Source organism: Lycium barbarum, chromosome 12 (genome assembly GCF_019175385.1).
Source record: "Lycium barbarum isolate Lr01 chromosome 12, ASM1917538v2, whole genome shotgun sequence".
Lineage (NCBI taxonomy): Eukaryota > Viridiplantae > Streptophyta > Magnoliopsida > Solanales > Solanaceae > Lycium > Lycium barbarum.
This window is the reverse complement of record NC_083348.1, coordinates 10,363,767-10,435,855: the sequence shown is the minus strand read 5'-3', so window position 1 is coordinate 10,435,855 and position 72,089 is coordinate 10,363,767. Positions and strand designations below refer to the sequence as shown.

Below are 72,089 nucleotides of genomic sequence, written 5' to 3'. Positions count from 1 at the left end.
CCGTTCCGGTAATGAATGAATTTCCAGACGAACTCCCAGGTCTTCCTCCAGAAAGGGAAATTGATTTCGCTATCGATGTATTACCGGACACCGAGCCTATTTCTATTCCTCTGTATCGAATGGCTCCGGCAGAATTGAAAGAGCTAAAAGCACAGTTGAAAGATTTGCTTGAAAAGGGGTTTATAAGGCCAGTTCATCACCGTGGGGAGCACCAGTCTTGTTCGTGAGGAAGAAAGACGGATCTCTACGAATATGTATCGATTACAGGCAATTGAATAAGGTGACAATAAAGAATAAATATCCTCTTCCGAGGATTGATGATTTGTTTGATCAACTGCAGGGTACCAAATGGTTTTCTAAAATAGATTTGCGATCGGGTTACCATCAAGTGAGAGTTAAAGAAGCGGATATTCCCAAAACTTCTTTCAGGACAAGATATAGCCACTATGAGTTTCGAGTGATTTCATTTGGGTTGACAAATGCTCCGGCGGTGTTCATGAATTTAATGAATAATGTGTTCAGGCCATTTTTGGATCTCTTCGTGATAGTATTTATCGACGATATTCTGGTATATTCTCACACAGAGTCAGAACATGCATATCACTTGCGAATGGTCCTTGGAATTCTTCGAGCTCGGGAATTATATGCGAAGTTCTCAAAGTGCGAGTTTTGGCTAAATTCTGTGACATTTCTAGGCCATGTTATTTCAGATGATGGCATCCGAGTCAACACTCAGAAAATTGAAGCTGTGAAGACTTGGCCAAGGCCTACGACGCCCATAGAAGTTCGTAGTTTTCTGGGTTTGGCAGGCCATTATAGGAGATTCGTAGAGGGCTTCTCATCCATTTCAGCACCATTAACGAAGCTAACCCAGAAGTCGGCGAAATTCCAGTGGGACGATGCTTGTGAGCGTAGTTTTCAAGAGTTGAAACACAAATTGACCTCAGCTCCGGTTTTAACACTTCCAGAAGGGTCAGACGGCTATGTTGTGTATTGTGACGCTTCCGGTGTCGGATTAGGATGCGTATTGATGCAGCATGGTAAAGTTATTGCCTATGCTTCGAGACAATTACGGAAACGTGAAAAGAATTATCCAACTCATGATCTCGAATTGGCTGCGGTCATTCATGCCTTAAAAATGTGGAGGCATTACTTGTATGACGTGCATGTTGATATCTATACAGATCACAAGAGTCTTCAGTATATTTTCAAGCAGAAGGAGTTAAACCTGCGGCAGAGGCGGCAGTTAGAATTGTTGAAGGATTATGATGTAAATATTTTATACCACCCCGGAAAAGCGAATGTAGTAGCTGATGCGCTTAGCCGCCGATCCATGGGCAGTTTAGGTGGAGTTCCTTCATAAAAGAAAGAAATGGTTCGTGAGCTCCATCGATTAGCAAACCTTGGAGTACGTGTAATTGATTCGGGTAGTGTAGGAATTAGTGTTAATGATCCTACAGCCTCGCCCTTGAATGTGGAAATAAAAGAGCGCCAGTATGAAGATCCACAAATGTGTCATTACAGGGATGTCTCTCGTGAAAAAGAGAAGTCTCCATTTGAAGCTTCCGTAGATGGAATCCTTAGGTGTCGAGGCAGACTATGTGTTCCGGATGTTGCAGAACTGCGTCGTCGAATTCTAGAGGAAGCTCTCTATTCTCGGTATTCTATCCACCCAGGAGCAACAAAGATGTATCATGATTTGAGAATGATATATTGGTGGGATGGCATGAAGAAAGACATAGTAGAATTTGTGGCTCAATGTCCAAATTGCCAACAAGTAAAGGCCGAACATCAAAGGCCAGGAGGCTTATTGTAAGAAATGGAGATTCCTACATGGAAATGGGAAGAAATTAATATGGATTTCATTGTAGGATTACCTCGCTCCCGAGACAAATACGATTCTATATGGGTGATTGTGGATAGATTAACAAAAGCAGCTCATTTTCTTCCGGTCAGGACTACATATTCAGCCGAAGATTATGCCAGGTTATATCTCAAAGAGATTGTGCGACTCCATGGTATTCCAATGTTTATTATCACAGATAGGGGAGCACAATTCACAGCTAAGTTCTGGAAGTATTTTCAAGAGGGTCTAGGTACCCAAGTGAAATTTAGCACGGCATTTCATCCTCAGACCGATGGACAGGCTGAGCGGACTATTCAGACTTTGGAGGATATGTTAAGGGCATGCATATTAGATTTTGGTGGTAGTTGGGATAATCACTTACCCTTGATTGAGTTTGCCTATAATAACAGCTATCATTCCAGCATTCAAATGGCCCCATATGAAGCTTTATATGGGAGGAAATGTAGATCCCCGATTGGATGGTTTGAGATGGGAGAAGTACAACTAATAGGCCCTGAATTGATTCAACAAGCGGTGGAGAAAGTCAAGGTGATACGAGATCGATTATTGACAGCCCAAAGTCACCAAAAGTCTTACGCGGACAATCGCCGGCGAGACTTGGAATTTCAGATGGATGATTGGGTATTTCTGAAAGTATCGCCAATGAAAGGGGTAATGAGGTTTGGTAAAAAGGGGAAGTTGAGCCCAAGATATATTAGACCTTATAGAATTATCCGTAAGGTGGGTCGTGTAGCGTACGAATTGGACTTGCCTTCAGAGCTTGAGTCAGTGCACCCAGTTTTTCATGTTTCGATGCTCCGCAAGTGTATTGGAGACCCAACGAGAATAGTTCCGGTTGATGATATCCAAGTAACAGAAAAATTGGCATATGAAGAAGTGCCTGTTGCCATTTTAGATAGACAAGTGCGAAGACTTCGAAACAAAGAAGTAGCTTCAGTGAAGGTCTTGTGGCGAAATAATAACCGGGAAGAAATGACTTGGGAAGCGGAGGAGCATATGAAAGCCAAATATCCACATCTATTCCAATCTCCAGAAGAGGTTCATGATCATACGCCGAGATTATAAGGTATGTATGCTTACTTTTTATGTTTTTGGTCGTGTGTGGCCATAGATATGTTAATACTGTGTTGTAGCCCTGTGAGGCAGTGATATTATGGGTTATTGTGATAGGTTGGTAGTGCCATGTTATAGGGGAAACTCTGGCAAAATTTTTGTAAAATCCGGAGTGTTTGACATTCGAGGATGAATGTTCCAAAAGGGGGAAAGAATGTTACACCTTGGGAAATTCCCCGTACATGTACAGTGAATAGGTTGGATGAAGGTCATAAGGTATGCAATGTTTGATGAGTAAGAAATGGTATTCGATGACCCTAAACGGGATTCTGAAGGCATATGAGGCAAGGAAAGAAAGTTGCTAAGGAAAGCAAACCATATGTGGTGTATCGGCTGAGAATAATAAGCAACGCTTCTGTGATGGCATAATGATGTCTTAGAGACAATTAATAACGTCTCTTAGGTTGGTATTAAAGTGTTAAACAAGCGCCAAGAAGGTTCCATAAGGATCGGAGATCAAACTAGTAGACGAGAACGAAAACGGAACCACTGGGCATTATACGGTCCAACCTACGGACCGTATAAATTGTACCACCATATATGGGACTGTATAGTTGGCCAAGGAGGCCATCAGCTACTGGACCAAATATACGGCCACACATACGGCCGTATAAATTATACGGACCGTATGTTGGTCCGTATAAAGTTGGTCGGCCAGCTTTTAAATTCATATAAGGGACTATTTTTCATTCCATCTTATTTCATTTCCCATCTCTCCAACTCAAGAAATCTCTAGAAAATTCTCCAAATACTTCAACCATAAGAATACCAAGGAAAACCAAGATCATCAACACCAAATCTATGAAACGAAGTGTGTGAAACTCAAGTAAAGTTCATCCGAACTAAGAAATCCCAAAAGAGGTGAAGTAGGGCTTTGGTGCAAAAGGAAGGATTCCACTCTAGGCTTGTTCCACCACCATCCAAGGTAAGTTTCATGACTTTATCATGTTGTTTAAGGTGTTGGAAAGCTAAGATGCTTGAATTGTAGAAAGACATGGAAAATGGGTCTTAAATGGGTGAATAGTGTCACTATTGAATGGTAGTTGAATGGAATCATGAATGTTGGTATGCTATGATTATGAAAATGTTGTAAATGATGTTTAGGCCATGAAATAAGTATTATATGTGAGAAAACGCGATAACGAACCATAACCATAAATGTGAAGAAATTGGAGAGAAATGGTGGATTTTGCTTAAAGTATATAAATGATGATTGTTGATTGCAATATTGTGAGTGTTGTTGTAAATGTTTGGGAGTTGAAATAGAACGTGGGAAAAGTAGTAGAAACAAAGGAAATGCTGCCCAATTTTACCTAGAAATAGCGACACGTTTTTATAGTCGATTAACTAATGTTAATTCGAATTCTCTCGTGAAGGTAGCGACGTGATATCGAAGGAGAACAAGTGAACGATAGATTAGCTAAACGACAAAGGTATGTGAGGCTAGTCCTTTCTTTCTATGGCATGAATCTTATAGCATGACTCTCTTTCTTATCCATGAATCTCCTAAGCTCCGGAAAGTATTAGTCTATGTCCATAATTAGCTATACATGGTAATGAGTAAAGTATAGAGATCCTAATACATATGATGTGATGATCCCATAATGTTAATGATGCTATTTGTTGCTCACACTCACCTAATATGCTAATTCCTACAAGGTGAGGCAGGATGTCAATGATTGTTCCATAATGACATCGGGGGATCACGACCTTACGTCACCCCGACAGAGTATAGTTGTTCTTGAGTCTTATGCATGTACTATGATAAGCATGTTATGATAAGCATACCATAATGAGCATATGATGATGATATTACACCGCGCCTATTTGGCCGGGCAGTCACCGCCAAGGCGGGCAGCTATACACCATGGCCAGATGGCATGGGCAGACACCACTAGTGGGCGGCAAGAGATGATACCCCGGACGCGGGAGGCCTGGACGCGGGCTAATGTTATTGATTATCACACCGCACCTATATGGTCGGGCAGTTTATTTATACATTTACATGTTATGCATACATGAGATGATGATGAGCATAAAAGTAAGTCAGCATACATTGCTTCTTATATGACTCGCAATCAATTACAGTTTGCTCCATATTTGATACCTTCCTTATTTCCTTGATGTATTGTTATTGTTTATGCCTCTCATACTCAGTACAACATTCGTACTGACGTCCGTTTTCTTTGGACGCTGTGTTCATGCCCACAGGTAAACAGGGAGGTGAGCTTGACCCAGATTCCTAGTAGTTGTCAGCTGATTGAGAGCACTCCATTGTTCGGAGGTGCTTATGATTATTCTTTTGGTACATATGTATATTTTGGGCACGACGGAGTCTTGTTCCGTCTATATGTATAGTATGTCAGTAGAGGCTCGTATATGCACAGTGTGGGTTAGATGGTCTCACGAGATTGCTACTGTATACTTATATATTATTTTGACAGCGTAAAGGCACATGTATATAAAGGTATTTATGTTTTCACATAAAAGGTTATTTTCCTACGATTACAGTGTGAAATTAATAAAAGATTTTTTTTTAAATCAGTACGATAAGCAGTAGATGAGTGGTGCTCGGTGGTTAGCCCTGGGTACCCGTCGCGGCCCCTAGCTGGGTCGTGACAGCGAATACCCTCTAAATTTTTTGTAAAAGTTAAAAAGCAAGGTGCATAGGAAAGAATGACCTTTGTGACAACTTTTTGGCTCATTTGGTGACTCTTTACCTACTAGTTAGGTTTACTTTGGATTATGAGATATTGCTCTAGTTGTTCTTGCTTAGGAAGTGAAATTGCTCCATCTTGACTAGTTCATATGCCATGTGTGGTGAGTGTTTGTTGAATAATTCTTATGCTTACTTTTATCATCTAGAACTTGCCCGGTTATTCTTTCAATGCTAATTTTGATTATGTTGGTTGGAGAGATGACCTTGGGCTATCTTTGTGATTTTTGAAAATCCTCTTTAGCCTTTCTAGCCTGTCATTGCATAAATAATATCACTAGTAACCCCATTTGAGCCTATGACATTTTCTTTGTTTGCCACATTACAAGCCTTTACTCTTCTTGAAGAAACTCTATCTTTTGAACCTTTCCCTCCTTGAATGTTAAATTGTGAATTTGAGGCCAAAAGCCTAAGTTGGGGGTGTTAGTGTTGCTTGAGAAGTGGTGAAGATTGATGTTGTGGAAAAGTCAAAAGAAATGAAGAAAATTTGAAAAATACGAAAAGGTTGCAAACTTTTTGTGCAAAAGAATGTATCTTTGTGGAAAAAAAATTAGAAATCAAGAAAATGATTGCACAAAAAGAAGTTGGAATAATTGGGGAAACTAGTATGCAAAGGAAGGAGTGATGTTTTGAAATGAAGAGGAAAGTGAACGAAAGGTTTTGTGTAGTGTTCAAGGAGGGCGTAGTCACTTGTATCCCAAATACTTATCCTACCCTTCCCTAAGCCTACATTACAAGCTTAAAAAGTCCCTATGTGATCTCCAACTGAATGTTCTTGAGTTAGTGATGATTGAAAATAAGGGCAAGCTTATGGTGTGATATTTATTAGTACTAGAATTTCTTTGTTGAGTGTGAGTGACTTTGTGTATATGTCCCTTGTGTTGTTGTTGTGAATATAGTGATTTTGGGACTTTCTTTCTTCTGAGGGCATATGGATTACGATAGATTGGTGATGTTGAAAAATTCCGAGTTGAGTCAAATGAACATATCTAGTAAGCTAGTGGTTTTGAGTCACCTATTGGGGCTTGAGTGTTGTCGCTTGATTGTTTTGAAACTCCATTGCATTCTTGAAATTGTATTTTGAAATGAGGCAGTTATTTGGTTGAAGTTTCACATGCTTGTAGCCTAATTATTTGTACCAATCAAAGTCATGTTTTTGTGCTTAAAGTGGATCCTTATTGAGATTTTGGTTTTGATTTGCTTGAGGACAAGCAAAGACTTTAAGTTGGGGGCGTTGATGTGCAGTGAAATTACGGGATATTCGATGCTAATTTCTTAAGCTTTTGTAACTCTTCAAGCACTTTTGGTGTTACTTTTCGTGTATTTATATCGTTTTGTAGGATAAGATGTTCGGAAAGCATAACAGAGCAAAATGGACCAAAATGGAGCAAAATAGAGCAAAACAAGCCAACATAGAAGAAGCGTGACCTGCGAGTCGCAGGTCACACATGTGAGCCGCATGTTCTGCAGCAAGTTTGTACAGAGATTTTGGAAATTTGAAGAAATTGGATGCAGCATCTGCGAGCATCACCTGCGAGACGCAGGTACCACCTGCGAGATGCATCCATGACCGCATGTGCTGCAAGTCAACTCTGTACATTGCAAGCCCTGTGAGAGTTTTGTACAACCTGCGAACCGTAGGTTGAACATGCGATACAACCTGCGAGTGCGATACAACCTGCGAGACGCACGTTGCGCACGCAGGTGTATTTTTGTATAATATTGGTGCTCCATTCAGTTTTATGTGATTTAGAAGTGATCGGAAGAAACCAAGTGAAAACAAAGTCAAAAAGAGGCCAAACTGAACAGTTTTGCAAAACTGTCAAAACTGGACAGTTTTGCAAAAACGGGGCAGATTTGCAAAACTGAAACTTAGGGGTTTATTTTGTCATATTTTGACTTGGGAAATTTGAGGAGCTATAAAGGAGATACTTGGGGCATATCATTATCATCTTTGGCCATATTTTCAAGCTTGGAGGCTAGGGTTTCATCTACACCATTGGAGGAGAAGATTGGAGCACCTTAATGAGATATTTCTTAAATCTTTCTTCAATTCCTTGTTTTGTATTGAATATTTAAGTGTGTAGTATTTTCTTCTTTCACTTGAATCTTGTTTATGATATTATTCATTATCAAGTGTTGGATGAAACTCTTGTTATGCTTATGTATTGAACGATTTTTATTTCCAATGAAGTGGGTTTATTGTTTCTCTATTAACTCTTAAAGCTTTGATGTCCTTTAATGGTGTACAACATTATTTGTGCCTAAATACCCATACTTTGCTTGGAAAAGAAAGTAGAGGTTAGGAAAAGAATTAATAGCAAGAATTTGGGGCATAACCCTCATCTAATAACTTGAGCTAGGAAGAGGAAAATTACTTGAGATTCAATTGGTTGTGCTTGATATCACACTCTAAGGCTTGGAAAAGCTTAGAGTGAAATTCATTGATTTGGTTGGAAGACTTTCAATGAGATTTTAGAAACCATTATCTATTAACATAAACCCGCTCTTAGTTGTAAAATTGTAAAATACATTGGATCGTTACTTGAGAGTAATTTACCTTGTATCCATGCTTGTGGTCATTGATCATTTTACTTGCTTTCTAGGTTAGTTTACATTATTGCATTAGCGGAAAAGGCTCATAAATACCCTTAACCTATTGAAAAAGGCTCATAAATACCCTCCTTCCACCTTTTGGTCTAAAAATAACCTTAAGGTTTGTTTTTGGCTCAAATATACCCCTCAAACTAACAAAGTTAAAGTTAACTCTTTTAAAAAGCCAAATGGCATTTTGTGATTGGGCACATATATTATTTAATTTAAAAATTAAAAAATATGAACAAAACTGTTTTTTTTTTTTTTTTTTGCATTTCGTGAATAAAAAAACAAAATAGGAAATTATAATTTTTTTTTTGCATTTCGTGTATTAAAAAACGAAATAGGATAAAAAAAATTAATTTTGTTCATATAAAAATGAAATTGGAAAATATATTTTGTCCCATTTTCCAATTTCGTTTTTATATGAACGAAAATAATTTTTTTTATCCTATTTCGTTTTTTAATACACGAAATGCAAAAAAAAAAAAATTATAATTTCCTATTTTGTTTTTTTATACACGAAATGCAAAAAAAAATAAAACATATTTCGTTGATTAATTCACGAAATGCAAAAAAAAAAATCAGTTTCGTTCATATTTTTTAATTTTTTAATTTTTAATTCGTTAAAAAAAATTAATTTTTAATTTTTAAGTTTCCACACAATTTAAAAAAAAATATGTAAATTACGGAATATTATTATTGGCAATTTTTTTTTTAAAATCTGGAATTTTAAATTACTGGCAATTTATTATTGATAATTTTTTTTTTAAAATCTGGAATTTTAAATTACTGGCAATTTATTATTGACAATTTGTTTTTTAAAATCTGGATTTTTTTAAAATTACGGAATTTTATTATTGACCAATTACAAAATGTCATTTGACTTTTTAAAAGAGTTAATTTTAACTTGTTAGTTTGAGAGGTATATTTGAGCCAAAAACAAACCTTAAGGGTATATTTAGACCTAAAAGGTGGATGGAAGGGTATTTTTAGACCAAAAGGTGGAAGGAGGGTATTTATAAGCCTTTTTCAATAGGTTAGGGGTATTTATGAGCCTTATAATTTTCTCAAAACCAAAATATTATCAAGTGTTTGGCGTAGTGTAGAAAGTGAAAATTCCTTACTTGTTTGATCGCCTAGTATATTGTTCCTTGTGGGATTCGACCCCGACTCATAGTTGGGTAATTATATTGCATACGACCGTGTACACTTTCTCTTTGAGGAGTGAATTTGGACGTTATCACCCCCACCCAAAAAAAAAATGATTTTTTTAATTTATTTTTCACACCCCTCGTTCTCCTCCTCCTCGCAACCCTCCCCCCACCCCTCACCAATAACCCCCCTCCCCCCTCCCAAAAATTGCTTTTTTAAAAAAAGTTTTGAAATTTTTTTCTTTTTGTTTTTTTGCACCCACCATCCCCCACCCTTCCAAAAAAAAGTTTTGAAAAGTTTTTGTTTTTGTTTTTTCTTTTGCACCACCCCCCTCCCCCACTCAAAAAGAATATTGAAAAGAAGTTTCGATTTTTTTTGGGGGGTTTAGGAAAAGTTTGGATAAAATTCAGGTTGTTGTTTTAGTGTGTTTGTAGTGAAATAGATGGTTTTTCTGTTGTTATCCTGGTATGGTTCAGGGTTTAGGAAAAGATATCCAATAGATGGTTTTTTTGTTCTTGTCCTGGTATTTCTCTGGTTCTATTTATAGAAGATATCCAACGGATTTATAGTTTTTGCAACAAGTTCTACACTTGTGGCAACAAGTAGACAATCTGTTCCAACAACTACAAATTTGTTGGACATAACTTCAGTTATTTGGTTCTGTTTGTAGAAAATATCCAACAGATTTGTAGTTGTTGTCCAAGCCGAAATACTCCATAGTTGTTAATTGCACTGTGTTGTAATAATAGTTATTTGTTGGAACTTTATGACATTTTAATGTTATTCTTTTTTAGAATGGTAATTTCTGTTCTTGGTGCTTGTGAACTTGGTTTATATGATATGTTTATCACAAATGTGTGTATTGTTGTTAATAAATTGCTGAACAGTTTTCAACAAGTAATGAATCTGTACAACAACTCTGTAACTTGTTGGGTTTTATCCAACAAGTAACAGGACTTATTGCAACAATTAGTAACTTGTGTTTTATCCAACTGCTAAAAGATTTCCAGCAAATAAGCAATCTGTTGCAACAACTGACAGGCCTTATTGCAGCAACTAAGTTACATGTTGGGGTTTTTCCAACAAATGGAGTGAATTGTTGCAGAAAGTGGGTAACTTGTTGTGTTTTATCCAACAAGAGTAAGGACAAGTTCAACAACTATGTCATTTGCTGCAACATATACTACAGTTGTTGCAACAGATATTACACTTGTTGCAACAGATATTACAGTTGTAGCAAGTGTAGTATCTGTTGCAGCAAGTGTATTATCTATTGGAACAGCTGTAGTATCCTTTGTAACAACTGTAGTATCTGTTGTAGCAAGTGTAGTACCTGTTGCAACAACTGTAGTATTTGCAACTGTATATATATTTAGTGATGAATATATAAATATATATATATATATATATATATATATATATATATATATATATATATATATATATATATATATATATATATATATATATATCTACTAACATCTTTAATGGATTAGATAGTAATTTCATGGATTAGATGGGCAATTCTAAGTGTATTCTTAGAACAGATACTACAGTTGCTGCAACAGATACCACAGTTGCTGCAACAAATACTACAGTTGTTGCAACAGGTACTACACTTGCTACAACAGATACTACAGTTGTTACAAAGGATACTACAGCTGTTCCAATAGATAATACACTTGCTGCAACAGATACTACACTTGCTGCAACATATACTACTTGGTTCACCCATATTTAGTGATCAATAAAGGGAATTAGCCATATTTAGTGATAAACAATGGAAATCAATCATATTTAGTGATAAATAATGGAAATCAACCATATTTATTGATCAATGTATATACTTAAGCAATTTGATGTTGTTTTGGGTCAAGATTGATGATCAACTAAGTCCAATACGCACTAAACGGAGTGATCATTGGTGTGAATTGATGTGAACTACTTGATTCACCCATCTTTAGTGATAAACAATTGAAATCAACCATATTTATTGATCAATATATATACTTAAGAAATTTGATGGTGTTTTGGGTCAGGATAGATGATCAACTAAGTCCAATACGCACTAAACGAAGTGATAATTGGAGTGAATTGATGTGAACCACTTGATTCACCCATATTTAGTGATAAACAATGGAAATCAACCCTATTTAGTGATCAATATATATACTTAAGCAATTTGATAGTGTTTTGGGTCAGGATAGATGATCAACTAAGTCCAATACGCACTAAATGGAGTGTTCATTGGAGTGAATTGGTGTGAACTACTTGATTCACCCATATTTAGTGATAAACAGTGGAAATCAACCATATTTAGTGATCAATATATATATATATATATATATCTACTAAAATCATTAGTAATTTGTTGCAACTTCTTCCACAACTGTATGATCTATTGCAACAGATTAGTAACTTATTTAAACAGATTAGTTATTTGTTGGAACGAATTAGTAACTTGTTGAAACAAATTAGTAATTTGTTGCAACTTCTTCCACAACTGTACTATATGTTGCAACAGATTAGTAACTTGTTTAAAAATATTAGTTACTTATTGGAACGGATTAGTAACTTGTTGAAACAGATTAGTAATTTGTTGCAACTTCTTCGACAACTGTATGATCTGTTGTAATCATTTAGGCAACTTGTCTAAACATATTAGTAACTTGTTTAAACAGATAAGTTACTTGTTGGAACGGATTAGTAACTTGTTGCAACTTCTTCAGCAACTGTATGATCTGTTGCAATCATTTAGGCAACTTGTCTAAACATATTAGTGACTTGTTTAAACTGATCCATTTGTTGAAACATATTAGTAACTTGTTGTAACTTCTTCAACAAGTGTATGATCTATTGCAACAATTAACTCATCTGTTGCGACATTTTTAGTTTTTACAATAATTTAAGCAATTGTTTGATTTTTTTCCAACAAGGTGAGTAATTTGTTGCAACAACCAAGCAACTAAGCAATTCTACTATATGCATCTATTGCAACAATTAGTAAGCAAAATAAATAAGTTCATAAAAAAAAAATTTTCAACAGCCACCTTGGCTCCAAATACCACAACTAATCAAAATAAATAAGTTCATAAACATCATTCACAAATAACATAAAGGAAAAAAAAAACAGAAATTGTTCAACAGCCTCCAAATACCACAACTTAAGCAATAATTTGTTCAGCAACTACCTTCTGGGGTGTAGCAGATTTCCTTGATCTACTTCATCTCCTTCATTTCCATCATCAGTTTCTTCATCTTCTAGTTCTTCTTCACTTTCTTCATTTGTATATACTACTTCTCGGCTTTGCTCTTCATCTCTTTCTGAGGATTGATTGTCAGTTTGGCTGACAATTTGACTATATCTTTCCTCAACATTTGCTGATTCATAAATAAATTTTCTACTTGTTGCAACAAGTGTAGAACTTGTTGCAACAATTACAAATCTGTAGGATATCCTCTATAAATAGAACCAAATAACTGAAGCTATGTCCAACAGATTTGTAGTTATTGCAACAGATTATCTACTTGTTACAACAAGTGTAAAACTTGTTGCAACAACTAAAAATCTGTTGGATATCTTCTACAAACAAGACCAAATAACTGAAACTCTGTCCAACAGATTTGTAGTTGTTGCAACAAATTGTCTACTTGTTACAACAAGTGTAGAACTTGTTGCAACAACTAAAAATCTGTTGGATATCTTCTACAAACAGAAGCAAATAACTGAAGCTATGTCCAACAGATTTATAGTTGTTGCAACAGATTGTCTATTTGTTACAACAAGTGTAGAACTTGTTGCAACAAATAAAAATCTGTTGGATATCTTCTACTAACTGAAGCTATGTCCAACAGATTAGTGAGTCGCTGCAACATATTGTCTACTTGTTACAAAAAGTGTAGAATTTGTTGCAACAACTACAAATCTGTTGGTTATCTTCTACAAATAGAACCAGACAAATACCAGGACAAGAACAAAAAAACTATCTGTTGGATATATTTTCCTAAAAACCATACCAGGACAACAACAAAAACACCATCTATTTCACTACAAACACATAACAACAACAACCTGGATTTTATCCAAACTTTTCCTAAACCCAAAAAAAAAAAAAATTCAAAACTTCCTTTCAAGATTTTTTTTTTTGAAGTGGGGGTGCAAAAAACCAAAAATAAAAACTTTTTAAAACGTTTTTTTAAAACAATTTTTTTTTAGGTGGGTGGGGGAAGTAAGAAACCAAAAAAAAAAAATTCAAAACTTTTTTTTTTCAAAACAATTTTTTTTCAAAACAATTTTTTTTTTCCCGGAAGGGTGGGGGTGCAAAAAAACAAAAAGAAAAACTTTTCAAAATTACAAAAAAAAAAATTGGGGGGGGGGGGGGGGGAAGGGAGGGGGAGGGCGGGTTGGGGGGAGGAGGAGGAGTGGGTGTGAAAAAACAAATAAAGAATATCAATTTTTTTTTAAAAAAAATGGGGGCGAGGAAGAGGAGCGGGGGCTGGTAAAAAAATCAAAATTAAAAAAAAAAATTGGGGGGGGGGGGGGAGGCAGGGGGAGGGTTGGGAGGACGAGGAGGTGGGGTGAAAAAATAAATGAAGAAAATCAATTTTTTTTTAAAAAAAAATAGTGGGGAAGGGGTGGGAGGAGGAGGAGGAGGAGTGGGAGCTGGTAAAAAAAATCAATTTTTAAATTTTTTTTCGGGGCGGGGGGACGGGAGGGTTGGGAGGAGGGGGAGGGGGATGAAAAAATAAATAGAAAATCAAAACTTTTTTTTAAGAAAACAAATTGTGGGGGAGGGGGGGGGGGGGGCCGGGGAGGGGTGGGAGGAGGAGAAGGGGGTTGGTGTGTTTTTTGGATTAAGTTGGGATCTTTTTATATTTTGTAAAAGATTAAGAAGTTTGAAAAAATACATTTTGAACCCCAATTTTCTTAATCCCAAATTTAATTGGATTTTGCTTTCAAGTGGTCCCCATGGGTCAGCTATACAAATTTCACAACTAAAAAGTCACCTATAGCTAATTCTTCCATGAAAGTAACATATTCCATCTTCAAAAGTGGAATTTTGGACTACAGTGGAAGGTAGCCCTTAAATTGAAGGAGAGAGAGGAGGACTCTATTATACATTTTTAGGACGACTTTCGGCGGAAACGAGGGTAAAATAAAAGGTGTAGGCTTAATGCATATGTGGTCTTCTAAATTTGTCTTTTTTTCTTCTTCCATTTTTGCACCTCAATTAAGTGTTGTTCTTGTTGAACCCCTGAACTCGTATTTCATAGTATTTCATCTTTAATGTAGCAACATGCTAATATATATTCTAATTTAATTATGCCATCTTTTAACTAAGATTAACAGCGATTGAGAGGGAAAAAGGGAGCATCTCTTAATTAAGCTGACAGTGGAAGAACGGAACCAATAGAAACCGACACATCCATGGACCTAAAAAATAGCTTACCACATGTCTAAAATATTACTCCGCCTTCATTTCCCCAATTCAATTTCTGCTTCTAACAAAACCAGATTTAGGGGGTTTAATAAACACACTTGAGGACGAGTTCAGGGGTTCAATAGGAACAACACTTAGTTGAGATGCCAAAATGAAAAAATGGCTAGTTTAGGGAGCCGCATATGCATTAAGCCAAAGGTATCAATCAATATATTTTTAGTGGGCGGGTCAATAAAATGATTAAAATGAGTAATTTTTTTATATTTCTTAGGGCCTGTTTGGAAAGCCACCTGGTAATTAGAATTGGTGTGATTACTGGGTAGTATTATACAGCCTAGTAATTATACAGTAGTGTAATTACAACAACCTGTTTGTTTGTCATAACGTAATTACACTGTAATTACAAGCGTGTTGTTAGGTTGCACGAGTGTAATTACACAGTTAGCTTAACTTAAAAATAAAATGTAATTATAAAAAAATTAAAGTTAATATTTAAAATGTATTTGCCTTTATAAGTGATACTAAATTAGTTATTTAATAACACATTGTTTCTTGAAAATAAATTAATTAATAATCATATATTTGTAACTAATATTGTAAAAAATAATAGATATATATTTTTCAAATTAATAATATTTAATTTTAATTAATTATAAAACTTAAAAGAAGACTTTTTTTTTGTGAGAACGTCATGGATTGGATGTTTGACAAAAACATAATATATATAAATATAATGCCATAACATTATTCAAATGTTTGACATAAAAAATCCATCAAATGTAAGTGAAAAATAAACAACATGCAATGTGAAAGAAAATAACTTAAAATTGAAAATATAACCTAAATTCAAAATCTAAAAGAAAAAGTTTAACATAATACTCTTGTGTCAAATTCCAACATTACATAAGTAAGTTCCAATGTACCTTAAGTAAATAATTCAAAAGAAAGGGAAAGTATGAGTCTATAACCTCTTTCACAATGAAATTCTACTTTAATAACGTTGATCGTTATATGTGAAGTTTGTTAATGACTCATTCTTTCTAATATTAAGAGGTGTGGTTTCAAAAATTAGAATAATAACACGGTTATGCTAAATTAATAAAATAAAAAAAATACGAACAATTACATGAAACCACAAGAAGTAAAGGTTGGGAATGAGAAGAAAGGAAATGAAAAATAAATAATATAAAAAGAAAAATACATTTTAAAGAAAGCAATAAAAATAATAGAAATAAAAAATAAATTAAAATAATAGAAAATTAAAATAAATTAAAATAAACAAAAAAGAAACAAACTAAAAAACAACCTTGCAATTATAGGGTGTAATTACACTCAATTCTCAACCCCCCCCCCCCCCCCCTCCCCAAGAATTGGAGAGTATAATTACACCCTTTCAATTACACCCAATTTTCACCTAAGCAATTACTTGGTCAAACAAACAGATCAAATTGTGTAATTACACCCAATTCCAATTACCTGGGTGACTTTGAAAACAGGCCCTTATAATTATGGTTTTAAATAAAAATTATCAAAATGTAACTAAAATAACTCAATGTGACGGTGCCTTGTCCTGTCCTTTCTGCAGCTCATGTTCCCTAGAGGTCCGTAGACAGTTGTATGTAGTTGGATAATATGTAGTCATGTTAGCTCTCAGTTTTGTTGTTCAGCCTATATAGCGGCCTCGTCGGCTTGCTCAGTTGTGTATATATATTTTGGGTGTGTGTGTGCCCAGTTCAGACAAGACAGACCACATTTGTTTATATATATCCAGATTACGACCTCACCGGCTGGTTGATATTGTCGGTGTGCAGGTAGTCCTTAGCAGAGTTTCAGATTTAGAGTGGTTCGCTCGGGGCCTAGTTTGGCATCGAGTGCCGGTCACGCCGCTCCAAATTTGAGGCGTGACCAACTTGGTATCAGAGCAGTTCATCCTCGGAGTGTCTACATGTCACGACCTAACCGGAGGGCCGCAACAGGCAGCCGGTGCTATCCCACCCGGACACTTCTTATCATACTTTCACATTTACATCTAGGTGAGCCACATAACAAAAATCATACTTTCTATCCATCGATCATACTAATCCCATTGGACAACAATACATTTATATCATCATTAACAACTATGCCCATATCAATGTACATAAGCCGACGAGACTAACAAAATGACATCCAAAATGTAGGCCGACAAGGCCAAATACATCTAACCATATACACATGTCTACGAGCCTCTAAGGAGAGTATGTCATATCATATAGGCGGGACAGGACCCCGCCGTGCCCATAAATATGTACACAAAGAATAAGTACCAAAAGCTGTAGCTCCGAATGAAATGGACTCCGCTATGTAGTCCCTGAGTAATAAAGCTATGGATCAAGTTTGTCTCCCTGGCCACCTGCGGGCATGACGTAGCGTCCACAAACAAAAGGACGTTAGTACGAAGAATGTACTGAGTATGTAAAGCATGATCAATATCATTATGAAAGCATAATAGACAACATAAGAAATAGCATAGGATGGGAGATGGTAGAATCATCATCATAAACACTTACTCGCTTTTCATAGGGACTTTCCATTTTTAATGCGTGATTGTGTACATACATCCATATCCGTATCCTTATTCATATCCGTACTCATTTACATTTCGTATCCATAATCATATTCATATTCATATTCATATTCATATACATATCATTTACAAAGCATACCCGATCACGAAGGTTTGGTGTTTTGCGTACCCGACCATGGCTAGGCTCGGTGATCATACATACCTGGCCCTACCAAGGCTCAGGGTGATCCGTACCCAACTGCAGAGGTGCTCGCGCGTTACATAAATATATATACATATATTCTACCCGGCTATTATAAGCTCGGGGTTCCATAATAGTCATACATAGACACATGTACATAAAAGCTCATAAGCATTTTCAACATCATTACTATAGTCATTCATTACATCTATATAGGATTACTCGTCATATGAGGAATCTAGTACAATCGTAACATATCGAGAATCATGAGCTTAGTAGCTTTTGAAGATAGAATCATTTGGAGGACATCATAGGCTCATAGAAGAATAGATATTTGGCCAAGGAACCATGCCTTATGAAAGAAGGGTTAGCCTTACATACCTTTCCGTTCAACTATTCTATCACTTGCACGTTCTCCTTCAATGTTCACGTTTCTACCTTCATTAGAGTTATACTATCATTAGAAAATCGATAGCTAGCATACATGACTAAAGCTAGAGAAAATTGGACAGCATCTCCTTTATTTATACGACTTCCTCCATATCATATATCAACTCCCAAACATCAATAATACATTCACAACATCATAACAATAGTCTTTATTCTCCTACATTATCCATATTTCTCAATTCACTTCAAGTCATCCATAGTCATAGCACACTATTACCTTCGCTCATATACAATGTTTATCTCATGTTCTCAATATCATTTATAACATAACCATAATCACAACACGTTAAGAATCATAACTCAATCCAAGCTATTACTCAAAAATGACACTATTCTCATATTTATGACCCATTTTCTATATCCATCTACAATCCAAGTGTTTCAACTTTCAAATACCTTAAACAACATGGAAATACCATAAAACTTACCTTAGATGGTGTGGGAATGAATCTTGAGTGGAAATACTTCTCTTGAACCAAACCCTAGTTCTCCTCCAATGGAATTTCTTGTGATCCTCTAACCCTTAGAAGCTTTCTAACACATAAACACTTGATTCTAGTCTTCGATCTTTGTATTCTCTTGGACTTGAGTGGAATATTCTTAGAGAAGGGTTTTTGAGTTCTCAACACTTATAGAAGATGAAAAATGAAGTAAAAGAACCAAAGGCATCTATTTATACAAACACTAAAAATCATCCCGTCGGGTAATATACGGACACTTATACGGTCCGTATAATATTGTACGGCCCGTATAAGTGGCCGTGGTTCACCAACCAGAAAATCATCTCCTTGCTAGGAGTTATACGGACCGTATAAGTGGTCGTATAACTCCACTTCTCTGAAATGGTTTCCGTCGTTTCGTTCAATCTCCAATCCTTATGGAACCTTCTTAACACTTATATAATACTTCATTAATCGTACAATAGGCTCTATAGTAGCCCTTCAAAACATCACCACATAAACATTAGCTCAATCATAGCGGACCCTTTCCGAACACGACTTGCGTTTCGCTCCATTCAACAAACTAAATCTCACATATTCATAGAACTTCGAAATCTTATTGTATGCACCTCAAGCTATCTAATCATTCACTTAACCCCATAGGGATTTCATAATCACCTTAAGCTCACATTAGTCTATCCACAAGGCAACATATACGGAATTTCCGAGGTGTAACATTCTTCCCCCCTTAAGAACATTCGTCCTCGAATGTTAAGTCCTCGGGGATTCTATAAAAATTTCGCCAGAGTTTCCCCTGTAATATGACACTACCATCCTGTCACAACAGCCCATAATAACAATGCCTCACAGGGCCATAACATAATAGCAATAGATTTTGGTCACACACGACCCAAATGCATAAAAAGAAAACATACATATCTTATGATCTTGATGTCTCATCTTGGATTTTCTTCTAGGGGCTGAAATAAGCTGAAATAAGTGCGGGTATTGGTTTTCATAATTTCTTCCGCTTCCCATGTCATTTCTTCTCGGTTATTGTTTCTCCATAAAACCTTAACTGAGGCTACTTCTTTGTTTCTAAGCCTCCGTACTTGCCTATCTAATATGGCAATGGGTACCTCTTCATAAGTCAACTTTTCTGTCACTTGAACATCATTTACTGGCACGATCCTAGTAGGATCTCCGACACATTTACGAAGCATCGAGACATGGAAAACTGGGTGAACTGACTCTAAATCAGGAGGTAGATCTAATTCATAGGCCACTTAGCCTACTTTGCGCACAATCTCATAAGGCCCAATGTACCGGGGACTAAGCTTCCCTTTTTTGCCAAATCTCATTACACCCTTCATCGGTGACACTTTTAAGAATACCCAATCTTTCACTTGGAACTCTAAGTCCCTTCGACGATTATCCGCATAGGACTTTTGACGACTTTGGGCTGCTAATAACCGATCTTGTATGAGCTTAACTTTCTCTATGGCTTGCTGGACCAAGTCTGGCCCTATCAATTTAGTCTCTCCTACCTCGAACCACCCAATTGGGGATCTACACTTTCGCCCATATAAAGCCTCATATGGTGTCATTTGGATGCTAGAATGATAACTATTGTTATAAGAAAATTCAATGAGGGGTAAGTGATCATCCCAATTACCTCCAAAATCTATCATACATGCCCGTAACATATCCTCAAGAGTCTGAATGGTATGTTCAGCTTGTCCGTCAGTCTGCGGGTGAAATGTCGTGCTAAGGCTCACTTGAGTCCCCAAAACCTCTTGGAAGGACTTCCAAAAATTAGCTGTAAACTGAGTTTCTCTATCAGAGATAATAGATACTGCAACACCATGGAGTCGCACTATCTCTTTAACATAAAGCTTTGCATAATCTTCTGCCACATATGTAGTTCTGACTGGTAAGAAATAAGCTGACTTCGTGAGTCTATCCATAATCACCCATATAGAATCATACTTACGTCGAGAACGAGGCAAGCCTATAAGGAAGTCCATGTTAATTACTTCCCACTTCCAAGTTGGAATTTCTATAGCTTGTAACAATCCGCCCGACTTTTGGTGCTCGATTTTCACTTGTTGACAGTTGGGACATTGAGCTACGAATTCCGCTATATCTTTCTTTATCCCATTCCACCAATATATATGTTTAAGATCATGGTACATTTTCGTTGCTCCAAGGTGGATAGAATAACGGGGGCAATGGGCTTCTCTCAATATTTGGTGGCATAATCCTGCCACATCAGGAACACATAATCTGCCTCGGCATCGGAGAACTCCGTCTCCTACAATCTCAAATGATGACTCCTCCTTCTGAGAGAGTATATCTCTGCAATGCATTAGCATGGGATCTTCGTTTTGTCGCTCTTTCACTTCCACTACTAGCGACGAGACTGTTGAATTCTGAATGGTAGTTCCCGTGCTACCTGAGTCCACTACTCGAACTCCTAGGCTAGCTAACTGTTGGAGCTCACGGGTCATTTCTCTTTTCTCTGGTCGTACATCATACAAACTTCCCATGGATCTACGGCTAAGAGCATCAGCCACAACATTTGCCTTTCCGGGGTGATATAGGATATCAACATCATAATCTTTTAGCAATTCCAACCATCGTCGTTGCCGCAAATTCAACTCTTTCTGCTTGAAGATATACTGAAGGCTCTTATGATCTGTATAAATATCCGCATGGACACAATATAAATAATGTCTCCACATCTTTAATGTATGAATCACTGCAGCCAATTCTAGATCATGGGTTGGATAATTTTTCTCATGTTTTCGTAATTGCCTTGAAGCATACACACACAATCACCTTACCATGTTGCATCAACACACAGCCTAGCCCAACACCTGAAGCATCGCAATAAACAACATAACCTTCCAATCCCTCTGAAAGTGTCAGGACTGGAGCAGAAGTCAATCTATGTTTTAGCTCTTGGAAACTATGTTCACAAGCATCTGTCCATTGAAACTTTGCTGATTTCTGGGTCAGCTTTGTGAGTGGTGCAGAAATAGAAGAAAAACCTTCAACAAATCTCTTATAATAACCTGCTAAGGCCAAAAGCTACGAACCTCCGTAGGAGTTGTGGGCCTTGGCCAAGTCTTCACGGCCTCAATCTTTCGGCTATCTACCCGAATACCATTGGCTGCAATAATGTGCCCCAAAAATGTCACTGAGTTCAACAAAAACTCACACTTAGAAAATTTGGCAAACAACTCTCGAGTTTGAAGAACTCTAAGGACAGTACGCAAATGATCCACATGTTCTGCCTCGGATCTAGAATACACCAAGATATCGTCGATGAATACAATCACAAATAGGTCGAGGAAGGGCCTGAACACATTGTTTATCAAAACCATAAATACTGCCGGTGTATTAGTTAGCCCAAATGACATTACCCGGAACTCAAAATGGCCATATCTTGTTCTGAAGGTTGTCTTAGGGATATATTTCTCCCTAACTCTCACTTGATGATACCCGGACCTCAAATCTGTCTTTGAAAACCATTTGGCACCTTGTAATTGATCAAACAAGTCATCAATCCTCGGAAGAGGATATTTGTTCTTAATCGTCACCTTATTCAATTGCCGATAGTCAATGCACATTCACAAGGAGTCATCTTTCTTTCGGACAAACAATACGGGTGCTCTCCACGGGGATGAACTAGGCCTAATAAATCATTTCTCAAGAAAGTCTTTCAATTGCTCCTTCAACTCTTTCAATTCTGCGGGAGCCATTCTATAAGGAGGAATAGATACAGGCTTGGCGTCTGGCAACACATCAATAGCAAAATCAATCTCCCGCTCGGGAGGGATGCCTGGAAGCTCTTCCAGGAACACATCCGGAAACTTATTCACTACGGGAACTGACTGAAGAGTCGGCGGTTCAGCTCCTACATCTTGAACCCGCACTAGATGATAAATGCAACCTTTTGTGATCATTTTCCTTGCCTTTAGATAGGAAATAACCTACCTTTTGGTGACGCAGTATTCCCTTTCCATTCTAAAATTAGTTCTCCCAGAAATTGGAAACGAACCATTTTGATTCTACAATCAACATTGGCATAGCAAGAAGCCAACCAATCCATGCCCATAATAACATCAAAACCCACCATTTTTAACTCATGCAAGTCAATCATAGTACGATAGTCACAAATCACAACTATGCAGTTTCTATATACTCGGCTAGCTATTACCGATTCACCAACAAGTGTGGACACCTTAAAAGGTTTGATCGACTCCGGTTTGACTCTAAACCGACCCACTATATACGGAGTAACATATGACAATGTGGAGCCCGGATCTATCAAAGCATATACATCATGAGAAAATACCGATAATATACCTGTGACAACGTCAGGAGAAGACTCAAGATGTTGGCGTCCAGCCAAAGCATAAATACGGTGCTGAGGACCGCTAGAACTGGGGACTCTCCCTCTGCCACTACCATGGACGACTGGAACATGTGAACCTGGCCCTATAGGGCGTACAGATGATGAAGATCCGGCTACCGACCCTAAAGGCTAGGTCCTACCTCTACCGCCAACTGAGGGGAAATCACGCATAACATGGCCTGGTCGACCACATGAATAGAAAACCTCTGAACCCAATCGGCACTGACCCCAATGTAACTTCCCACACTGGGAACATCGTGGCACGGGTGGCCTCGCCTAACCCGAATCACCTCTGAACTGCGAATCAGAAAAACTCTGACTCGGCCCGGAATGAGTAGATCTATCAAATCTCTGGCCTGAAAACCGCGGAGGCGTACTAGTCATAGAATTGCCTGAATGCCTCGAAAACTGCTATCTGTTCCCGCCTCTAAACTCACTCATCGGACCCGAAGATTTAGCCCTCTTGCTATGTCCCCTATCATGCTCACGCTCACTCCTTTGTTGTCGTAAGCTTTCTTCTAAATTTTGAGCATGGGCTTGAATGTGTGAAATGTCCATATTGTCCTGAAGGGACGCAGTCAAGCACCTATCCATCAAATGTGGCCCTAGGCCTTTCATAAATCGGTGCACTCGGTCACCCATATCCGCTACCATGGCCGAAGCATACCTAGCCAAAGAATTGAAGCGGAGACTATACTCTAAAGCACTCATGCTTCCTTGCCTCAAATTCAAGAACTTATCGGCTCTAGCTCGCCGAACCTCTAGAGGCAAATAATGTCGGAGGAAGGCATCCACAAATTCTTGCCATACCGGGGGAGGCGCATTGGCTCCTCGTGAAGCCATCCAAATGGTGTACCAATAGATCGCGACATCCCTCAATCTATAGGATGCTAACTCCACCGATTCGGTGTCCGAAGCATGTATCAACCGAAGCGTCCTCAACATTCCATCAATAAAATTCTGAGGGTCCTCATCCGGCTTTGATCCAAAGAATTCCGGAGGGTTCAAGCTAATGAAATCACAGGCCCTTGCACTAACCGCCCTATTACCTTGCCCTGTACTTTGCCGCTGAGTCTGGGCAACAACTAATTGAGTAAGCAAATGAATGGCCTCTTTTACATCTTGGCCTGAAGCATCCGGTGGAGGAGCCGGAGGTGCTGGAGCTGGAGCTGGGGCTGAGGCTCCCTCACGCTCCTCAGAAACAGGCACTGACTGGGAGGAATGAGATTGAGCCACATTCTGGGACTCACTTTCCTCTACAACTGTTGGCGGTGGTCTTTCAGCCAGCTTTTCTGCCACTGTCTTGCCCTTTTGGGCTACCGTAGCCTTTCTCTTTACAGGCATCTCTGAAATACATAATACACGGTTAAGGAAAAAGAAGTTCTTATGTCATAGCTCTATCGCACGATCTTATGAAGAAAGAAGGTTATTCATTCCTAAAATGCCCGCAACCTCTTGTTTATAAGTGTGGCGCGCAACACACCCATAACCAAGACTCTACTGGACACGGCTCGTAGACACACCCTAGGACAGAACTGCTCAGATAGCACTTTTTTCACGACCCAACCGGAGGGCCGCGACAGGCACCCGGTGCAATCCCACCCGGGCACCTCTTATCATACTTTCACATTTACATCTAGGTGAGCCACATAACCAAATCATACTTTCTATCCATCGATCATACTAATCCCATTGGACAACAATACATTTATATCATCATTAACAACTATGCCTATATCAATGTACATAAGCCGACGAGGCTAACAAAATGACATCCAAAATGTAGGCCGACAAGGCCAAATACATCTAACCATATACACATGTCTACGAGCCTCTAAGGAGAGTATGTCATATCATATAGGAGGGACAGGACCCCGCCACGCCCATAAATATGTACACAAAAGAATAAGTACCAAAAGCTGTAGCTCCGAATGAAATGGAGCTCCGCTATGTAGTCCCTGAGTAATAAAGCTATGGATCAAGTCTGTCTCCCTGGCCACCTGCGGGCATGACGTAGCGTCCACAAAAAAAAGGACGTTAGTACGAAGAATGTACTGAGTATGTAAAGCATGATCAACATCATTATGAAAGCATAATAGACAACATAAGAAATAGCATAGGATGGGAGATGGTAGAATCATCGTCATAAACACTTACTCGCTTTTCATAGGGACTTTCCATTTCTAATGCTTGATTGTGTACATACATCCATATCCGTATCCGTATTCATATCCGTACTCATTTACATTTCGTATCCATAATCATATTCGTATTCATATTCATATTCATATTCATATACATATTCATATACATATCATTTACATAGCATACCCGACCACGAAGGTTCGGTGTTTCGCGTACCCGACCATGGCTAAGCTCGGTGATCATACATACCTGGCCCTATCAAGGCTCAGGGTTACACATACCTGGCCCTACCAAGGCTCAGGGTGATCTGTACCCAACTGCAGAGGTGCGCGCGCGTTACATAAATATATATATACATATATTCTACCCGGCTATTATAAGCTCGGGGTACCATAATAGTCATACATAGACACATGTACATAAAATCTCATAAGCATCTTCAACATCATTACTATCGTCGTTCATTACATCTATATAGGATTACTCGTCATATGAGGAATCTAGTACAATCGTAACATATCGAGAATCATGAGCTTAGTAGCTTTTGAAGATAGAATCATTTGGAGGACATCATAGGCTCATAGAAGAATAGATATTTGGCCAAGGAACCATGCCTTATGAAAGAAGGGTTAGCCTTACATACCTTTCCGTTCAACTATTCTATCACTTGCACGTTCTCCTTCAATGTTCACGTTTCTACCTTCATTAGAGTTATACTATCATTAGAAAATCGATAGCTAGCATACATGACTAAAGCTAGAGAAAAATGGACAGCATCTCCTTTATTTATACGACTTCCTCCATATCATATATCAACTCCCAAACATCAATAATACATTCACAACATCATAACAATAGTCTTTATTCTCCTACATTATCCATATTTCTCAATTCACTTCAAGTCATCCATAGTCATAGCACATTATTACCTTCACTCATATACAATGTTTATCTCATGTTCTCAATATCATTTATAACATAACCATAATCACAACACGTTAAGAATCATAACTCAATCCAAGCTATTACTCAAAAATGACACTATTCTCATATTTATGACCCATTTTCTATATCCATCTACAATCCAAGTGTTTCAACTTTCAAATACCTTAAACAACATGGAAATACCATAAAACTTACCTTAGATGGTGTGGGAATGAATCTTGAGTGGAAATACTTCTCTTGAACCAAACCCTAGTTCTCCTCCAATGGAATTTCTTGTGGTCCTCTAACCCTTAGAAGCTTTCTAACACATAAACACTTGATTATAGTCTTCGATCTTTGTATTCTCTTGGACTTGAGTAGAATATTCTTAGAGAAGGGTTTTTGAGCTCTCAACACTTATAGAAGATGAAAAATGAAGTAAAAGAACCCAAGGCATATATTTATACAAACACTAAAAATCAGCTCGTCGGGTACTATACGGACACTTATACGGTCCGTATAATATTGTACGGTCCGTATAAGTGGCCGTGGTTCACCAACCAGAAAATCATCTCCTTGCTAGGAGTTATACGGACCGTATAAGTGGTCATATAACTCCACTTCTCTGAAATGGTTTCCGTCGTTTCGTTCAATCTCCAATCCTTATGGAACCTTCTTAACACTTGTTAATACTTCATTAACCATACAACAGGCTCTATAGTAGCCCTTCAAAACATCACCACATAAACATTAGCTCAATCATAGCGGAACCTTTCCGAACACGACTTGCATTTCGCTTCCTTGAACAAACAATATCTCACATATTCATAGAACTTCGAAATCTTATTGTATGCACCTCAAGCTATCTAATCCTTCACTTAACCCCGTAGGGATTTCATAATCACCTTAAGCTCACATTAACCTATCCACAAGGCAACACATACGAAATTTTCGAGGTGTAACACTACAGACCCTGTCTAGTAGAGTCTTGTTTATCGGTGTGTTGTGCACCACATCTATAAACAGGAAGCTACAGGACATTTAGGATGTCATCTTTCTTTCTGATCATAGATCGTGCACTAGAGCCAATGATAGGAATGCTCGTTCTTGGTACGATTTTTGTTAAATTGCAGGATTGTATTTGAGAAGAGGACAAGTTCAGTTAATGGGAGCGTAAGTGAGGCTCCGAAGGGGGGCATGAGACCCGTATCACCCGTCGACTCAGGATCAAGAATGTTAAGAAGTATAAGAAAAAGCATTAGCTATTCCATTAAGACGGACCCATCGGAGGATGTGGATCCAGTAGGAGGAGACCCGATTGAGAAATCATATGACAAAGACCCGTTTAAGGGTTCACGAGACTCCTGTGGACGAAGACGTAATTGAGGAAGTACAGATTTTGGCACATCTAGATTTTCCCTACGTTTCAGCATTATGTTAGGCCAGACTAGTAGACGGTGGGAAGACAAGGATGAAGAGCACACTTCACTCTATAGCCCACCAGATTAGGCTAAGGACCGATCGGCTACAGGTATACGAGTAATTTTCTATGTGTGTATGTAATTACTTCAGGATAATACTGAATAGTGACGAGCGGAAATCTAAAAGGGGATCAGTGACTTAAGTATTTGGAGGTAACTGCAATTAAAGTGTTGTCGCCACTATTGGGAATCTTGAAATCTAGGATGGAAGGTAGTCATATACACAGATGAAAGGTGAATATTGAGGATTGAAAAGGCCAAAATAGAATTTGCTTAATCGGAAGAGTAAGAGATCCTTTCTAATTCGGAGGGAGATGCATTACGAGAATGTTTTGAAATCTGTTAAAACTTCAACTTGCTCTAGGTTATGTGAGGAAGGTCACGCAGTAAGGTGTATGCGATTGTACCAGCACTAACGCACCGGATTTCACTAGAGTTTCAAGGTTAAGTGTGTTGTGGTGAGAGAAATACTAGGATGGGTGACCCCCTGGGAAGTATATAAAGAGTCCTACAAATTCAGGCATAAGAGACAGATGAGAAGCTAGAGTAGCCTAAGGGAAATTGGAGTATGCGGAGTGGTTAGAAACCCTAAAAGGTCGCGAAGGATGAGGCAGACTAGACCGGCAAAGAGAATAAAAGTGCATCACAGCTCTAGAATTAGGATGAGTTCGAATGGTATTGGGAAGTACTTTGTAAGCGAGGTGTTAGCAAACATATATATATGTATGTGTATGACATCCTATAGGTGGCTGCGCCAACCGATATGTGTGTCTCAGTAACCGACGTTGCTATATACTGAAGGCATTAATCGAACAGGGTAGTGAAGTTCAATTGACAAATGTTACAAGGTATGTTTATGTTATTTTCACTACAGGTTAGAGTTGGAAAGCCTTAATGCTATAGTATCAGAGAAAGGAAGAAAGCGGATATATGGAAAGTGAAGAGATTAGAATGTCTCGAGAAAAGGAATAAAAATAAGAAACGAGGGTGAGTGAAGCTTCCAAGAGGGACGACGAGTAAGGCAAGGGACTATTTGGATAAAATTCGAAGGTGGGCATGCGAAAGGAATAAAGAATGGTAGTGTGAAACAAAAGCTGAATGTGTGGGGTTAGAAACCAGACTTCGATAAGTGGGACTAAAGGATAGTAATCACATATAGGGATGTGAAGTAAGAGAGAGAATGATCAGGCCTTGCAACGATACTAAGAGATTTTCAGCTCTCGAGAGGTAAATGTGTAGTTATACTGACATGGTTACCTCGAAAATGGAGAAGCTTTCCTAAAAGATAATTTAATAATAGAACGGATTTGCACGTTTAAAGGAATATTTCACGAAATTCAGGGTCAATACTATGAAATAACAAGTGGAGAAGGGCGCTCGAGGAGGAAGGAACTCAAGGAAGGTTTGAGGAGGAAAGCAGGAAAGGTACACTAATAGGCTGGTGAGAAGGAGAGGAGAGAAGAAGAAGGGAAGAAAAGAAAAATTGAGTAATCACTAAGGACAAGCGAGAGGATAATGAGATAACAAAGCTAACCGGGAGGTAATACATCGATGACATGGGATGGGGATAAGGAACACCGAGATTTAATTATAAAGGAAATAGAAAGATGTATGGGAAATATTCGTGAGTATGGACTAGCCTTGGTGGCAGGAAGGAGAAGAAAGAAGAGAGTATATTTGCAAGGATTTCACGATACGAACAAGAAGTGGCAGAACACTGGAAGAACTACAACACATAGGCGGGACGCAAATAAGTAGTTAAGGAAAATTTCGGCTAAGTGAGCTAAGTGAATAAAAGGATTGGTGGTAGAAGTGGAAGAGTGTAGCACATTAACCCTCAATGATATATTGTAGATGTAGAGTGAAACTGAAAACTCAGAGTAAGAAGAATTTCAATGATAATAGTCGTGGAGGAAGACCAGGGATAAAAAGAGCAAAGTGTGACCAAACGCTCCGTAAAATGTTTTGATGGATTCCAATGTCCCCATTAACCCGTTGATTCGGGAAATGTTCAGTCATAAAAGGTAGAAGTAGAAAGGCCTTAAATAAGGCAGCGGGAATGGATTTGTAATGCGCAAGTGCTTCGTTTAAATGCAAAGCCCTCGATTAGCAGAAAGGAAAATAAGTCAACCTATACGATGAGAGAATTCTGGTATTATAAAAGCCCAAAGGAGTTGAAGGATCGTTAAGTTTGATCGATGACTACTGATATTCGGGAGTTACTATTGTATAAGAACACCTTTAAAAAGGGGGGAAGAGCAGATCTAGTCCTAAAATGAGGTATGGCATTGTTAAAATTCCAAAGAAAGAAAGAGGTTAGCTTAAGGAGGCCAAAATTCGGGACGTAGTGGCATATCAAGAATGCATTAAGAGGGAGCAGGAATGAATTAAAGATAAGCATACCACAAAGCAGGTATGAAAAGGAATTAAAATGGATCAACAGAATACTTCATGCGGGAGTAAGATATGATATTTCTAGACAAGGGAAATTTACGCCGCACCTAAATAGGAAGCGACGTATCCTAAAGAGTAATAAAGAGAGTAAGAAAGCTCTGCAAGCTAACCACAAAGAGAATGACGAAATGGATAATGGGTATAAAGGACACCTTCGGTTACAACGGAATAAAATCTTAATATTAAAGTAAAAATATGAGAATCTTAACAAAGGGAGTAACGATAAGCGGTGTGACGATCTCTAAAAAGAGGAAGAACGATGTGGGTGCAAATAGAAAGGCAGCAGCATCACCAGAAATTAGAAAGTATATTACGGGTCACTAACTATACTGAGCATAGGAGTATGTATTATAGAATTATATGAACCATCAGCGTAAGGTTATGCCCTGCAAATGGGAATGGACACACCGGAAAGCCAACAAGGAATGACAGCTAACTAAGTGATCACTGGAATAAGGAAGTCAAGGGTAAGTATACCATACCGATGTTGAAAAAGAACCTGTGGTAAAGTGAGAATTGCCCTAACTTCATAATCAAGTTATATTGCAAGTTTGAGGCAAAGGAATTAAAGGAAAAGTTTTGACAAGAACTCGAAGATATTATGAGCTATAGACCAGTTCGAACTATGATTATTGGTTCATCGCAATATAGAATCCTGCTACGAGGAATAATAGAGATGGTGATGGAACATTAGGAATGTGCGTATTTAAGAAATCATATTGAGGATATGGATATAACCTATCATGGAATGGAATTAAGACGGATGGTTGAAGAAATGTAACCGTTAAGAGTAAGGATTTGTCAGTAGCAGAGTAACGCTGAACAAGCAACGGGACATTAGTATAAGAAAATTTATGATGAATCGGAAGGCTTGGCTAACGAATTTCGAGGGGATAATTTAGCACGTATCTAAGCTCAACAAGTACAAGTAGGGATAGCCAAGATAGCATCGGAGGAGTCAACATAAGAAAGTGTTGTATTTGAGCAAGGGAGTTATCCGTTAATAAATAAATGAGATACGAAGAGGAAGGACGCTCGCAAGACGGCGAGTAACCGTGGCATGGCTAGTTAAACCACAGGAATGGAGGTAGAATAAGAACGGAATACTAGTTGAATTCTGATCATATATATGAGGATTGAGAATTGTACGACTCACAAATGAATTTGATAAAGAGCTAAGAAAGAGCAGGACGAAACCGACCAAATTATAGTATAAGTATATGGTAATCGAACAAAAATTCAATGAGGATATTGAGGATCGGTGCACTACAACATTCAAGGATGAATGTTTTTAAGGAGGGAAGAATGTTAAACCCCGTATCTTCAAAGAAGCACTTACCAAATTTGAAACATAAGTACATTGAGTTATGGTTAAGCAAAATCACTTTGAAATGTAAGGAGCAAGCATTATTAAGTATATTTAATGAGTGAAGGACGTATATAAGGTATACTGGGAGGTTTTATAAGGAAATGAGTGGAAGAAAGGGAGTGATACGACTTTGGAGAAAGGATGGGTGAAGTTTTGTGTGAAAAGTTTGGCCCAACTTGGGGGACGAATATCTCTTAGCGTATGAAGTGTTTTTAAGTGAAACAAAAGTCTAAAATGAAGTTCGTCGAGTTTAGTTTCCAACGCAACAAACCTCTTGTCGATAGGACATCGGAGTAGAGAATTATGGATGTTATAAGTTCGGCTGACAAAGCAGAAACGCGTGCTACAGTACTGCTACAGGGGAGATGCTGCCCAAATTTCGGCAAATTTTAAGAGGATTTAATTTGGCTTAAGGCAAGCATATGATAATGAGCCTAACAATAGTATGAATGGCTTTATATGTAGATCATGGGACTACGAATGATATTATGTAGATTGCAAGACAGAAAGCAAGTTGGAAAAGTCGAGAAGTAAGCTTCCAGGTATGTTAAGGCTACTCCCTTTCTTTCTAAAGGCATGATTCTTTTTCCTATGAACGCATACATGGATTCTATAATATCCTTATTTCCAAAAAGCCCGAAGCTCATGAGTCTCAAAGTGCTTATGATGCTAAAGATGGATGTTTCTATGATGGTAACAATGACGATGATTCCATTTCTTAAGATTCCTACTAGTGAGACCTTTTTTACTATTCATACAAAGGTGTGCTATTCACGAAGATTATACTTGGGTTACCATAACCCTAGTGTAGCTCTCCTCTCTAGTTAAGAGCTAGTATAAGAATAGTTGAGTTATATGAGATGATTGAATGTCAAGAGGTATAATTAGTGGATATGTTGTTTATAGGCTATTATGTTGCCTTCGAGTTATCATTATATGTATACGCCTGGCCTACGGGTCATGGAGTTATCGCCTGGCCTACGGGTCATGGAGTTATCGCCTGGCCTACGGGTCATGGAGTTGTTGCCTGACCGACGGGTCACGAAGATGCGCATACCTGACCTATGGGTCATGGAGTTGATTATACCTGACCGACGGGTCACGGAGTTGATTATACCTGACCGACCGGTCACGGAGTTGTTTATACCTGACCTACGGGTCATGGAGTTGATTATACCTGGCCTATGAGTCACGGAGTTTTATTTATGGAGTTATGTTATCTATGCCTGACCTTCAAGTCACGAAGTTATATCTATAGAGTGATGTTATCTTGCCTCAGATGAGAGGCAACCCAGGTAGAGCACCTCCAGATGCTTTCTTAAAATATCCAGAGTATAGTTTGTTATTTCATTTCATTTGTTATCTTGCCTTACATATTCAGTACATTATTTGTACTGACGTCCCTTTGTCTGGGGGCGCTGCGGTCATGCCCGCAGGTTCAGGTAGCCGGACAGACGATTCAGCTCAGTAGGCCTTCCACTCAGCCGCAGTCAGTGCACTCCACTTGGTCCAGAGCCGCAGTCCTTTTGGTGGCATGCTATTTTGACATGCATATATGGGTGTGATGGTGCCTTGTCCTGTCCTATCTGCAGCTCATGTTCCCTAGAGGTCTATAGACAGTTGTATGTAGTTGGGATATTATGTAGTCATGTTGGCTCCCAGTTTTGTTGTTTAGCCTACATAGCAGCCTCGTCGGCTTGCTCAGTTGTGTATATATATTTTGGGTGTGTGTGTGCCCAGTTCAGACGAGACATACCACATTTGTTTATATATATCCAAATTACGACCTCGCCGACTGGTTGATATTGTCAGTGTGTAGGTAGTCCTTAGCAGAGTTTCAGATTTAGAGTGGCTCGTTCGGGGCCTAGTTTGGCATCAAGTGCCGGTCACGCCGCTCAAAATTTGAGGCGTGACACTCAAATGGGTTCAGTGGTTTTCTTATTAGAAAATAAAGTTGAGTGACTTTCTGAGCGACACATTAATAGTTGGGTAACTTTCTCGTTATAAAAACAAAGTTGAGTGACTTTCTGAGCGAAACATTAATAGTTGAGTAACTTTCTGGTAAGAAAAATAAAATTGAGTGACTTTCTGAGTGAACTATTCATAATTGAGTGACCATTTGAGATATTATTTCCAAATCAAAGTTTGGAAAGTTAAAAAATGTTAAAAACAAATTAGGATAAATGAAGTTATAGAAGGGGAAATAAATTGTGTGATAGTACTCTTAAAGAAAAGAGGTACAAAATGTCAGTGAAGTGTCACGGAATAGCATCAAAGAAAGTCAGCCAAATGGAGTAAAGTTTTTGATGAGTGACGTGAACAAGAAAAAGAAAAAAAAAACTCACGGAAGGTGTTTTGATACGTTAGTTTATTATTGGTAAAATTGACAAAATTTAGTACTGTAGTATTATTTCGACTCAATTAATATAGACTGCAGTGATCGACAAATTCTCGAATTTATCCGTAAAATCTATTTGGACCCTCTAACTGAGATCCCTACCATCTGAACCCTCCAAAACCACTTTTACTATGCCACTCGGACAAAAAATTAATATTCAGCCAAACATGAATAGTGTGTGCGTGCAATGCAATTCACACGCCAAAACAACCAATAAAACGGAAACACGTGGATTTTAACTTAAAAAAAAGAAAAATTACAAAAAAGAAAAATATTGTTTTCTTTCTTCCACGAACAGAAACCCACCCTCCTCTTCTCCTGCTCTCTTTCCCGACGAGGAGCTTCTAGCTTCGGTGAACCGAAGCAACCATTAAACCACCACGATGCCCACTGCTCACCCTTCTCCCTCCTTTCTCGGTTAACATTGAACTCTCAAAATCCCCGAAAAAGACGCCCTGTCGTGTTGATGCTTTTCTGGCGTTGCTCCGGCGAAAGCATTAAAACAAAACTCACAAAGCATTAAAACAAAACTCACTAATTAAGGACACAAAAGTAGTTTTGTGCTTTTTTGGCCTAAAAATAAGTGCTTAAAACACTTTGTATCTTTTCCAAAATCACATTTTAGCTTAAAAGCTATTTTGGCAAAAAAAAAAAAACGCTTAAAATAAGCCAATTCAAAAACCTTCTTAGTCCCAATATTAGCATATCGGGAATAATAAAAGAAATAGTTGACTAGTCTTTCTACCATAGATAGCGTCGTTTTCTTTCAAAAAATGATTGAAAAAAGAACCATGGTAACCATTCGAGCCAATGAAATTAATAATATTACTAGTGATCATGTTGTACCATATAATATATAAGTAAAGATAAATTTACAACTAAATGCTAGATCAGTTGAAATATATCAATTGATTCATAATCCATCATTAAATTTACCAGTAATGCTTAATTCGTCGGAAAATATTTAGTATCCATCATTAAATTTACCAAATGTTTCAGCATCAGTTGGTAATTTACCAACCAATTTGTCACACCCCGACTTTACTAGGGTGTGATGGGCACCCGACCCTTACTTAGGGCCGAGCGAACCCTCCGACTCCTATTACATACATAATCTTTTGAACCTCTAGATCAAGTATACATAATAAAGCTTACTGAAATATTCTTTTTGTTGCTTTCAAATCAAATAAAATATGTAACTATGTAAAACTTATATCATAATACAACTGACACATCGGCTGATGGGGCCGCTGACAGAACCGACACTCTATACCCACGACTATGTCTGCAAAGTCTCTAACTTCGAACAAACGGCATAGCACATATACTCTGACTCGGCAGCACTCCAGGACAAGTGGAGCCTACCAACTCCGCTGGAACATCTTCTATGCTAGCTTCAGCTCATCTGGGTGTACCTGCGCGGCATGAAACGCAGCCCCCAAAGAAGAGGGGTCAGTACGAGCAATGTACTGAGTATGTAAGGCATAATGATAACATAATAAAATGGACAGAACATGAACAACAATATAATAAGGAACATATGGACGGTATAAGAAAAGATATGACTGTAACTGCCTGCTCTCAAGGCGGAATCATGCATGCTTACTTTTACCTTTATACATATACATACATAACCTGTCTGAATCACTCTGAATCACATAACATCATTAGCCCGCGTCCGGGCCTCCCGCATCCGGGGTAATCATCTCATGCAGCCCACTAGTGGTGATCATGCCCGGCCAACTAGGCCCGGTGTATCCATATAGCAGCCCGCCTTAGCGGTGACATGCCCGGCCATCTAGGCGCGGTGTAATCATCCAATAGCTGCCCGCCTTAGCGGTGACATGCCCGACCATCTAGGCGCGGTGTAATCATCCAATAGCTGCCCGCCGTAGCGGTGACATGCCCGACCATCTAGGCACGGTGTAACTATCCATCATAAGCATGCATAAGAGCCCAACCAAAAGCTATACCTCTATCGGAGTGACGTAAGGTCGGAATCCTCCGATTACATTATGGAATAACCGTGGTCACTTTGTCTCACCTTGAAGGAACGATAATTATAAGGCGAGGCTATCAACGAAAGATAGCATTAAAGGAAAACATAAAATAAGATTATAAGCCTCATAAGACATTAATTCATATACTTTGGAGTCTTTAGAAAATCGAGTCGTAACAAGGAATAGAATTGGACTCAAGAACTAATTCATTATTCTTATTTTCATATTGAATCCTTAACTTAAGACTTTTAAGCATACCATCATTCTTGTCATAATCATTCTAAACATTTCCTTTCCTTGACTTCATCGTTAGCATTATAAAAGCACATTCATCATCGTAATCATAGAAGTTTACAAGTTCATACACCTTTACCTTGGAAAGATATAGACATTTTGGAAACCATTACGGCTATTAGGAAGGAAATCATGTCTTGGAACCCTAGACTTTTAACTTTTGAACACAAGAAAGATATGGATCATTTATAAAATCATAACGTAGGATTCATGCCTTTGAAAGAAAGGGACGAGCCTTAACATACTTGTGTCGCGCCTTACTAGCTACTCTTATTCGTCCAACTTGTTAGTCTACATTCAAGAAAATTGACGAAAGCATTAGATTCATCACCATATACTTGTTTCAGTCTTTCAAACACATTTACTTATGGTCTGCCGAAATTTCGGCAGCATCTCCCCTGTAAATACACCGTCCCCGAGAATCCAACTCGGCCCAAACCAACAACAACAAACCCGACAATTCAACTCGGCCAAATCAACAACAATACTAGCAATTATTCTAGCAACACTTCAATATTCAATTTAATTCAATTCATCCCAATGAATGCATACCTCCACCCGAAATCTCACAACACCACCAAAGTCAACAATGCATTACTTCCTTCCAAATTTGTGAGTTATATCAACAATCCATACATTGATAAATTTATTCTTACAAATATAAGAACCACACTAACATCACACTAACTTTTCCAATAATTCACAAACGATTTCCATTTCATTCCAAACCATTAAATCTTCATCTACCATCACATAATCTACTACAACAACAATTAAAATACCAAATGAAATTAGTTCATCACTTCCACACAATATACACACCTACACGGCCTCAACTTCCACAACAATTCCATAACAATTACAACTTCATTTCAAGCCACCAAACCTTCACTTTTATTATGGAATTCACAACAACAATAATCAAACTACTAAATAAAATCAATTCATTACCTCTACACACACTACCATATTCGGCCATCACACCACACATACATGCACCATAAATTTCATCCATTTCTACATTCTACAACATTCACAATCATCTCCAATCACATAAAAAGGGATTAAATCTTACCTTCATCCTTTGACTCCTCCTATTCGGCTAGGGCTCCATTTTGCACCATGAATGCTTTGCTTGTTCCAACAACCACTCCATGTTGTAGAGGACCTTCCATTTGATGGAAATGCTAGAACAGAATAATTTTTCTTGGTCAATTTCTATGACCCTATTTTTAGCACCATGGCCGAATGGCCCTAGGTTTTCTCCTTCTCCTCTTTTTTTTTTTTTTTTTTGTTCTTGCTTTCTGTCCAAAGGTTTTGAATTAAAAGATGACCCCTCTCTCATATATATATATATAGTTCTATAAGCATGTGAGGGGCACATGCCCCTCCTTCTTTCTTTTTTTTCTCTAGACTTTTCTTCTTTTTTCTTGAATTTTCCTAAAATGGTCAAAGAAGACTAAGTGTCTTCTTAAGGAAGCTTTGGCCCATGTATTTTTATTATTCATAATTAGCCCCCCATTTAATAAAAATTGTGGACATATACCATCCATGCCACACGGCCATCTTGGAAATTTCAAGAATTTTCTTGAATATTTGTGAAATCCCCGTTTTGCCCCTAGCCTTCCACAATATTACCATGTACCATTTTGTGAATTTTCCTTTTTGCCCTTAGTCTCTTCTCAATATTTCCATACTAGTAATATTCATAAATGATATTCATAACCAACTTGTACATTAAAATAAATTTGGAAAATGGTCATCCCCTTAACTTACCACGACTTTCTTAAAATGTCCGAATGTATCAAATACGGGATATAACACAATTTAACCTCTCAGTTGGTAAATTTGCCAACTGTTTCGCTAGCAGTTGCTAATTCACCAACAAATTTGATCTCTGTTGGTAGCAATTACTAACCAATTTGGTATTCGTATTTAATATTACCAACTAAAGATGGATCGATTGGTAAATTTCACTAATTGATTAACAATCAGTTAGTATATTACCAATTGATTCCAATATGTTTGTAATTTACAAACCATATGTCTCGACCCAGCCGGAGGGCCATGACTGGTACCCGGAGCTAACCTAATGAGCACCTCTTAGCATACTTCTCATAATCATATCTTGATATGATCCTAAAGAGCATGATTGATGCTAATGGCTCAAGGGCATGGAAGTAGGGGTGGGCGTTCGGTTCTTCGATTTGGTTTTATCAAACTTCGGTTCGGCTATTTCGGTTTCTGCTTTTGAAGGTGGACATCGAACACCAAACCGAACTAGTTCGATTCGGTTCTTTCGATTTCGATTTTTTTGAAGTTCGGTTCTGTTCGGTTTCAATTTTTTGAACTTATGGACCCACGTAAGAGAGCAAATGATGTTTGGAAGATAGCTTGGCATTGGAAGAGTTGCAAAGTGGCTATGCGTCGCAAAGTGGCTAAATGCTCAAAATGGTTAAAAGTACAACTATGGGGCTAAGATTGCAATTGGAGGTCATACTTGCAAGTTATGAGGTTAGAATGGCAATTGGAGGTCATAATTGCAAGTTATGAGACTTTGAATGTAATTGAAGACCAATGTGGGTATTTTTTTGCAAAAGAGCCACTTTAGGGCCTTTTGATGTAATAGGCATTAGTATAAATAGTTATTTTCATCAATTTGGAAGACCTAGCTTGCATATTAATGATAAACTCAAATTGAAAGAATTTAATATAGTTTGTTTGGTTAATGTTCAAGTGTGATTTTCAAGTTGTGAAGTGAATTGTTTATCCATTGAATTCATCTAGATTGCTCATTTGTGGATTCAAATTGAGTCTTCTTCCTTGAATTCAAATTACTTAGGTTCTTTGGTTGAAATCCAATTAGGAGGATTTAGGTTTCATACACCTAAGTTTGCCTATATATTTCATTACCAATTAGGTGTAATATCTATCCTTCTATCTTCTCACCCCCCTAATTTCCCATATCATTTTTATTTCCTTTTGTTATTGTTTAACTCTTAAAGTTTCCCTAGGTTGATTATTATCATTTGGTATCAGAGCATAGGCTAAAAGATTGCTCCTACAATTTCTAATCCTAGGCTCAAAATATGAAAATCCAAAAAAAAAAAAATACAAAAAAAATCGAAAATTGTTTTTGCGGTTTGTTTTTGTTGTTTTTAAAGTTAGATTTGAGTTCATTGAGGTGGAAAGCATCTAAATCCGAAGTTTGAATTTGTTTGGGTGGGTTTTGAAGTTTTCACCATTGAAGCTTCATCAAAGCTTGAAGAACTCAAAGTGGGTTTAGTTGATTTAGGTAAAATTGAGCTTCGATTGATATTGGGCTTTGTTGTTTAGGTGGCAAGGAGCTCAGATCTAAAAATTGGAACAAAAACAAGTTGATTTTGACTACATTGGGTTTTCGGGTGTTCTTCATTGTTCATCCTTGTTCTTGGTGAAGAAGAAGATAAAAAGGAAAGTTAGATCCTAGGAATGCAAGTCAAAAATTGAAAAGTTGCTTTTCTAGCCAAAAGGGGTAAATACAAGGTTGAGTGGGTCCCAAGAGGTCAGCAATTCAAAAAATCTTGCACAAATTCCAAGGCAAACGAGGCACAAGAATATTCACTGAAGCATAATGAGCTCACTGTTTTTGGAAGCCATCACTAAATATGGCCCATATTTCACTTTACGGACCGTATAGTAGCTCGTAAATTGAAACGTGTCCAAGTAGTCTTCAAGTTGAGTTCACTGTCTCGGAAAAAAAAAGATCCTTAAATACGGCCCGTATTTCACTTTACGGACCGTATAGCAGCTCGTATAAAGTGGGATCCAAAGTTGAGTATTCTGCCTCTGGAGTTGATCCTTAAATACGGTTAAGTATACGAACCGTATTTCACAATACAGCCCGTAAACTTCAAGGGTGTCAGTCGTATAACTTGGGAGCTCAGTCGTATTTCACAAATACGGACCGTATATCCAAACACGGGACCGTATTTGGTAAAGTTCCAGTCGTATTTTCCAAGGTAACTCATATTGAGTCAACTTCGATTCCTTTCACTTTCATCTCATTTCTTTGATTTCCCAAGTCTCAAATCTTGTTCTTAATTCATTTCAATTCCAAAAAATTTCTTGGAATCGCTTGTTGGTTTGTATCCCTAATCCTTTGGTAGGGAGCAAAAAAAAAAAAAAAAACATAGATATTAAAAAATTTTAGTTGTTTCAAATTGATACCTTAGATCAATTGGGGCTTCACGGCCGCGTTTTCAAGTTATCACCTACCCGGGCCCGAAATTTCATGTTTTTTCCGATTTTAGCATTCCAATTTCTTGTGTCTCTCAACTAATAACCATTTAGTAGTTTTCCCTACTTGTGTGTACTAGTTCTTGTGTCCGAATTTCTTTCGTGCTAATTTCTTTCAAGCTTTCCTTCATTTAATTTCGTTGAAACTTATTGGCTCTCATCCGTTTTGCTTTGAGTCGTTCGTCATTCATCTAAACAAGAATCCATTCTACCACAAAGGATAAGAAATGTGTGAATTTGATTGGACGAGCGACTCATCAACAGCTTCGAAACGGAGTGTGGTAAGGTTGAGAGTTTAATACGAGTGACGTGAGGCATTTACTACTAACGTCGTTTGCTAGTTTTGCAGGTTATAATGTCTAATCAAGGAGATTTTACTCAAGAAGTGGAGGAACCATCATACATGGTGAATTCTTTGAACATGATCATTAGTCAATTGGCAACATTGACTTCGAATGTGGGAGGTTTGACGGGGCGGATGGATAGTTTTGAGGCGAAGGTGGTGCAAGTTGAGACCTCAAGTAGAGTGGGCACTCCCCATTCTCGAGTTGAAGGGGATTTAGGCAAGAACACGGAAACTACTCAAACTCTTACACCCAGACAAGCACACGCCTTGTGCCATCCCCCTACTACTTCTTTGCCTACCCAAAGAGCTCCACAAAACCAACCATCCACCTTCCAAAACACCAACCGACAAACCTATCCCCAAATGTAGCAAACAACCCAAAAGGAGCCATTACCACAAAGAACCACACAAAACATTCCCACAGCACCTCAACAAAACCAACAACAAGATCCCTTCCAAAACCAATTCCAAAACCTGTTGTTTGATGAGGAGGTTGAGGAGATTCAACAAGAAAGGTGGTGGGAAGAACCCCGTAATGGAGGAAGGCGAGGTCCAATGGCTAACCGGGGTAGAGGGAGATATGGTGGCTTTGGGAGAGTTCAAGGCCATGATGCAAGATTTCAAGGCTATGATGCAAGATTCCAAGGCCATGAAGACTGAGGAAGATGGCATGGACATGACGAGCGTGGAGATAATGATCGAAACTTGAATACCATCAAGGTGACCCTTCCCAGGTTCAAAGGAAGTAGTGATCCCGAAGAGTTCCTTGAATGGAAGTTGCAAAGTGAGAGGATATTACTCACCAATAATGTGTCGGAAGCTTTGAAGGAAAGGTATGCCCTCACCCAATTTGAGGGATATGCATCAACTTGGTGGGAATCCAAGAAGCGGGATAGAGCGCAACGTCAAATTTTCGACATTCCTTCGTGGGATGAATTGATTGATCTTATGGAAGCAAGGTATCTACCCTCTACTTACTATCAAGAAGTGCTAAAAAAGGTATACATGTTGAAGCAAGACTTCAAGAGTGTTGAGGAGTACTTTGATGAGTTTGAAAACTTGAGGATGAATTCAAAGATTGAGGAGCATTTGAATTACACTCTCATACGATTTGTAGCCAACTTAAATCGGGAGATTTCCAAACCCATGAGGCTACAAACTTATAATAGCTTAGAGGAAGCTTTTCATGATGCTTCCAAGGTTGAAGCGGATTTAAAACGAAAAGGCTTACAAAGCTAAGATCACTCCATCTTCAACTTAGAACCAAGAGAAAGAGAAGTGGAAGACGTCCACTTGGGAAAAGCCTAAGATCACTACTCCTACTCCTCAAGCTAAGTTTGACTACAAAGCTAGAGGAGACGACTATGCCAAAGGAGGTAACAATGCTAAACCCAACTTCCCTCGTCCATGTACCATTCAATGTTTCAAATGCCAAGGTAGAGGACATATTGCAAGTGAATGTCCCAATAGGAGAGCAATTATGGTCTTACGAGATGGGTACCAAACCGATGAGGAAGATGAGGGCGAGGTTGGCGTTGATCATGAGGGAGAAAAAAATGAGAATGAGGGAAGCGCCGAAAGTGATGATGGGGAAAAGATGGAGGAAAGATTGAATTTTTCTACTGTAGTTAGAAGATCCATGGGGGCACTAGCTAGAGAAGAGATTAACCAAAAGGAGAATTTGTTTCATGCTAGGTGCAAGATAGTGGACAAGGTGTGTTCATTGATCATTGATGATGGGAGTTGTACCAACGCCGTAAGCCAATTCTTGGTTGAGACTATGAAATTCCCCACAAGGAAACACCCTCGTCCCTACAAGCTCTCATAGTTCAATGAGTGTGGTGAAATGAAGGTAACCAAGCAAACTGTTATCAAGTTTAGCATTGGGAGGTACCAAGATGAAATATTATGTGATGTGGTACCAATTCAAGTGTGTCATTTGTTGCTTGGGAGACCTTGGAAATTTGAAAGAGATGCCCAACATAGTGGATAATCCAACAAGTACTCATTTATTTTGGATGGAAAAAATTCACCCTTGCTCCATTGACTCCCTATGAGGTTAGTGAAGACTATAGAATCATGAAGGAACTCCTTGAAAGAGTTCAGAAGGGGAACACAGAGGTTAGTGAAAAGGAGACCTTTGTTGCTCAAGGAGAACAAGGTTCAACTCAAGAGAAAGGGAAAAGGTGTATAGTTGCCAAACCAACCTTTTGTTCAAAGGGCATGATGGGTGGAGAGGTTATGTGTGGTGATGTGAATGAGTTGTCACCAGCTCCTACTAACCATTCTACTTCTTTTAGTTGTCTTGTTTCCTTTGTAGGTACTCATGAAGATGATCATCCCAAGGAGACAATACCCAAAGATCACCAAGTCCCTTTGGAAAGAGAAGTACTTCAAACCTCCTCCGAAGAGGAAAGTCAATGCAATGAACTTGACCAAGGTAACAAAAGACATGTGCTTGAACTCCAAGTTAACAAAGCTATTCCTTATACTCTAACGAGCATGGAGGAACATTTTGTGCTTAATCGACAATTGAGTGAGGTTAGAGTTTTGTATTGTTTGAAGCACCTTGACTCTTTTCTAATAAATGATGATGTCCTTGTTGAGAGTGCCCTCACACTAGTTGATCCTTATGATGACCGAATTGAGTCTTTTTGCAAGACCAATTTGTGTCCACCTAGTATTGGCACTTGTGCTTCTATTGTTCCTTTTGAGAGTGGATTTATTTGCTTTCATTTCCAACTTTTAGTTCCACATTCTTTTCTTAAGGATAATCTACGTAATGGATTTGTGCAAAGTGACTTGAAGCATGTCTATGTCTATGACCCCGGTGTTTCATGTTATTTTCATGCTTTGACATTGAAAACACTTTTGGATAGGATTAGTGCAATGAATAGAATTCGAGGTGTGGATAATATTGCTCTAAATATTGCACTTAGTCCTAAGGGAGGTCACCCTTACTTCATGTCTACTAGACCCCTTGTCTCTTATCTTAAATCCATGGGCGTCTTAGTTTTCTCATTGTTTATGATGGTTATTGATGTGTGGGTGTACTACAAGTTTGTCCATCCTTGGAATTAAACTATGATTATTTCTTTGTGTGCTAACCCTCATGCCTTGGGGACTATATTTTCATCTATCTTCCCTTTGTTTTTGCAAGGTTCGGATTCGAGGACGAATCCTTTTCAAGAAGGGGAGGATGATATGATCCTAAAGGGCATGATTAATGTTAATGGCTCAAGGGCATGTAAGAGGATGTTGGAGACACTTGTGGACCCACGTAAGAGAGCAAATGATGTTTGGAAGATAGCTTGGCATTGGAAGAGTTGCAAAGTGGCTATGCGTCGCAAAGTGGCTAGATGTGCAAAATGGCTAAAAGTGCAACTATTGGGCTAAGATTGCAATTGGAGGTCATACTTGCAAGTTATGAGGTTAGAATGGCAATTGGAGGTCATAATTGCAAGTTATGAGACTTTGGATGCAATTGAAGACCTATGTGGGTATTTTTTTTTTTTTTTTTGCAAAAAAGCCACTTTAGGGCCTTTTGATGTAATAGGCATTAGTATAAATAGTTGTTTTCATCCATTTGGAAGACCTAGCTTGCATATTGATGATAAAATCAAATTGAGAGAATTTAATATAGTTTGTTTGGTTAATGTTCAAGTGTGATTTCCAAGTTGTGAAGTGAATTGCTTATCCATTGAATTCATATAGATTGCTCATTTGTGGATTCAAATTGAGTCTTCTTCCTTGAATTCAAATTACTTAGGTTCTTTGATTGAAATCCAATTAGGATGATTTAGGTTTCATATACCTAAGTTTGCCTATAGATTTCATTACCAATTGGGTCAAGTATCTATCCTTCTATCTTCTCACCCCCAATTTCCCTTATCCTTTTTATTTCCTTTTGTTATTGTTTAATTCTTAGAGTTTCCCTAGGTTGGTTCTTATCACATCTAGGTGGACCACAACTTTAAGAGAGACGAGTTCAATAAACATATGCATGTCTATGCAAACATCATCAAATATGCCCATATATACAAGCTGATAAGGCTACCAAAAATGACATACAAAAAAATATGAACCGATGAGGTTATGGAATATCTAACTATGTACATCTGTCTACGAGCCTCTACATGGAGTGCGTAATATCATAAAGATGGGATAGGACCCCGCCATGCCCATATGTACACAAAAGAATAGTACCAACTAAACTGCAGCTCCGGATCAAATGGAGCACTTCTATGCAATCGTTGATGAAGCAGCCTAGGGGTCTGGTCTGTCTCCCTATCTACCTGCGGGCATGAACGCAGCGTCCACAAACAAAAAGGACGCCAGTACTGAGTATGTAAGGCATGAAAATAACATAAGATAAAAAAGATTAATTTACACCTCAGGATACCTCTTAAGGCGGCTGTCATGCGTACCTAGCCTTTCTCTAAAGAAAACATTTCCATACATACATATATAATGATACCGTACCAGGCCATATAGGCTTGGTGTCACCCGTATCCTACCATAACAAGACTTGGTGTCATCCGTATATGGCCATAATAAGGCTCGGTGTTATCCGTACCCGGCCTTAACAAGGCTCGGTGTTATCCGTACCCTACAGTAGTGGTGTGCACAATAGATATCGTACACGGCCGATTATAGCGCGGCTCGGTGTCATAAAATAGATACATATATATAAATATATGAAAGACTCATAGAACATCAATTTGAACTTCTCGGAGTGACATAAGGTCGGTGAACCTCCGATTACCATTATGGTCATCATTGTCACTCTATCTTTCTTTAAAGGGTCAAATACCATGAAATGAGATTAACAATGATGAACAAGATCAATAATATCATGAGAACATCAAGAACCATAAGCTTCTAGCATATTTAGAAATAGGGGCATTTTGGGTGTCACATGTAGGCTCACAACAAAGGAATCATGCCTTAAGAAAGAAAGGGTTAGTCTTAACATACCTTTAGTCTCCTTAACTACTTAATGTTCCCTTCCCAAGCTCAAAAATCTACATTCAAGAGGATTTATACTAAGGTTAAGTCTTGAAAACACTCTTAAGTTCAAACTAGAGTAATTAATGAGCTAGCGCAATTTGGGTAGCACTTCCCCTATTTCATCGACTTCCACCAAATTCCAAAACAACTCCCAAACAACAATAATAGCATCAACAATACCATAATCAAGGAATTATGTTCAAATTAACCTTAAATCAATCCAAAATCCCCTTTCCAATTCAAATCATAACCATCAACTTCCATTCAATACTTTATGACTTCTCTACTATGATTCTTTCTTCTCAAAGACTTGCTAAAATCTAAACCAACTCAATCACGTAAATAAGATGAAGAACATACCTTGTAGTAGAAGAACTTCACCTCACTCAACTGCTTCCAAGATCAAGTTCATCACAACATTGAAGAGAAGCAAGAACAATCATCTTTCATGGATTATATTGGAATTTTTGATGTTTGATCTTCTCTTTTGATGGTGTGGAAAGTTTTAGAGTGTTGAAGAACCTTCAAGAAGTCTCAAGAATTCTCTTGTAATGTGGAGAGAAGAGTGTGGAAAGTGAATGTGAAAAATGAAATCTTTTGGGACTTAAAAAGGGTTGAAAATCGCCCCACCGCTCTGTGTTGCGGAGAGTATGTGGCACCACATATTCAGTATGCAGCCGCATAGTCCCTCCACAACATGGGGGTGATGTTGGGAAGTGAGCCCAGCCAAAATAATGAGTTTGCGGCCAATATGCTGCACAAAATACTGAGTATGCCGCCGCATATTGCCCAAATTTTCCAATTTCGCGAAAAATGCGTTCTTTTTGATCCGTTTGACCTACAATCCTTATGGAATATTCTTGCCACTTGTATAAAACTTCATTTACCATATAAGGAGCCCTATAACTCCACCTCAAGGTAATGCTAAGCAATGTACAACACAAATGATACGAAATCTTCCCAAAACATGACTCAAATTTCCAATCCTTCAACGAACTTACTTCCCCGATTCATTTACCTCCGAAACCTTAAGGTACATACTTACAATTATTAAATACCCTCCTTAACCTTGTAAGGGCTTCATATCCACTTTAGGTTTGCATTAGTTTACTTATAATGCAAACGGCGCAAAATTTCCAAAGTGTAACACCATAAAATTAATCTGCTGGTAATTCCTAACCGATTGAGTATTCGTTGCAAGTTACTAACAGATGACAATCAGTTGGTAATTTACCAGTTTCTAATTAGTTACTAAAATTAGCAACAAAATTATTTTGTTGACAAATACTTAGTTAGTAATTTGCAGGTAATCTGTTAATAAACTATACTCCACTTTTTCCTGCCATATTTACTAACTGATAAATACTCTGATGTAATACTACCAACGAAAGGTTTTTGTTGGTAATATTTCAGTAGATAATCCGTTGGTAAGAAGTTGCCAGATGAGGCACCATTTTTCCCGCCACATTTACTAACTAAATTTTTTTAGTTAGTAAAATTTTGGTTGGTATTCCGTTAGGAGTCCGCTGCTAAATTCTGAATAACAAATCGGTTACCAATTTGTTGGTAATCTGTTATTAATATACTCACGAATTTGGGTTGTTGGTAAAATCGGTTGACAATTCAGGGGTTTTTTGTAGTGCAGTAGTCCCTACGGGCTACGACTACTACTTTTGTGAAAAAGAATGGTTTCGAGTAAAACTAAGCTAAAAACCTATATTCCAAAAGTGCCCTTAATATCAGCAAACGGTTTGTCTTGTTTTGTTGAACACCTTGAACAGTTGGATTAAAATCACCCCTATTATTTAATTGAAGGTTAAATATGCTAAGTTGAATATTACATGGACTAAAATAGGAATAAGACAATAATTCAAGGAGTAAAAATGTAATTTTCTCTTTTAAATTTGATTCTCTTGTAATATTCATGACTCTTTATCTTCTGCTCATCGAAATTGTATCATATTTTGGTCACCCATTTAATTATTCCTAATTTGGTCTTTTGCAATTCTTAATAAGTTTACGATATTATGAGGAGTAAAATATCTTTCAATTGTATGGTTTAGATTATTTTGTTGCAGCCATTCTACTGTGTCATTAGTTTTTGGTTATGAAATAATGTCCATGTTATATCATAATCTTTGAATTGATTTTCAATAGAGCAATTACTATATATGTTTTATTAACTAGTTTCTGAGTGTGCGTTGTGCGTGTTATCTCAATACGTATGAGAATTTAATTTAAAATAATAAATATAATGTATTTGAGTTATAAAATAAGAATTTTAAAAAAGCTTAAGTTCAAGAAAATGATGAGGTTAGGATACTCTTAACATTTATATTAACCCAAATAAAATCATGTCACCGCGGAGGGAATCAAGTTATATATGATTGAATACCTAAAAGTCTCCATAAACTATTCTTTGCTTATTATATAATAATGTTTCGTTTACGAAAAACATTCTCAATATCTCTCTAGGTAATTTTACCATATTATTTGCTAAATGAAGAGTTGACAAATGATTAGAATAATGTAATGTAATCAATAATCGTATCAATCAATATGAAATCAAATTATAAGATGAAGTGAATGTTCAGAAGTAAACATTTAGATTTGAGGAATGGAAAATTTATTTAACTAACATACAAAATTATTATTCTAATAGAAAATACGGTAAGGATACCTCAAGCTAGTTGTGGGTGCCGGGAGACACCACATTGTTAAATCTAATGGAAAAAGCTAATGTGAGACAGATTTGATGGGATGCAAGCAACTGCAGATATTGCAAAAGATATGCAACAAAATAATTAATCACCTATATAAAAGTAGAGTAAGAAATGACAAAAACATTTTATTTAATATGTACCGTTCAATACTCTTTATTATTTGGCTGAGATTACCAAATATATACTATGTAACGCTTCGATTGAAGACCACGTACCCTGTGCATTAAATACCTCGATGAACCAAAAAAAAGGTGATTGGTTTATATTGGGATAAATATAAGAAACTCGACAGCATTATCAGAGTTATGAGTGTCTTTATATTTTAGTATTCATACCATGAATCTGTTATAGCATTATTTATTGAGTATTATCCGTTTACTAAAGCCAAAATTAGTCTTTCGACCTTTTATTTTAAATGTCCCCACTTCGAAAGAGGTGTCTTCAACTTAATTTAAATTCTACATGTTTCTAACTTATTGGTTTCTTTCTTAAAAATGCATCATTTACTATGTAAATGATAAGTGGTCATAAGATTGATCAGATGAATTGAATATACGTTAATATCTTTTTTTTCTACTCTTTAAATTTTCCTTAGAGCATAATGAATTGCTTAATATGTGATTAAATACCTTAATTATTTCATTTATCATTTATTGGAAGATAACAATTTACTACAAAATAAGTAATTAGATGAGGGCCAGGGTAATAACAAACATCGTTTAACTTTTGATGTAATTTTGATAATTTAATTTTACACTAGGGTCTTTCCACTTTTAGTATAATATGATTAGTATTCAGTCACATTTTAGCACATCAAATTTCTAGATATTTGGTGACCTCAATATTCTTTGAACAAGAGATGCTTACAAATAGTATAGCCACACACTGCACGGTATTTATAGCTAGAGTTTGCTTCGTAGTGATAAGCTCTACTGTTATTTAGAAAAATTGCAGAGCTTTCAATAAATAGTGTATAGCTAAATAAGAGTTTACTTCTTCCAATTTCTTGGTGGTTGAATGTGAAATGTCTTGAGATTTTTTAGTGTTAACTTTCTAGAAGCTTATAAATTTTACTGAGTTTAATGGCTCGTTTGGTTAGAAAATAAGTTATCCCGGGATTGTTATTTCATCCTCAATGTGGGATAAAAAAATACTATAATCCCGGGATAACTAATCCCCGGATTAGTTATCTCGAGTTTTTTTTTCAACCAAATGTGGGATAAGATGACACTAAATTATTATCCCAGAACTATTTTTGCTTATCCATTATACCAAACGAGTAGTGTTTTGAAAATGTAGCAACTTAATGTGTTTTGAGTTACTTCCTTTGCATGTGAAAGAAATAGTGTGAAATTATTATTTTTTTTAAAAAAAAAATATTGTGTCAAGTTTGAGAAAGCTACTACATTTAGAGATCGTGGTAGGATGTATAAGAATAGTACTGAATAAGGTGGATTAGTTATTTTGAAATTAGTTATATTGAGATTAGTTATACTGACATTAGCTTTTATCGACCGTTTGGTTTATTGTATTAAATGAATAGGATGTATTATAATAGTAATAGTACAGAATAAGATGTATTAGAATAGGAATGATATTAAGATTAGTTATACATAAGTTTGCTATGTATAAGAATAGTATTGAATATGGTGTATAACTAATACAAGTATTAAAATACTCTCCCCGTTTCATAATAAGTGGTGTTTTAGCTTGAACACATGCCTTAAGAAAATTACTCATTCCTATAAAGTAAGATATATTACTACTAACTCACCCTTAATAAATGCCTTGAAAAAGAATTAATTTTTAGTAGTTTCTTGGTTATGTAAATATTTCTTTACTTAAATAAGGTTAAAATTTGAAGAACAAAATCAATGCATTCTTGATTATGTAAAACATCACTTACTTTAAAATAACTTGAAAAGTTGAAACACCGTTTATTATGAACGGAGAGAGTGTGACTTTATATTTAATATGGACATACATAACTTTATATTATTTTCTTAGCACAATAAAATATTGATACATATGTATTGATTTGTTGTCCTTCTGGCTTTTAGTTATTTTCTATTTTCTCATGGAAGATGAAAGTTAATTTGGAATTTATACTAACTTTTAGGAATTTTTCAACAAAAATCAGCAAATTACTCTTTTCTTTAATTTCTTGAAGGAATTCTTCTATCTCACCAAAAATTCTAAATAATATTATTTGATTGTAAATTGACTGATGTATTTTAGGATCGCATGAAGAGCGGGAAATTTACTAATTTAAATAAAATGTCCTTGCTTGAACCTTTCAAAATTGACCTCCCTAAGTCTTAAAATAGTGAAGAATGAAATAAGATAGTATAAACGTGTCTTGTGTTTCAAATTCAGGTGATGTGGCCAGCATTTTACCTGTTATAGTTTGCACTTGCTCTGAGCATATTGACAAGCACTGAAGTGGATCATGAGATATTTGAAAGGTATTATAGTCCCAACCAAGTTTAGGTATTGTTTATACTTGAATGGTGTGTGTAGTATTCAGTAGAACCTTGCGAGGGTTGAGGGCAAGATAAAGAGATGTTGGTCCTGTTGATGAAGAATGCGAGCCAAAGGAAATATTTGTTGTTTGTAAAAAAATAAAAAAAAATAAAAAGGTTCAATATGAACTCACATTGGAGGTGTAATTTCTGATTTATTTTTAGAGTCGGTTGTAGGTTTTTTTTTTTTTTTTTTGAGGTTTTAAAATCTATTTAAGGTAGATGCTGCACTTTTTGGTTTTGTGATTTGTTAGATTTAACTGACTTTTTTTGGCGTTTCTAGTTAAATTTTTCCTGGAGCATTTTTAAGTGATAATGTGTAAAAGTTCCTCCCTCTGTCCAGTTTTACTTGTCACTTATTAACTTGACACGCCTATTAAGGAGCCACAAATAAAATGAAAAGTTTACTTTATTACCCCTCATTATTGTTAATTACCTAATGATTGAAATCAATTAGAGCTTACAAAAAAAAATGTGCAGCCAACTAATTAAGTAGTCAGTTCCAACAATTCCCATATTCCCCATAAAAAGTTAGTTTTGGAGCCAAAATTTTCATATTAAGCCATGTTTGACTAGTATAATTCCAAAGTGTTGGAAAAAGAAATTGAAAATATTAACTTATTAATACTAAGGATAAAATAAGGATAAGTGGTAAATTATCTCTTAATTTTCTAAAATGGACTAGTAAAATCGGACAACTATTTTTAGTACAGTGAACAAGTAAATTTAAAATGACAAATTTGACTTAAATAACTTTTTGTGCCTTTGAGAATTACTTGGATTAACCCCAAGAAATTAATCCCTTTTAATACTTACTCATTAATATTATTCAGTTTATGTTTTTTGATGTTGACTAATTAATTTCTATGACAGATAAATAATCATACGAATGCTAATTGTTAGGGGTCGTTTGGTAGCTAGTTAGGATTATGCGGGTATGAGTAATGTAGGTATTAGTTATGCAGGGTTTAGTTATGCGAGAATTAGTTATGCATTGTTGAGTTATGCATAAATTATTTCTTTGAATGTTAGTTTGTTATATTAAAAGTTGATAAATATTATATACTTTTAAAATTAAAATATTTGTTTGCAATTAGAATTAAAATATTATGTATGTTTTTACAAAATATTATATTGAAATTATATAAAAATATTTGTTTCGAAAAGGAAAGTATTTAAGTGGGAACTGATGAGGGTAATATTGTCATTTCAACTTTTTATTCATGTATTGGTAGTTTCATCTTCTACCTCACAAAAGAATAATACATAGATTCTCTCATAACTTATACATGTATCAGTTATGTGGGTTTCTAAATTGCAAACCAAATGTCGTACTAATTTTATACATGAATAACTTACTTCTTAACTAGCTACCAAACGCTATATAAATATGCAGAAATTAATACATGAATAAAGTATCTCTTTCCTAACTATCAAACATTATATTAGTTATATAGAGAATAATACATAAATAAGTGATCTCTTAACCAGCTACCAAACGACCCTAAGAGCTTTAGAAACTGAATTGATTTTAATAACTTGATTTTTTTTTTAAGATAAAAATTAAATAAAACTTGGATTAAAGCTTTGCGGACTGCCCGAAGAGAGTTAATCATTATGAGTACAGAATATAAGTAAATATATTATTCTTATATTCGTCTTCAACACCAAAGTTCTGAATAGAGACCCTTTAACAACAAAGAGCCTGTTTGGATGAGCTTATTTTAAGCAGCTTATAAGCTAAAAAAAGATAAATTGGGGTAGTTTAATTTTTTTTTTGGCTTATAAGCTGTTTTGCAACTTATAAGCTGCTTTAGATAAGTTAAATCAAACAGGCCAAATTATTTTTTTTAAATTTATTTTAAGCACAAAATGACTTTAAGCTGAACAATCAAACACTCAAAAAAGCTAAAAAAAAAAAAAAAAAAAAAAAGTTTATAAGCAACTTATAATCCAAACGGGCTCAAAGTTCACGCAACTTCCTTTCTTCATCCGTTCAAATCATCATCTCCTTTTATTTCCCTTCCTTTTTTCTCTTTCTCTCTAACTAAACAATGACAGAAAATGCAAGCTCAGGCTCGGGAAATTCTAATTCCCGTGTGAAGGAAGAGTTTGTGTTGAAGTTAAGATATGACGAACACAGGCGGACTGGAACGGACAGAAAGAAAAAAACCCAAGAAAAGAAAGAACAAGGAGATTGAAGAAAAAGAGAAAGAGTATAATGCCGCAAGATTTCTCTATAATGAAACTTCATCCGATGATGAAGAAGGGAAAGTTGAAGAAAAAGAGAAAGAGTATAATGCCGCAAGATCTCTCTATAATGAAACTCCATCAGATGATGAAGAAGAGAAAAGTAAGAGGTTATTGTTTTCTCGGGATGGAAAGAAAAAATCCAAAAAAAGAAAAAACAAGGATGTTGAAGAAAAAGAGTCGATTAGAGAGGAAGAGGACAAAAGCACAATGTTACTTTACAATGAAACTCTATCCGAGCAAAGTGAACTGCCTTCTCCGAAGAGGTCAAAACAAAGAAGCCTCCCCCTTTTTCAAAAGTGTGGAGTGATAAAGATGAAATTACGGTACTCAAAGATATGATTAAGTTCAAGAAATAAACAGGCCGTGATGCCGCACAAAATATGTTGGAATTTCATCCTCTTGTGCTTAAATCACTTGTTCTTAAGGCTACTCGGGTTCGATTAAGGAAAAAAGTACGACTACTGAAGAAAAAATATGAAAAGAGTGTTGAGACTGGAAATGGTTATAAAACCGTGCATGAAGAGGTATTGTTCCAGTTATGTGAGAAAATTTGGCCGGTTAATTCCAAGTCATCATCTGGAACCGGGCAGCCGGAACAGCCTAATTCATCTGGAACCAGGCAGCTAGAACTGCCTAACTCATCTGGAACGGGGCAGCGGGAGCAACAGAATGTACTGGTTAATGGGCAGTGGGAGAAGCAGAACCTTCCAAAAATCGGGCCGCTGGGACAGGGGTCTAGACAACATATCATTATCCCGGAAAAAGGACTGAATGGGCAAGCCTTGGAAGCTTTGTTCGAGCGACTATCGAAAGATATGGAACTTGTTATAAATTCACAGGCATGTTTGCGCGGATATCAAAAGGAAGTTGATATGAAAAAGTTTGATCTTTAGTTAGATAGTTTGAATTTAAGGATAAAGTTTGAGGCATTGGTGCTGGAGAAAGCGAATTCGCCAGAGTTGGTATAAGCATGTTTATTTTTTGTTTTCCCCTACCATTTCTGGTCATCTTTTTCCTGAGCAGCAAAAAAACGAGTTGCCTGATCTTTGTGTGTTGAATTGCATGTCAGCGAGATTCTCCAGAGCTACTGGAACAAGAAATAATAAGGGCCTACCTGGAAGCGAAGCTAGATCTCACACAACAACTTTTAAATGCTTATAATAGTTTCAGTAAGGTAACATTTTTATTATCTGCCCTGATTATGTCTCACAAGATATTCAGATTAATAAGTATAATGTCGTTTTAAAGGTTTCTTTTGTGGATCAATTTCTTGCTTTATAAGAATCTTATGTAGACATTTTGAATCTTCTTGAGAGAGCGATTTACTGAAAGTTTCTTTGCTTTCTAAATTCAGGTCTTTGATTTTCAACACGATAACTACTCTAAAAGCAAATTGTTTGGGCAGTCTTGTCTTATGCTAAAATTTCGTTTTTGTATTCTCACATGCAGAGCAAATTATTTAAACTACTTAGTAAATCATATGGATCTGATCGATAGTATTCAAAGTATCTAGTGATTGTTCCCTTATGCTTAAAGCTTAATATATTTAACTTGTTTGCTTTCCGTTAGGTAGGAATATAACCTGAATTTGCTCAAAAACAGGCAACTATCAGTTCTATATTTTATTATGCCCATGAATGTCGGTTAAGGGATGTATGGATTCTCGGGAAAAGAGGAGCCATGGAGGGACCGCCAAACTTTAGACTATCCTTGTAGCTGGTTTTATTGTGCTTTATTCAGTGAAAGTTCCTAACTGCCACAAAGTACTATTTTCCCATCGAAGATATTCGGTTGTCACGACTAGAGTCTTTGGGAATACTTTCTAGAATGAAAATATTTGCTTGATAATCCTATGTTACTTGGACCTATATATGGATGTTGCCATGCTGGACATGGTTGTCAGGTGTCTGGGATTTGCTGTGCTGAAGACTTCACGTTTAGGATAAGAAGATATAACTAAACTGCTAAACACAGATGTGGAATACAACTAATAAGGATGAAGTTAATATTGCATACTGTTGATTTGGTATTAATGATTAAGATTGAGATGTTGATTTGATATTGATGATTAAGATTGATAGCTTAATTTTAGGAATATATTGTATTGATGTAAATGATAAGGAATTGATTGTGTAATATTGTCTTTCCTTATTTAGTCTTAGAACTCATGTATAAGTACCCATTCTTATGGATTGTATATTCATTTTAGAAATACAAGAAGCCCTTTCTTCTTGCTAAAAATCTTCATGGTATCAGAGCCATTGTTGCCTTTTTGAGGTGAGTTTTCTCCCTCGCAGCACTAGGGTTCCGTGTTTTATCAAAGAGGTCGAGTTTTTCTCTCTCTTTGTGGCTGTCCGCACAAAAAACTCCTCCCGTTCAGTTCGTTTATGGATTATTTTTCTCTGTTGGGGTTGCTGGAACATTCTGAGCCTATCCCTATCAGTTTTGATTTTTTCCGATCACCGGAATTAGGATTCCGGCGTGGCAGTCAACTTTCCGGCGATTTTTTTCTAGATTTTTTTTTTCCAGTTCTCGGGTCGTAGGCCTATTCTAACCCTTCCCATCCAGATAATATGGGTGACACTACTTCTGGAGAGACTTTGTCTCAAGATGAAGTTCAACATCTTCGCCGTCTTCTGAACAAACTTGACTCTTCTAGTGTTGCTAGCCCCAATTATGTGCAGTCAGGTATTGCTTTTATGCTCAGCTTAATTGTTGGATTATTGATTCTGGTGCAAATAGACACATGACAGGCTCTTCTAAAGGCCTTCAAAATTATTCTCCTAGTCCCAAAGGGGATTATGTCAGAATAGTCAATGGCTCCCTAGCCCCTGTCTCTGGAACAGGTTCAATCTTTTGTACTCCTGATATTACCTTATCATCCATTCTTCATGTGCCTGATTTTCCTATTAACCTATTATCTGTTAGCGCTATCACCAAAGAACTAAACTGTAGTGTCAGATTCTTTCCTGATTATTGTGTTTTTGAAAACCTTCATACAGGGAAAAAGATTGGCAGTGGTAGATTGCATGATGACTTATATTTGATTGATGGAACTCGAGACTCTGGTCAGACCTTTTTTGTAGGAAATAAGGATGTCAACCGAGAAATAATACAGTGGCATAGACGGTTGGGACACCCATCTTTTTTTGCTTTAAAAAAATTATACCCTGGTTTATTTTCTAGAACTAAGTTTGAATCTTTGTCTTGTGATGCATGTGAATATGCCAAGCACACTAAAAACTCTTATCCTCTGAGTGACAACAAAAGCACAATTCCCTTTTCGACTATTCATTCTGATGTCTGGGGTCCTACTCAAACACTTTCTTTATCTGGTAGTCGATGGTTTGTTACTTTTATCGATTGTTGTACTAGAATGACATGGGTATATCTGTTAAAAGCCAAAAGTGAAGTTTTCTCCTGTTTTAAGTCATTTCATAAGATGATTTGTACTCAGTTTGAGGCTAAGATAAAGATATTTCGAACTGACAATGGCACAGAATACATGGATAAAACTTTTGGAGCTTACTTGGAGTCTTTTGGGATAATCCATCAAACTAGTTGTCCTTATACTAGTGCACAAAATGGGGTTGCTGAAAGAAAAAATAGGCATTTGTTAGAAGTAGCAAGATCCCTTTTGTTTACCATGAATATGCCGAAGCCTTACTGGGGGGATGCCATTCTAGTAGCTGCCTACCTCATCAATAGAATGCCACTTAAAACTCTTAATTTTCGGAGTCCTTTAGAAGCTTTAAAGGGTAAAAATGACTATATTGTTCCTCCAAAGATATTTGGGTGTGTTTGCTTTGTTCACGTTAGGAACTCTGGGAAACTTGAACCTAGAGCTCTTAAATGTGTCTTTATTGGGTATTCTCCAACACAGAAAGGGTACAAATATTATCACCCTCCTTCTAGGAGATTCTTTGTCAGTATGGATGTTACCTTTCGGGAATCTGAGCCCTATTTCAGTATTACACCATCACCTCTTCAGGGGGAGAATTATAAGGAAGAAGAGATGGTTTTTCCTAGTTCTATTGTTGAAACTACTGCCACAAGGGAAAGTGAAATTGGAGAAAGAATTCAGGGGGAGACTATTGAAACTACTGCCATAAGAGAAAGTAAAATTAGAGAAAGAATTCAGGGGGAGACTGTTGGGCGTTTGGATAGGCCTGATTTGATAACTTACTCAAGGAGAAATAGAGCAGAAGAAGTCATCATGCAACCTGCCGAAGCCGAACCTTCTTCTTCTGGTGAGTTGTCTATACTTCCTAATGAGTTAGATTTGCCTATTTCTCACAGGAAAGGAGTCAGATCTTGCACTAAACACCCTTTATCTAACTTCGTTTCCTATAATTCTTTATCGCCCTGCTATAGAGCCTTTGCCTTGTCTATTTCTTCTGTGTCTATTCCCCAGAATTGGAGGGAAGCTTTTGCAGATTCTAAGTGGAAGCAAGCTATGATGGAAGAAATGAAGGCCTTATCAAAGAATGAGACTTGGGAACTTGTCGCATCACCACCAGACAAGAAGTTGGTTGGTTGCAAATGGGTCTTCACTGTAAAACATAAAGCTGATGGTTCCATTGAAAGGTTCAAAGCAAGATTGGTGGCTAAAGGATTCACTCAGACTTTTGGAGTGGATTATCAAGAGACATTTGCTCCTGTTGCAAAAATGAATACTATTAGAATTCTTCTATCTTGTGCAGCTAATCTTGACTGGGACTTGCAACAGTTTGATGTGAAGAATGCATTTCTTCATGGAGACTTAGAAGAAGAGGTGTACATGGAGATTCCTCCTGGTTTTGGTACTGAACAAAGTCAAGGAAAGGTATGCAGACTGAAAAAAGCCTTGTACGGATTGAAGCAATCTCCTAGAGCTTGGTTTGACAGATTCTATAAAGCAATGATCTCATTTGGTTACCAACAAAGCAATGCGGATCACACCCTCTTTATACGACATTTAAAGGGTAAAATCACTCTTTTCATAGTTTATGTTGATGACATAGTAATGACAGGAGATGACAAAGAGGAGATGACCCGATTGAAGAAGTTGTTGGCACAGGAATTTGAGATCAAGGATCTAGGAAAATTGCAGTACTTCTTGGGAATTGAAGTTGCTAGATCAAAAAGAGGAATCTTTATTTCTCAAAGAAAGTATATTCTGGATCTCTTGAAAGAAACAGGTATGACAGGTTGCAAACCAGCAGAATCACCCATTGAAAGCAATCACAAACTACAAAGCGGAGTTGGAAAGTCAGTTGATAAAGAGAGATATCAGAGGCTGGTTGAAAGACTCATTTATCTCTCTCACACTAGACCAGACATAGCCTATTCAGTCAGCCTAGTGAGTCAGTTTATGCATGATCCTCGAGATCCTCATATGCAAGCTGTCTTTCACATTTTGCGGTATCTGAAGTCTGCTCCAGGAAAAGGTCTACTTTACTCCAGACATGGTCACCTCCAAATAGAAGCCTTTACCGATGCAGATTGGGCTGGATCTTTAGATGAGAAGGTCTACATCCGGTTACTGTACACTCGTAGGAGGAAACTTGGTCACTTGGAGAAGCAAGAAGCAAAGTGTAGTTGCTAGATCAAGTGCGGAGGCAGAATATAGAGCTTTGGCCCAGGGTGTTTGCGAACTTTTGTGTTTACAAAAGTTACTAGAAGAATTGAGATTGTCTGAAAAAAGGAAACTTTCCTTGTATTGTGACAACAAGGCTGCAATCAGTATAGCTCGAAATCCAGTCCAGCATGACCGAACAAAGCACGTTGAAATTGATCGACACTTCATCAAAGAAAAAGTCACGGGTGGTGTCTTGAGTTTATTCCACGTGTCATCAGAAAAACAACTAGCTGATGTGTTTACTAAAGGCCTCAACAAACGGACTTTTCATACACTGGTTTGCAAGTTGGGCATGTGCGACATCTTTGCACCAACTTGAGGGGGAGTGTTGATTTGGTATTAATGATTAAGATTGAGATGTTAATTTGATATTGATGATTAAGATTGATAGCTTAATTTTAGGAATATATTGTATTGATGTAAATGATTAGGAATTAATTGTGTAATATTGTCTTTCCTTATTTAGTCTTAGAACCCATGTATAAGTACCCATTCTTATGGATTGTATATTCATTTTAGAAATACAAGAAGCCCTTTCTTCTTGCTAAAAATCTTCACATACTCCTAGGCTACATGAGTTTAGCATTAGTCGAGCAACCCAAATCAGATTGACCAGATACTGTACATATCTTATCCAGTTCATTTATGTTGTTGTAGTTAAAAACTCGTATCTAGACTTTTGGGATGTGCCGGCCAGTCCACCCTAGGTGTGCATCGGTCATCTCATCTCTTCTGCCGGTGATGCACTCTTGGCCTTAAATGGCCGAGTCGTGCTGCCGGCATTGCTACTTTGAATAAATTAGAGTTCTCAAAGCAAGCGTACAGTCTGTATACAATAAGCAACTATTATGAGTGTTCGATAAAACTTAAAATTAGGATTCAACATTTGTATATGTTCTTCAACTACGACACAAAAGTCAAAAGGGCTTGTCACATATGCCTTTTCAAAGCAGCCCTTCCCGGACCCTGCTAACGCGGGATGCTTTGTGCACCGGGCTGCCCTTTAATTTTCTTTTTGATATGTGTGTACATATATACTATACTTCTCGTTTGTGAATTTGTATGTTGAGGTCAGTAATGAAATAAATTGGTTTCCTAATGTAGTACAAGAGAACGAAAAATCTGTAATTCCATGAATCAGCCCACAAAATAACCTGAAAATTGAGTCTCATGCCTCATCATACAGGGAAAATATGCTTACATTTCACCCTGTTAGGAGTTAGAAATCGTTTTTGAGGCTTTCAAGTAGCCAATTCCACCTTCAAATGAATGCGTGCTTTTCTGTTTTCCTGTTCAAGCACTGAGTCTCGTGCTTTTTTATTAGTAATATGTTAATTTTATCCTGTCTGTTGTCAACCGTCCTCTAATGTGTGATTCTTATCTCCCATTGTCAAATGGGCATTTTTTCTTTTTACTGAGGATCTAGAGCATGCAGTGGAACACTTATCATCGGACCAACTAAAAGAGAAGCTTTAATTATTAAAACACCTTCTGCATCTTTCTGGACAAAAGTTAATGATTACATAGGAAGCTCTATCTCTTCTAATTTTTTTTTTTTTTTTTCAAATTAAATCCGATTGTGGTGGCAGGGTTTTGCCCTGACCCCTACCCCAGAGGCGGATCTAGGATTGAAGTTTATGAGTTCTTACATCAATTCTCAAGTTAATACTAGAATAATAACTTGGTTCATATATATATATATATATATATATATATATATATATATACATATATATGGACAAAAGCCATTTGGTTCATGTGAACTCGTAACTAGCACCGTAGATCTGCCACTGCCCTACTGTGTATATTAATGAACAAAAAAATATAGTTCATAGGAGGGGGACTAGACCTTAACCTCCTTTGGGAAGATATCTTTGGTAATAAATGGGGAGTAATAGTACGGACAAAATGAATTTCCTAAGCATAGGTGGACTCCTCCTATTTATACACAAACTAAGGAAGCAATAATTTTGGATAGACTCCTTGTGTTTACATTTGAGTTCACAAAATTTGTCCTACGTATTCTAATTATGTAGTCTCTCTCTTTAACTTGTGATTCTTAAGTCAGGCATATTATACTTGTTAAATTTGTATGGACCCTTTGCTTCTCTTGGTAGATTCTTAAACTTGAATATAATCTTCTTTTTCCTGTAATGAAGCGCCAACATGAATAATGTTTCTGCCTCATCGATCTTTTGCTTCTTTAAAACAGTGCTCAATAAGTATTCTTCTTTCATCACGTCCTGATTGGCTTCAATGATAAGATTCTTGAGTTTCCATTGGGGCAATCTATTCCTTTGAATATGTTAACCAGCAACAGTAAGTAACATTCAAGGATAGCATCAATAAAACCATTTGTAACACGCCCATTTATACCAATAAAAGCTACTTACTGCCATGATTGATAGGAAAGGCAAATTCCATAATCATTATATTCCTAATAATGCATGGCACCAGCCCCTGCAACTCTGTTGCTGCTCGTATAACTACAACCGTATTAATTTTAAGAATGTTGCCTCTTGGAGGTATCCCTTTAACTGTAAATAAGTTAATTTTAGTTTCTCTATCATTTTTCTTGCCCATCAACTTCTTCCAACAATGTGAATGACCAGAATGCCAAACTTTAGTGACCAGATGAGCCCTTTGACAGTATATTACCATAAAAAATTACTCCAGAGGTAGTTCTAAAAGTTCACCACCTTTTTATGGCATATATATATATATATATATATTGCAAACACCTTCCAGGTTTCTAAAGCCCACTCCGCCTTCTTTCACGGAGGAGCAAATTTCTTCCATTGGCTCAAATGATACTTCATTTTCACCAAATATTTCTCGATAAGCGTCAACACAGTTTTAATAGTATCTATAGCAGCAAGTATATGTAGAGACATTGTTTGAAGAATGTGCATAATGGAATCAACCTGCCTTGCCACCCCTTGGCTACCTTTTCTTTAGTGGACTGCATTTGTTTATGATTGTTTTTTTGGTTGCTAGATGGTCTTGGAAATATTTTCACAAACACCTTATTTATGTTCTTTTGTTGGTTCTTTCCTCGAGCCTTCTATATTTTATTCTCAACGAGAATAGCACAATATCAATATCGTTTTCTTTCTTTTGCAAAATATAGGCTCCTCCTAAGAAGATTGTTGCATCTTCAAGTAAGAATGGTGTCGGTTCTAAGAAGAAAGATGATTCGAGTGATGACTCTAGTTCTGAGAAAGATAGCAGTTCTGAAGAAGAGGTAGACTGGCAGAATCTCCATCTCCTACTTTTATTAATTTACTTTGATAATTCTTCATCATTTTATTTTAATTGGATTTCATAATGTTCTCACTCGGCTATAAAATGAACCTTTCCCTTTCATTTGTGAAATGAAAATGTACTATGATCAATGTTTTCTTAGAAAAAACATCAACCTTTCCCTTCCATTTTAAACTGCTCTATTCAAAATGCAGTAAAAGACCCCTAAACGCAGCTAAGCTCTATCGATAATTGCATACTGTTAATTGATGACACCATTTGGTTCTTCTCTTGTATTACTTTTTTGCAATTAGTTTTAGCAAATGCAGTTCACCACTAGGCTATTATTAATCTGTGCAAATGGGTCGTATGATTCACTCCAATTAATTATGTGTTTAGTTGCCCAAGTTCTGCTTTGGATTTTTCTCCTTGTTGCTTCTTTTTAATCCTTATTATAATTTTTCAGGTTTAACAAGTCTTACTTTTCTGTATTATTGCAATAGCCAGCTCATCTCTTTCCTTTTTTAATTAGTTAACTTGGCCATTTTGCTTCCTCTAATATGGTGGCATGAAATATGTGGAATTTTTTTTTTTTTTTTTTTTTGCGCCGAAAAGAACACTTAGAGAAGCTAAAAAGCTTGTTTTTCAGAACTAATATTTGATGATTACTCAAATAAGCTTTTCCACTAGTTTGGCTCTGTTAATAAGTAGAAGCATGGAAAATTGCTTTCTCCGTAAGTGTCTCACCACTATTTGGTTCTTTATTATTCTAGCACCATGCATCATACTTGTTAGGTTTTTTTATTCAATTTGGTTAATTCAATTCAACTACACTTTCATTTTGTTAGATCAAAGACACAGCGTACAATGTTAGTTGGTTAGCTCTTAGCTGCACATACGGTTAAGGAGGATTCAGGATTTCAGTCGCATTAAATGATGTTAAACGATAAATAGTCCAGGCTGTTTTATCATCTAAAAAGAGAGCTGATTAGCAGTCAGCAGTAGGGATAAGGAGGACTATAGGATACTGCTCTAAGATGATGTTAAAGTAGTCCAGATTATGATTGTAGCCTGTGTGTTAAGTTAGCCTCTTGATTTCATCTCATCGGTGTTAGGAGTGGTGACGGGACCACTGTTGTCAAAGGCGCGTTTAAAACGCACTTAATCCCTGAAGCGAGGCTGAAAACATGTTTAGCGCTTAGCCTTGCTTTATGTGCCTTACAGTGTCACCATCAAGGCTCTAAGACATACTTTTCCTTGCCAATGAGCCTCTCTTGAAGACTTGACACTAGATAATTAATATTTCACTTTATCATAATGTTTTTACAATCTCTTCGTCCGTTGTTTGTTTTTCATTCTTATTATTTATTAGTCTTGGACTAAACATATATATATTTGTATTTTTGCACCATTGAAAGACCACACTTTATGTGCGCTTTGCGCTTAAAGCCCCAGCTGACCTTAGAGCTTTTTTTGTGCTTTTCGCTTTTGATAGCACTGGACGGGACAAGATAAATTTCCTAAGCATAGGAGGACTCCTATTTACACATAAACTAAGCAATCAATAATTTTGCATAGATTCCTTCCATTTACATTTGAGTTCATAAAATTTGTCCTACTTATTCTAAGTATGTAGTCTATCTCTTTGACTAGTGTTTCTTTAGTCAGGCATATTATACTTGTTCAATTTGTATGGACCCTTTGCTTCTCTTGGTAGATTCTCAAACTTGAATACAATCTTCTTTTTCCTGTAATGAAGCACTCAACATTGATAATCTGCCGCATCGTTTGCTTCTCTTAAACAGTGCTCTACATGTATTCCTCCTTAACGCACGTCCTGACTGGCTTCAATGATATGATTCTTGAGTTTCCATTGGGACAGTCTATTCCTTTCAATATGTTAACCAACAGTGAGTAACTTTCAAGGATAGCATCAATAAAACCATTTGTAACACCAATTTATACCAATAAAAGCTACTTGCTGCCGTGATTGATAGGAAAGGCAAATTCCATAATCATTATATTCCTAATAATGCATGCCACCAGCCCCTGAACTCTGTTGCCGCTCCTATAACTACAACCATATTAATTTTAAGAATGTTGCCTCTTGGAGGTATCCATTCTACTGTAAATAAGTTAATCTTAGTTTCTCTATCGTTTTTAATGTCCATCAACTTCTTCCAACAATGTGAATGACCAGAATGCCAAACTTTGGTGACCAGATGAACCCTTTGACAGTATATTACCATTAAATAATTACTCCAGAGGTAGTTCTAAAATTTCACCACCTTTTTATGGCATATATATTGCAAACATCTTCCAGGTTTCTAAAGCCCACTCCACCTTCTTTCTCGGAGAAGCAAGTTTCTTCCATGAGCTCGAATGATACTTCATTTTCCCTTCTTTCCATACCGAAAGAAGTTCACCAAATAAATATTTCTCGATAAGCATCAACACAGTTTTAATAGGATCTATAGCAGCAAGTATATGTAGAGACATTGTTTGAAGAATGTGCATAATGGAATTAACCTGCCATGCCACCCCTTGGTTATGCCTTTTCTTTAGTGGACTGTATTTGTTTTTGATTGTTTTTTTGGTTGCTAGATGGTCTTGGAAATATTTTCACAAACACCTTATTTATGTTCTTTTGTTGGTTCTTTCCTCGAGCCTTCTATATTTTATTCTCAACGAGAATAGCTCAATATCAATATAGTTTTATTTCTTTTGCAAAATATAGGCTCCTCCTAAGAAGGTTGTTGCATCTTCAAGTGAGAATGGTGTCGCGACTAAGAAGAAAGATAAGTTGAGTGATGATTCTAGTTCTGAGAAAGATAGCAGTTCTAAAGAAGAGGTAGGCTGGCAGAATCTCCATCTCCTACTTTTATTTTTCATATACTTTTATAATTTTCCATCATATTTTTTATTGTATTTCATAATGTTCTCACTTAGTAATAAAATGAACCTTTCACTTTCAATCGTGCAATGAACATCTACTATGATCAATGTTTTCTTAAAAACATCAACCTTTCCCTTTCATTTTGAACTGCTCTGTTCGAAATGCAGTAAAAGACCCCTAAACACAGCTAAGCTCTATCGATAATTGCATACTGTTAATTGATGACACCATTTGGTTCTTCTTTTGTATTTCTTTTGTGCAATTTGTTCTAGCAAATGCAGTTCACCACTAGGCTATTATTAATCTGTGCAAATTAAAGGGCGTCACACAACTCACTCCAATTAAGTGTGTGTTTAGTTGCCCAAGTCACTTTTAATCCTCTGGCTTCTATTGTAATTTATGCTTTGGATTTTTCTCCATGTTGCTTCATTTTAATTGTACTTATTTTAATTTCTTCAGGTTTAACTAGTCTTACTTTTCTGTATTATGAAAGTAGCCAGCTCATCACTTTCCTTTTTCAATTAATTAACTTACCCATTTTGCTTCCTCTAATATGGTGGCATAAAACATGTGAAAAATTTATTGTTGCGCCAAAAAGAACAAAAAAAGCTTATTTTTCAGAACCAACATTTGATGATTACTTAGATAAGCTTTTCCACTAGTTTGGCTTTGTTAATAAGTAGAAGATGGAAAGTTGCTTTCTCCGTAAGTGTCTCACCACTATTTGGTTCTTTATTATTCTTGCACGATACTTCATATTAGGTTTTTTATTCAATTTGGTTAATTCAATTCAACTAGACTATTTCATTTTGTTTCATCAAAGGCACAGCTCACAATGTTAGTTGGTTAGCTCTTAGCTCCACGTACGGTTGAGGAGGATTTTAGGATGTTAGTCGCATTAAATGATGTTAAACGATAAATAGTCCAGGTTGTTTTATCATCTGAAAAGACTAGAGTTGATTAGCAGTCAGGTTAAGGAGGATTATAGGACACAGCTCTACGATGATGTTAAAGTTGTTCACATTATGATTGTAACATGTGTGTTTAGTCAGCCTCTCGATTTCATCTCATCAGTGTTGGGAGCGGTGAGAAACATATTGTTCTCTTTGTTTATCTTCTGCTCTGACATTTCTTCATATTTTTCTTGCATGATTGGCTTAACTGATCCTTCACTTCCCGATGTGAAAATGAAAATCATCATTCCAGTCCTACTGATTTCATCATTCCATTCCTACTGATTAAGGAGTCTGGATAGTATTTAAGCTCCTACAATGATAGAGTGAGGGAGATAAGGGATCATCTTGTGATGTTGTCATTGTCAAAAATAAAATAAAATAAGAGATCATCTCGTGTTAAACCATTGGTGGACTTGAAAAATCATGTCTTGTGCGATAACTGAAATCCTTCTCGACATCTACTGTAATTTTAGTTTCTGACTTTTCTCTCCTCTCTTTTTCTACTTTTTAAATTTCTCTTATTATTTTTTCTCCAGATAATTTACTTTTCATCATTACTTTAACAGCCGTCTCATCTCTTAAATACATGTATAATTAATTGACCCATCCTTCTAGGCTCTAGCTATGAGTTATCATGTGTCCTCTAGTGTGGTGGTATAAAACATGTTGTGGATCACTTATTGTAGTCATTTCCTTCAAGAATTGAGCTGAGATGTTTGAAAGATTTTAATTTGATTTTTACTGTTGACATTTCCTTGAACGTAAGTTTTGTGATGGATCATCTAAATATATTTTATCCAATGCTTCTTCCTGATACCTTAATATTTTCAATGATGTTTGCTGTTTATGATCTATAAAAGTTAAACACACTTATCTTTCTCCTTTTGGATTTCTTTCTTTGGCCCCATCTTGTAGGATCATCGTGATGAAGCATGACGGTGCCCATCATCCGTGTCTGCTATCAATAGCTGAAGCTTATGGGTTCCGCATTCTATATCAAATTGTCCTTGTTTTGTGTTAGCATTGACAACTTGCTTTTCTTGTTTTTTGCTAGCGTACCGTATGTATATATCTTTTTTTCCAGACTGCTTCTAGGATTAACTCTTTGAAGTTTTAAAGCACGTTTGATGCTCCTACTATCTTGTTTTTGCGCTGACGTGGGTTTTCATACTAAGATGTTATATGCATGTATTATCTTTATTATAATCTACATATATTAAAAGCACCAATAATTTTCACTAAATGTTGAAAGATTAAATTATACCCGGTTTTCATACTAAGATGTTATATGCATGTATTATCTTTATTATAATCTACATATATTAAAAGCACCAATAATTTTCGCTAAATGTTGGAAGACCTAATTATACCCGATATACTGAACGACTTTTATATCCTTTACTTATTAGATATCTCTAAAGTATTAATGGACCAAAATGTAAAAGCATTCCAATAGCTATAGGGTCCTAAGTCCTTTGTAAATAAAAAGCTATTCGTGTAAAATATGAATCTGCATAGAATTATTATACTAATCAATTAGCAATGCCCTACTTATTGTCGAAGTCGTAAAGGCATACTAATCACACGTGAATAAGAACACTTTGACTATCTGATTTATAAAAAGGTTTACACTGATTAGATGTTGCAGTATTTTCACAAAGACCAATTCATTGACCAGATTTCCTCGGTAAGTCCTAGATCGAGAAGTAGTTACATGATGAAATTATTATTAATTTTTTGTTAGCAAATAGTTTGCTCGTGCTTCTATTTCTTATTTCTTTTTCAAGATATTTGCTCCTTCCTCCGTTCTTTGGAAACCGGACTTCCAGATCCAAGATTTGTTGTTTATGGATTTTTATCCCAATCTTAAGTACAATAATAATAACTAGGTTTACAGTCAAATATTTATAAATATTTATTAAATTTCTTAATACATGTACAAAATTTAGCAAAAGCTACTAAGTTTCCATGAGCCCACAAATTACATCTAGATCCATCTCTGGTCATTGCCATGAAATTGGGGAAGAACACAAATAACTTTGTGAAGAGAATTTCATTCAGAATGTTTAATATGACAGATTATTTTGGGGATTTATAGATGATGGTGAAGGAGTGCGGGAGGTTATACTGTCAAGACAAGGGATTGAGATCCTTTCATGGTTGAAATTGACTGGTAAAGTTTTGAGAACAAGCTAACTGTAGTTTATGAAGAGAATCTCTAGTCTCTAGTATAATAAAGGGAAAAGGGGTCAAATTTAGTATGGTTTATAGTTTAAATTTGTCCTCTGTCAAAGTTTGAGATCAAGTTTGCCCTCTCCGTCAAAGTTTGGGATCAAATTTGCCCTTCAGGTAAGGCTTATAGTTTAAATTTACCCTCCGTCAAAGTTTGGGATCAAATTTGTCCTCCTCATTAGGATACTTGATAAATTTGCCCTTATATGAGTGGAAGTCTGACTTGAACTCCACAACACAAAAAAAAATTAGTCACGTCGGATCCACATAGGCTCCAAGTAGACTCCCAAACCCAATTCTCTTTTTAACTCGTTTCCCAATCCCAATTCTCTTAACCTGTTTAGACTATTGCTGACACTAAGGCACATGTAGTAATGTGAAAAGTCGGAGTTTTAATCACATCGAGGTACACACGTAATGCATAACATGTAAGAAAAATTCTGCAGCATCAACAACAAATGTTTTAATACGACCAAGGATTCGTTGTTCTCTGCAGAAACATAAAATTTATCTAACCAGCAAAACTTTCTTGAACATGACATCTATCTTAGGTGAACTTCGATGGAGCTAACTTAACTCATTGTTGTCGCCTCCCTGTCAGAAGCTCTAAAAAACTATTCAAGAGAACTGAAAATGAATTTTCGTTGAAGAGAACTGAAAATGGATTTCTAAGCTGAATTGCACAAATTTATTTCGTTGTTTTGTTATCACTTTTGCAGGATCGTAACTTTTCTGATCTTACTTTCGGTATACGTTTAGGAATGTATTCTGAGAAAAAATGTGTTTCTCTGTTTAGAAATGCTCCGAAGAGTTTATGAAGAAACCTTCACTATGACAAAACAAATGTTGTAGGGGCGCTCTTTTTTTTTCCAAAAGAGAATTGGGATTGGGAATCTACGTGGAGCCTATGTGGATCCAACGTGGCTAACTTTTTGTGTTATGAAGTCCAAGTCAGATTTCCATCCATATAAGGGCAAATTTATCAAGTATCCTGATGGGAAGGGAAAATTTGATCCCAAACTTTGACGGATGACAAATTTAAACTATAAACCATACTTGGAAGGTAAATTTGACCTTTTTCCCTATAATAAAAGTGGAAAGCCCTATAGTTGAAAGTTAGATTACAAAAATACCTTTCAAAAGTTAAACGACCAAACTATCCCTTACCTAAAAGTAAAATTGCAACAGATTTTTGGAAGTAAAACTACTACTGTACAACTTGTCAACTTCTCCGCTAAATTATGGGTAATAATGAATATTAAAAGGGAGTCTCTCATTGACTGAAACCCAACTGAATGCTAAATAACACCTATAATAAATAGTTATTAGAAGAATATATTCTATCATCTCTTACGGCTCTCCACCTTCTCCGGTGCAAAACCAAGTCGCGCGCGGTATGACTTAAAAATAATTCAGACGTTAATAGGGGGTATGTAGTTTAATGAAATCCTATTAAATGATAGTAATATTTGCTAATAGGAAAGAAGAACTCATAGCTTATGACTTTTTACTTCCTGCATTGCAGAATGTTTTTGGTTTTCTTCAGTTATCAAATTAAACTAATAGTAATTATCTTACATAAATGGACTTATACATCAACGGTATGCATAATCCTCACCATGAAGAAACAATAGAGTAAAGCTTCAAATTTACCACATATGAAAAGTTTTTCCTTCTGCCTTCATCCCCTTTTAGAAGACTGAAGAGATATTGATTTGATCCCAAGTGGAGTACTTAGTATAAAAGATGCAGTTTCTTTTTAACTTTATTATGTTTTGTTGGTTCGTCATGAGTCAACTTTGAGATCATCCTTAATTAGCTCTTCTGCATCGATAAATATTTATGTTGTACTGCAACTTTTCTTGTCAATCAGAAAGCTCTGAAGTCCTCCCAGTAACACTTTAAGACTTAAAGTACAGTGAGTAGCCTTTCTCAATATATAGATTCAGGTTTTTACATTGTGTTGTATATTTATATGTTTGTTGTTATCTACATGAAGGAATTCCTATATATTGTTTTTTCTTTTCGAACATGTTCTAATTTGTTACATAAGCGAATAGAAAATTTTAGTTATTCCATTACTCTAAGATACGAAAAGTTTAAATGTGGCAGTGTAAATGTTTCTCGACTGATATAGACTGTCTATAGGCTGATATGGAAAATTCCAAGGACTGTAAACAAGACCTTTACATTATCATCTTTTATTCAATCAGTTTATGCTTCATCTGCAGATTTCTCTTTGATCCTCTTTGGATCAACGCTCTATCTATTGTAGTACTTGTCGAAAATATGTTTGTTGTGGATTATTTGGTATTGTCTCGGAAAATTTCTTGTGGCGTTCCATAGGCCTTAAATCAGTTACTCCATTTAGGGATTACACCAAGAAATGTTTTAATAATATCTCTATCGTCTCTAAAGGTAAAGTTTTTACTCATTTACATGGGACATACGTGTTCAAGTACTAGCGCGTATATATATATATATATATATATAGGTGTGGCGGAGCTCTTTATATCTGAAGTTAAATTACCCGTTTGTTTAGTCTATTTTTAAACTGGATAAGGTAAATTTAAAAGACAACCTAATTGTCACTCAGTAATGCATTGTGAGATAAATTGAAAGTGGCATGCATTGTTTTTCGTAATAACATTTTTCAAGAGTCATGTCTTCTGTGAACGAAAAAGCTTGTCCGGTTTGTAGCGTAGTCTTTTAAAATTGAGTAATGATCTTTTACAATCACTCCATGAGTGTATTCATGATTGAACAAACTCCAATCACTCCATGAGTGTATTCATGTAAAAAGAGAAGGAAAAGTTTAGTAGCTATTCTCAACAAGAAAAAAGTAAAGCAAGCAAGAAAATGGAATTTATGCCACTGGTAAATTCATCTTCGACAAAGCCTATACACGAATTACAATTTCTATTAAGGTACAGTATCACGTATCTCAAGCAAAGGAGGTAGCAAACCAACAGCTGTCCACAGTCAAGAATTAGTAAAAGTTAACACTCCATTAATCTATCTATATATCTACATTATATTACCTATCCATCCATCCATCCATCTATCTATCTACATATATTAAAAGCTTGAATAATTTTTGCTAATTATTAAACGATGAAAATATCCTCTAAATGTTGATCGACTTTTATGCCTTTAATTATATTTATTAATTTTCACAAGAAGTTATAAGAAAAGGACAACAACAACAACAACCCAGTGAAATCCCACAGCGTGGGGTTTAGAGAGGGTAGAGTGTACGCAGACCTTACTCCTACCAAGGTAGGACGGCTGTTTCCGAAAGACCCTCGGCTCAATAGAAAGCATAAAAAGAGGTCAGATAAGGCCAAGAAATTCAAAGCAATATGGAAATAAAAATAACGAAAGCGATTAAGCTATGATGAAGCAGTTTGCAAAGGGGTAGTAGCTATCACAGATAAAATAAGATAATCAAAGTACAAGAAATAACAGATAGTAGCAGAAATCAAAGAACAAGAGCTTATATCGCGATAATGCGACTACTAATATGAAAGGATAAACGATACTATCTACTAGTTTTCTACCCTAATCTGAGTCCTCCATACCCTCCTATCTAAGGTCATGTCCTCGGTAAGCTGTAACTGCGCCATGTCTTGTCTAATCACCTCTCCCCAATACTTCTTCGACCTACCCCTACCTCTTCTGAAACCATCCATGGCCAACTTCTCACACATCCGCACTGGGGCATCTGTGTCTCTCCTCTTCACATGCCTAAACCATCTCAGTCTCGCTTTCCGCATCTTGTCTTCCATCGAGGCCACTCCCACCTTGTCTCGGATAGCCTCGTTCCTAATCCTGTCACTCCTGGTGTGCCCACACATCCATCTCAACATTCTCATCTCGGCAACTTTCATCTTTTGAACGTGAGAGATCTTAACTGGCCAACACTCCACCCCATATAACATAGTCGATCTAACCACCACTTTGTAGAACTTGCCCTTAAGTTGTGGTGGCACCTTCTT

General features: G+C 36.7%; 1 long non-coding RNA gene across 1 annotated transcript; it reads left to right on the top strand.

Annotated features, from left to right (window-relative positions):
* Positions 1–52,696: 52,696 nt before the first annotated feature.
* LOC132624074 (uncharacterized) lies at positions 52,697–66,995 on the top strand. Its single transcript, XR_009576520.1, has 5 exons — positions 52,697–54,106; positions 54,214–54,318; positions 61,895–62,008; positions 64,745–64,858; positions 66,775–66,995. It is a non-coding gene; the product is annotated as an uncharacterized LOC132624074 (long non-coding RNA).
* Positions 66,996–72,089: the final 5,094 nt, after the last annotated feature.